Consider the following 72089-nt stretch of genomic DNA (forward strand, 5'->3'; position numbering starts at 1 on the left):
TAGAGGACACAACAGAGGAAATAGATTCAACAATCAAAGAAAATACAAAAGCCAAAAAAGTCATAACACAAAATGTCCAAGAAATCTGGGACACCATGAAAAGACCAAACCTAAGAATAATGGGGATAGAAGATGGAGAATAATACCAACTCAGAGGCATGGAAAATATATTCAACAAGATCATAGAAGAAAACTTTCCCAACTTAAAGAAGGAAATACCTGTGAAGATACAAGAAGCGTATAGAACACCAAACAGACTAGACCCCCCCAAAAGTCCCCTTGCCACATAATAATTAAACAGTTAAACCTACAAAAGAAAGAGAGACTATTAAGAGCAGCAAAGGAAAAAGGCCAAATGGTTTATAAAGGTAAACCCATCAGAATAACACCCAACTTCTCAATGGAGACTTTGAAAGCCAGAAGGACCTGGACAGATGCAATGCAGACACTAAGAGACCATGGATGCCTGCTTAGATGACTATATCCAGCAAAACTTCCAATCATCATAGATGGAGTGAACAAGACATTCCAAGACAAAACCAGATTTAAACAATACCTATCCACAAATCCAGCCCTACAGAAAGCACTAGAAGGAAAATTCCAACCTAAGGAAGTCAGATACTCCCATGAAAACACAGACAATAGATAACCCCACAGCAGTAAATCCCAAAGAAGAGAAGTACACACACTCTACCACCAAAAGATAAACAGGAACTAACAATCACTGCTCATTAATATCCCTTAATATCAATGGACTCAATTCACCTATAAAAAGACACAGTCCAACAGAATGGATATGAAAGCATGACCCATCTTTCTGCCGCATACAAGAAACACACCTCAATTTCAAAGATAGACACTACCTCAGAATAAAAGGCTGGGAAAAGTCTTTCCAATCAAATGGTCTTAAGAAGCAAGCTGGTGTAGCTGTCCTAATATCCAACAAAATAGAGTTCAAACTAAAATCAACTAAAAGAGATCAAGAAGGACATTGCATACTCATCACAGGAAAGATTCACCAAGATGAAGTTTCAATACAGAACTTTATGTCCCAAATACAAGGGCACCCACATATGTAAAAGAAACATTACTAAAGCTTAAAACACACATAAAACCCCACACATTAATAGTGGGAGACTTTAGCACCCAACTCTTACCACTGGACAGATCTGCCAAATTGAAACATATCTGATGCTATGACTCAGATAAACTTAATGGACATCTACAGAACATTCCACCCTAACAAAAAGGAACATACCTTCTTTTCAGCACCCCAATGGAACCTTCTCTAAAATTGACCAAATACTCAGTGACAAAGCAAATCTCAACAGATACAAAAAAATGGAATAACCTCCTGCATTCTATCAGACCACCATGGTTTAAAGTCAGATTTCATCAACAAAAATCACAGAAAGCCTACAATCTCATGGAAACTGAATAATAGTCAACTGATTCACCAATGTGTCAAGGAAGAAATAAAGAAAGAAATTGAAGACTTCCTAGAGATCAATGAAAATGAATATACTATATACCCAAATGTATGGGACACTATGAAAGCAGTGCTAAGAGGAAAATTCATAGTAATTAATGCCCACATAAAGAAGTTGGAGAAATCTCACACTACTGACTTAACAGCACACCTGAAAGCTCTAGAACAAGAAGAATCAAAGTCATGCAGGAGGAATAAACACCAGGAAATAATAAAATTGAGAGCTGAAATCAATAAAATAGAAACAAAGAGAAGACTACAAAGAATCAATGAAACAAAGAGCTGGTTCTTTGAGAAAATCAACAAAATAGACAAGCCCTTATCCAAACTAACCAAAAGGCAAAGAGAAAGAGCACCCAAATTAGCAAAATCATAAATGAAAAGGGAGACATAGCAACTGACAATGAGGAATCATCAGGTCATACTTCAAAAACCTGTACTCCACAAAACTGGAAAATCTAAAAGGGATAATTTTCTGAATAGGTATAACATCCCAAAGTTAAATCAAGACCAGATAAATTATTTATTAAATAGACCAATATCCCCTAAGGAAATAGAAACAGTCCTTAAAAGTCTGCCAACCAAAAAAGCCAAGGACCAGATGGTTTCAGTGCAGAATTCCACCAGATCTTCAAAGAAGAGTTAATGCCAATACTCTTTAAATTGTTCCACACAATAGAAATGGAAGGAACTTTACCAAACTCCTTCTATGAAGCTATAGTTACTCTGATTCCCAAGCCAAACAAAGATGCAACAAAGAAAGATAATTACAGACCAATCTTCCTCATGAAAATTGATGCAAAAATATGCAATAAAATATTGGCAAACAGACTCCAAGAACACATCAAAACAATTATATCCCAAGATCAAGTAGGCTTCATCCAAGAGATACAAGTTTGGCTCAACATATGAAAGTCTGTCAATGTAATATAGCATATAAACAAACTGAAAGAAAATAACCCACATGATCATTTCATTAGATGCTGAAAAGGCCTTTGACAAAATCCAACACCCTTCATGTTAAAGTTCTTGGTGAGATCATGAATATAGGAAACATACCTAAATGTAATAAAGGCAGTTTACAGCAAACCAACAACCAATACCAAAGTAAATGGAGAGAAACTCAAAGCAATTCCATTAAAATCAGGAACAAGTCAAGACTGTCTGCTCTCCCCATATTTATTCAATATGGTACTTGAAGTTTTCGCTAGAGCTATAAGACAACAAAAGGAGATCAAGGGGATACAAATTGGAAAGGAAGAAGTCAAACTTTCACTATTTTCAGATGACATGATAGTATATACAAATGACTGCAAAAATTTGACCAAGGAACTCTTACAGCTGATAAACACCTTCAGTAAGGTGGCAGGATACAAGATTAACTCAAAGAAATCAGTAGCTCTCCTATATACAAATGACAAATGGGCTCAGAAAGAAATCAGAGAAACATCACCCTTTACAATAGCCACAAATAATATAAAATGCCTTGGGTTAACTCTAACTAAGCAAGTGAAGGACCTGTATGACAAGAACTTTAAGTCCTCAGGGACTTAAAAGAGAAATTGAAGAAGACATCAGAAAATGGAAAGATCTCCCATGCTCATGGATAGGTAGAATTAAAATAGTTAAAATGGCAATCTTTCCAAAAACAATCTACAGATTTAATGTAATCCCCATCAAAATCCCAACACATTTCTTCACAGACCTGGAAAGAACAATAGTCAACTTCATATGGAAAAACAAAAAACCCAGGATAGCCAAAAGAATCCTGTACAATAAAGCAACCTCTGGAGGCATCATGATGCCTGACTTCAAGCTCTACTATGGAGCTACAGTAATAAAAACAGCTTGATACGGGCATAGAAACTGACATGTGAACCAATGGAACGAAACTGACGACTCTGACATTAATCTGCACACGAAATAACACCTAATTTTTGACAAAGAATCCAAAACTATACAATTGAAAAAAGAAAGCATCTTCAACAAATGGTGCTGGCACAAGTGGATGTGCATAGAAGATTGCAAATAGACCCATATCTGACACCATGCACAACACTTAAGTCCAAGTGGATCAAAACTTCAACATAAATCCAGTTACACTGAACTTGATAGAAGAGAAAGTAGGAAGTAGCACTGGAGATCAATTCCTAAATATAAGACCAATAACACAGAAACTGAGAGCAACAATTAATAAATGGGACCTCTTGAAACTGAGAAGCTTTTGTAGGGCAAAAGACATGGTCAATAAGACAAAAGGACAGCCTACAGAATTGGAAAAGATCTTCACCAACACCACATCTGACAAAGGGCTGATATCCAGAATATATAAAGAACTCAAGAAACTAGACATCAAAATACCTAACAGTCCAATTAAAAAATAGGCTATAGAGCTAAACAGAGAATTCTCAACAGAAGAAGCTCAAATGGTTGAAAGACATTTAAGGAATTGCTCAACATCCTTAATCATCAGGAAAATGCAAATCAAAACAACTCTGAGATAACATCTTACACCTGTCAAAATGGCTATGATCAAAACCACTGAAGACAGCTTATGTTGGAGAGGATGTGGAGCAAGGGGAACACTCCTCCACTGTCGGTGGGAATGCAAACTTGTACAGCCACTTTGGAAATCAGTATGGCACTTTCTCAGAAAATTGGGAATCAATCTCCCTCAAGCTATACCACTCTTGGGCATATACCCAAGGAATGCTCAATCATACCACAAGGACACATGCTCAACTATGTTCACAGCACATCACAACTATGTAATATCCAGTTTCTGGATATTATAAATAATATCAACCTAGATGCCCTTCAACTGAAGAATGGATTAAAAAATGTGGTACATATACATAATGGGGGTACTACTCAGCAGAGAAAAACCATGACATCATAAAATTTGCAGGCAAATGGATGGAATTAGGACATATCCTCCTATGTGAGTTAACCCAGACTCAGAAGACAAACATGGTATGTACTCACTCATAAGTGGATACTAGATGTAAAGCAAAAGATAAACAGACTGCAACCCACAGCTCCAGGGAGGCTAGCTAGTAAAGAGGACCCTAGGAAAGACACAGAGATCACCCAGTGACAGAGAAAAGGATGAGAGGTACATGAGCAAACTTGGAGTGAGGGAGATTAATGGAGGACAAGGGTCATGGGAAAGAGAGCTTAGGGGAACGGGATGTCCTCCTTGCTAGATCAGGAACAGAGTGGGAGAACAAGGAAAAGAGATACTATGATAAATGAAGACACCATGGGAATAGGAAGAAGCAGAGTGCTAGAGAAGTTCCCATGAACTACTGCATTGGTCAAGTGGGTACCCGAGCTGTTTTAGTCAGTTTCCTATGCTGAGTTGAATTGGATATGGCCTGTGTGTTTAGGAAGCACATTTCTTTTGTTCTGGGCAATTCAATATCTGGCCCTATAGGAAACATAGTAGAGTACCAGAGTGCCCCTTTTTCAAAAGCAGAGAGTTTTCCTTGTAAGGCAAGCTAGAGTTCCATTCCCCCACCTAAACAAAGGTAAATCCCATTAAGTTTGAAGTTCTAGCAGCAAGAGTTAGTTTGGGGTAAGGACAACTACTCTTGTGCTCCCCTTGCCATACACAATGCAAATAGACTGATGTGTGTTCCCCGCAAGTACAGTTTATTGGACTGAAGAAGAGCTCCTGTTTTATCCAGTTTTGTATGCTGAGATGAAATGGATATGGCCTGTGTGTTTAGGAAGACATTTCTTTTGTTCTGAGACAGCTAATGCTCTGGCCCTTTAGGAAACACAGTAGAGTACCAGAGTGCCCATTTCTCAAAAGCAGAGTGTTTTCCTTGTAAGGCAAGCTAGGGTTCCATTCCCCTTCTTAATGGAGTTGAATCCCATTAAGTTTGAAGTTCTAGCAGCAAGAGTTAGTTTGGGTTAAGTAAAACCACTCTTGTGCTCCCCTTGCCATTCACAGTGCAAATAGCACTTGTATCTTTTCCCAGCAAGTACAGTGTATGGACTGAAGAGGAGCTCCTGTTTTAGTCAATTTCCTATGCTGAGTTGAACTGGATACGGCCAGTGTGTATAGGAAGTACATTTCTTTTGTTCTGAGCCAGCTCACTGTTGTGGGCCTATAGGAAACACAATAGAGTACCAGAGTACCCCTTTCTCAAAAGCAGAGTGTTTTCCTAGTAAGGCAAGCTAGGGTTCCATTCCCCCTCCTAAAGAAAGTTGAATCCCTTTAAGTTTGAAGTTCTAGCAGCAAGAGTTAGTTTGGAGAAAGGACAACCACTCTTGTGTTCCCCTTGCCATGCAAATTGCAAATAGCACTAGGGTCTGTTACCAGCACTTGCAGTATTTTGGACTGAAGAGGAGCTCCTATTTTAGTCAGTTTCCTATGCTGAGTTGAACTAGATATGGCCATTGTGTGCAGGAAGCACATTTTTTTTTTTGTTCTGAGCCAGCTCTTGGTTCTGGCCTTAGAGGAAACACAGTACCAGAGTGCGCTTTCTCAAAAGCAGAGTGTTTTTCTTATAAGGCAAGCTAGGGATCCATTACCCTTCCGAAATGGAGTTGAATTCCATTTAGGTAGAATTTCTAGCAACATGTGTTAGTTTGGGATAAGGACAACCACTCTTGTGCTTCCCTTGCATACACGGTGCAAAGAGCACTCAAATCTGTACCCAGAAATTACAGTGTATTGGACTGAAGAGGAGATCCTGTTTTAGTCAGTTTCCTATGCTGAGTTGAACTGGATATGGTTAGTGTGTGTAGGAAGCACAATTTTTTTGTTCTGAGGTAGCTTACTGTTCGAGCCCTATAAGAAACACAGTAGAGTACCAGAGTGCCCCATTCTCAAAAGCAGAGTGTTCTTCTTGTAAGGCAAGCTGGGGCTCCTTTCCCCTTCCTAAATGGAGTTTAATCCCATTCAGTTTGATGTTCTTGCAGCAAGTGTTAGTTTGGGGTAGGAACAACCATTCTTGTATTCCCCTTGCCATACACAGTGCAAGTATCATTTGGGTCTGATACCATCAAGTGCGGTTTATTGTACTGAAGAGGAGCTCCTCTTTTAGTCACTTTCCTATGCTGAGATGAGCTGCATATGGCCCATTTGTGTAGAAAACACATTTCTTTTGTTCTGAACCAGCTCAATGTTCTGGCCCTATAGGAAAAACAGTAGAGTACCACAGTGTCGCTTTCTCAAAAGCAGAGTGTTTTTCTTGTAAGGCAAACTGGGTTTCAATTCACCTTCCTAAATGGAGTTGACTCCCATTCAGTTAGAAGTTTTATCAACAAGAGTTATTTGGGTTAAGGACAACCACACTTGTGCTCCCCTTGCCATACACAGTGCAAATAGCACTCGCGTCTGTTCCCAGCAAGTACAGTGCATCTGACTGAAGAGGAGATCTGTTTAAGTCAGTTTTGTATGCTGAGTTGAACTGGATGTGTCCCGTGTGTGTAGGAAGCATATTTCTTTTGTTCAGGGCAGCTCACTGTTCTGACCCTAAAGGAAACACAGTAGAGTACCAGAGTGCCCCTTTGTCAAAAGCATAGGGTTTTTCGTGTAAGGCAAGCTAGGCTACAATTTCTCCTCCTAAACGGACATGAATCTCATTTAGTTTGAGGTCTAGCAGCAAGAGTTAGTTTGGGATAAGGCAAACAACCCTTGTGCTCCCCTTGAAATACACTGTGCAAATAGCACTACCGTCTGTTCCCAGCAAGTACAGTGTATTGGACTGAAGAGTAGCTCCTGTTTTAGTCAGTTTCCTATGCTCAGTTGAACTGGATGTGACTCGTGTTTTTAGGAAGCACATTTCTTTTGTTCTGGGCAGGCTCACTGTTCTGGCCCTATTGAAACACAGTAGAGTACCTGAGTGGCCCTTTCTGATGAGCAGAGTGTTTTTGTTGTAAAGCAAGCTAGTTAGTTAGGGGTAAGGACAACCACTCTTTTGCTCCCCTTGCCATACAAAGTTCAAATTGCACTGATGTCCCTTCCCAACAAGTACAGTGTATTGGACTGAAGAGGAGCTCCTGTTTTAATCAGTTTCCTATGATGAGTTGAACTGGATATGGCCCGTGTGTATGAATCACAGTTCTTTTGTTCTGAGAAGGCTCACTGTTCTGGCCCTATATGAAATCAGTAGAGTACCAGAGTGCACCTTTCTCAAAAGCAGAGTTGTTTTCTGTAAACCAAGCTAGGGTTCCATTCCCCTTCCTAAATGGATTTGAATCTCATAGTGCAAATAGCACTGGGTCATTTACCAGCAAGTACAGTGTATTGGACTGAAGAGTTGCTCCAGTTTTAGTCAGTTTCATTTGCTGAGTTGAACAGGATATGGCCCGAGTTTAGGAAGCACAGTTCTTTTGTTCTGAGCCATGTCACTGTTCAGTCTCTATAGGAAACAGAGTAGAGTACCAGAGTGCCCTTTTCTCAAAAGCAGAGTGTTTTTCTTGTAAGGCAAGGTTGGGTTCGATTCCCCCACCTAAACAGAGTTGAAAACCATTCAGTTTGAAGTTCTAGCAGCAAAAGTTAGTTTGGGGTAAGGACAACCACTCTAGTGCTCCGCAAATAGCCATCTTGTCTGTTCCCGGGGATTACAGTGTTTTGGACTGAAGAGGAGCTCCTATTTTAGTCGGTTTCCTATGCTGAGTTGAACTGAATATGGCTCGTGTTTTAGAAGCACAGTTCTCTTGTTCTGAGCCAGCAGTTAATTCTAGCCCTATAGGAAACACTGTAGAGTACCAGAGTGCCCCTTTCTCAAAAGCAGAGTGTTTTTCTTGTAAGCCATGCAAGGGTTCAATTCCCCTTCTGAAACAGAATTGAATCTCATTCAGGTTGAACTTCTAGCAGCAAGAGTTAGTTTAGGGTAAGGACAACCACACATGTGCTCCCCATTCCATACATAGTTCAAATAGCACTCACATCTTTTCCCAGCAAGTACAGTGTATTGAACTGAAGAGGAGCTCCTGTTTTAGTCAGTTTCCTAAGCTGAGTTGAGCTGGATATGGTCCATGTGTGTAGTAAGCACAGTTTTTTTTTTCTGAGCCAGCTCAGTGTTCTAGCCCCATAGGAAACATAGTAGAATACCAGAGTGCCCTTTTCTCAAAAGCAGAGGCTTTTTCTTGTAAGGCAACCTAGGGTTCTATTCCCCTTCCTAAACGGAGTTGAATCCCATTCAGTTTGAAGTTCTAGCAGTACGAGTTTGTTTGGGGTAAGGGCAACCACTCTTGTGCTCCCCTTGCCATACAGTGCAAATAGCACCCGCGTCTGTTCCCAGCAAGTACAATGTATTGGACTGAAGAGGAGCTCCTGTTTGACTTAGTTTCCAATACTGAGTTGAACTGGAATTTTGCCAGAATGTGTACAAATTACAGTTCTTTTGTTCTTAGCAGGCTCACTGTTCTGGTCCTACAGGAAACACAGTAGTGTACCAGAGTGCCCCTTTGTCAAAGCAGAGTGTTTTTCTTAAGGCTAAACTAGGGTTCACTTCCCCTTCCTAAATATATTTGAATCCCATTCAGAGTGAATATCTAGCAGCAAGAGTTAGTTTAGGGTAAGGACAACCACTCTTGTGTTCCCCTTGCTATACACAATGCAAATAGCACTTGCATCTGTTCCCAAGAAGTACAATGTATAGGACTGAAGAAGATGTCCTGTTTTAGTCAGTTTTCTATGCTCAGTTGAACTGGATGTAGCCCGTATGTGTAGGAATCCCAGTTATTTTGTTTTGAGCCAGCTCACTGCTGGGGCCCTATATGAAACACAGTATAGTACCAGAGTGCCCCATTCTCAAAAGCAGAGTGTTTTTTTTTTGAATGGCAAGCTAGGGTATCATTCACCTTCCTAAACAGAGTTGAATCTTATTCAGTTTGAAGTTCTAGCAGAAAGTGTTAGTTTAGGGAAAGGACATCCACTCTTGTGCTCCACTTGCCATGAACAGTGCAAATAGCACTCGCGTCTGTTTCCTTCAAGTACTGTGTATTGGACTGAAGAGGAGCTCCTGTTTTAGTCAGTTTGCTATGCTGAGTTTAACTGGATATGGCCCATGTGTGTAGTTAGAAAATTTCTTTGTTCTGAGCCAGCTCACTGTTCTGGCCCTATAGGAATCATAGCAGAGTACCAGAGTGCCCCTTTATCCAAAACAGAGTGCTTTTTTTGAAAGGCGGGCTAGGGTTCCATTCCCCTTCCAAAATGGAGTTGAATCCCATGCAGTTTGAAGTACTAGCAGTAAGAGTTATTTTGGGGTAAGGACAACCACTCGTGTGCTCCCCCTGGAATATACAGTGCAAATAGCACTCGTGTCTGTTCCCAGCAAGTACAGTGTATTGGACAGAAGAGGAGCTCCTGTTTTAGTCACTTTCCTATGTTGAGTTGAACTGGATATGATCCGTGTGTGTAGTAAGCACAGTTTTTTAGTTTAGGGTGAGGACAACCATGCTTGTGCTCCACTTGCCATAAACAGTGCAAATAGCACTCGTGTCTGTTACAAGCAAGTACAGTGTGTTGGACTGAAGAGGACCTCCTGTTTTAGTCAGTTTCCTATGTTGAGTTGAACTAAATATGGTCTGAGTGTGTAGGAATAACCTTTCTTTTGTTCTGAGCTAGCTCAATGTTCTGGCCCTTTAGAAAACACAGTAGAGTACCTTAGTGCCCCTTTCCCAAAAACAGAGTGTTTTTCTTGTAAGCCTAGTTAGGGTTCAATTCCCCTTCTGAAACCGAGTTGAATCCCTTTCAGGTTAAACTTCTACCAGCAAGAATTAGTTTAGGGTAAGCACAAAACTCTTGTGCCCCCCTTGACATACACAATTCAAATAGCCCTACGTCTATTCCCAGCAAGTACAGTGTATTGTACTGAAGAGGAGGTCCTGTTTTAGTCAGTTTCCTATGCAGAAATGAACTGGATGTGGCTCTTGTGGGTAGGAATAACAGTTCTTTTGTTCTGAGCCAGCTCACTGTTCTGGTCTTATAGGAAACACAGTAGAGTACCAGAGTGCCCCTTTCTGAAAAGCAGAGTGTTTTTCTTGTAAGGCAAGCTAAGGTTCCATTCACCTTCCTAAATGGAGTTGAATCCCATTCAGCTGCAAGAGTTAGTTTGGTGCAAGGACAACCACTCTTGTGCTCTACTTGCCATACAAAGTGCATTTAGCACTGAAGTCTGTTCCCAGCAAGTACTGTGTATTGGAATGAAGAGGAGCTCCTGTTTTAGTCAGTTTCCTATTTTGAGTTGAACTGGATATGGACTGTGTTTAGGAATCACAGTTCATTTGTTCTGAGCCAGCTCTTAGTTCTGGCCCTATATAACACAGTAGAATACCAGAGTGCCCCTTTCTCAAAAGCAGAGTGTTTTTCTTATAAACCAAGCTAGGGTTGAATTCCCCTTCCAAAACTAAGTTGAATCCCATTCAGGTTGAACTTCTAGCAGCATTAGTTGTTTAGGGTAAGGGTAACCACTCTTATGCTACCCTTGCCATGAACAGTGCAAATAGCACTCGCGTCTGTTCCCAGCGAGTACAGTGTATTGGACTGAAGAGGAGCTCCTGTTTTTTTCATTTTCCAATGTTCAGTTGAACTGGATGTGGCTCTTGTGTGTAGGAATAACAGTTCTTTTGTTATGAGCCAGCTCACTGTTCTGGCCCTATAGGAAACACAGTAGAGTACCAGAATACCCCTTACTCAAAAGCAGAGTGTTTTTCTTGTAAGCCAAGCTAGGGTATAATTCCCATTCCTAAACAGAGTCAAATCCAATTCAGTTTGAACTTCTAGCACCAAGAGTTAGTTAGGGTAAATTCAACCACCATTATGCTCCACTTGCCGTATACAGTGCAAATAGCACTCGCGTCTGTTATGGGCAAGTACAGTGTATTGGACTGAAGAGGAGCTCCCGTTTTAGACAATTTCCTATGCTGAGTTGAACTGGATGTGGCCCATGTGTGTAGTATTCACAGTTCTTTTGTTCTGAGCCAGCTCACTGTTCATGCCCTATAGGAAACACCTTAGAATACCAGAGTGCCCCTTTCTTAAAAGCAGAGTGTTTTTCTTGTAAGCCAAGCTAGTGTTTAATTTCTCTTCGTAAACAGAGTTGAATCCCATTCAGTTTGAATTTCTAGCTGCAAGAATTATTTAGGGTAATTTCAACCACTCCTATGATCCACTTGTCATATACAGTGCAAATCGCACTCGCGTCTGTTCCTAGCATGTACAGTGTATTGGACTGAAGAGGAGCTCCTGTTTTAGTCAGTTTCCTATGCTGAGTTGAACTAGATGTGGCCCGTGTGTGTAGGAATAACAGTTCTTTTGTTCTGAATTGCTCACTGTTATGTCCCTATAGGAAACACAGTAGAGTACAAGAGTGCCCCTCCTCCAAAGTAGAGTGTTTTTATTGTAAGCCAAGCTAGGGTTCAATTCCCCTTCTGAAACTAAGTGAATCCCATTCAGTTTGAACTTCTAGCACCAAGAGTTATTTAGGGTAATTTCAACAACTCTTATGCTCCACTTGGTGTGCACAGTGCAAATAGCACTCCCATCTGTTCCCAGCAAGTACAGTGTATTGGAAAGAAGAAGAGCTCCAGTTTTAGACAGTTTCCTTGCTCTTTTGAACTGGACGTGGCCCATATGTGTAGGAATAACAGTTCTTTTGTATTGAGCCAGCTCACTGTTCTGGCCCTATAGGAAACACAGTAGAGTATCAGAGTGCCCCTTTCTCAAAGGTAGGCTGTTTTTCCTGTAAGCGAAGCTAGGGTATAATTCCCCTTCCTAAACGGAGTTGATTCCATTCAGTTTGAACTTCTAGCAAAAAGAGTTGGTTTAGTGTAAATTCAACCATTCTTATGCTCCACTTGCTGTATACCGTGCTCATAGAACTCGAGTCTGTTCCCAGCATGTACATTATTGGACTGAACAGGAGCTCCTGTTTTAGACAGTTTCCTATGCTGAGTTGAACTAGATATGCCCTGTTTTTGTAGGAAGCACAGTTCTTTTGTTCTGAGCCAGCTCATTCTCTGGTCTTTTAGGGAACACAGTAGAGTACGAGTGCCCCTTCTCAAAAGCAGAGTGTTTTTCTTGTAAGCCAAGCTAGGGTTCAATTCCCCTTCCTAAACTAAGTTGAATCCCATTCAGTTTGAAATTCTAGCAGGAAGAGTTAATTAGGGTAAGTTCAAGCAATCTTATGTTCTACTTGCATATACAGTTAAAGTAGCAATCGCATCTGTTCCCAGAACATACAGTGTATTGGACTGAAGTGGATCTCTTGTTTTAGACAGTTTCCAATGCTGAGTTGAACTTGATGTGGCCCTTGTGTGTAGGAATAACAGATATTTTGTTCTGAACCAGCTCACTGTTCTGGCCCTATAGGAAACACAGTAGAATAGCAGAGTGCCCCTTTCTTAAAGGCAGAGTGTTTTTCTTGTAAGCCAAGCTAGGGTTCAATTCCCCTTCCTAAACTAAGTTGAATCCCATTCAGTTTGAAATTCTAGCAGGAAGAGTTAATTAGGGTAAGTTAAAGCAATCTTATGTTCTACTTGCATATACAGTTCAAGTAGCAATCGCATCTGTTCCCAGAACATACAGTGTATTGGACTGAAGTGGATCTCTTGTTTTAGACAGTTTCCAATACTGAGTTGAACTTGATGTGGCCCTTGTGTGTAGGAATAACAGTTCTTTTGTTCTGAGCCAGCTCACTGTTCTGGCCCTATAGGAAACACAGTAGAATATCAGAGTGCCCCTTTCTTAAAGGCAGAGTGTTTTTCTTGTAAGCCAAGCTAGGATTCAATTCCATTTCCTAAACGGAGTTGAATCCCATTCAGTTTGAACTTCTAGCAAAAAGATTTAGTTTAGGGTAAGTTCAACCACTCTGATGCACTACTTGCCATATACAGTGAAAATAGTACTCCTGTCTGTTCCTAGCAAGTACAGTGTATTGGACTGAAGAGGAGCTACTGTTTTAGACAGTTTCCTATGCTGAGTTGAACTGGATTTGGCTCGTGAGTGTAGTAATAACAGTTCTTTTGTTCTGAGCCTGCTCACAGTTCTGGCCCTACAGGAAACACAGTAGAGTGAGTGCCCCTTTCTCAAAAGCACAGTGTTTTTCTTGTAATCCAAGCTAGGGTATAATTACCCTTCCTAAACTAAGTTGAATCCCATTCAGTTTAAACTTCCTGCAGCAAGAGTTAGTTAGGGTAAGTTCAACAACTCTTACACTCCCCTTGCCGTATACAGTGCAAATAGCACTCGTGTCTGTTCCTAGCAAGTGCAGTGTATTGGACTGAAGAGGAGTTCCTGTTTTAGTCAGTCCTATGCTGAGTTGAACTGGTTGTGGCCCGTGTGTGTAGCAATAACAGTTCTTTTGTTCTGAGACAGGTCACTGTTCTGGCCTTATAGGAAACACAGTAGAGTATCAGAGTGCCCCTTTTTCAAAAGCAGGCTGTTTTTCTTGTAAGCCAAGCTAGGCTTCAATTCCCCTTCCTAAACTAAGTTGAATGCTTTTCAGTTTGAATTTCTAGCTGCAAGAGTTGGTTAGGGTAAGTGCAACCACTCTTATGCTCCACTTGCCATATACAGTGCAAATAGCACTCGTGTCTGTTTCCAGCAACTACAGTGTATTGGACTGAAGAGGACCTCTTGTTTTATTCAGTTTCCTATGCTGAGTTGAACTGGATGTGGCCTGTGTGGGTGGTATTCACAGTACTTTTGTTCTGAGCCAGCTCACTCTACTGCCCTATAGGAAACACAGTAGAGTACCAGAGTGCCCCTTTCTCAAAAGCAGAGTGTTTTTCTTGTCAGCCAAGCTAGGGTTCAATTCCCCTTCCAAAACGAAGTTGAATCCCATTCAGTTTGAACTTCTAGCAAAAAGATTTAGTTTAGGGTAATTTCAACCACTCTGATGCACCACTTGCTGTATACAGTAAAAATAGTACTCCTGTCTGTTCCTAGCAAGTACAGTGTATTGGACTGAAGAGGAGCTACTGTTTTAGACAGTTTCCTATGCTGAGTTGAACTGGATGTGGCTCGTGAGTGTAGTAATAACAGTTCTTTTGTTCTGAGCCTGCTCACAGTTCTGGCCCTACAGGAAACACAGTAGAGTGAGTGCCCCTTTTTCAAAAGCAGGCTGTTTTTCTTGTAAGCCAAACTTGGGTATAATTCCCCTTCCTACACGGAGTTGTTTCCATTCAGTTTGAGCTTCTAGTAAAAAGAGTTAGTTTATTGTAAGTTCAACAACTCTTATACTCCACTTGCCGTATACTGTGCTAATATAACGCGCGTCTGTTCCCAGCAAGTACAGTATTGGACTGGAGAGGAGCTCCTGTTTTAGAGAGTTTCCAATGCTGAGTTGAACTGGATGTGGCCCGTGTGTGTAGGAACAACAGTTCTTTTGTTCTGAGCCGGCTCACTGTTCTGGCCCTATAGGAAACACCGTAGAGTGAGTGCCCCTTTCTCAGAAGCAGAGAGTTTTTCTTATTAGCCAAGTTGGGGTTTAATTCCCTACCTAAACGGATTTGAATCCCATTCAGTTTTAACTTCTAGTGGCAAGAATGAGTTAGGGTAAGTTCAACCAATCTCATGCTCCACTTGCCGTATACAGTGCAAATAGCGATCTGCAGTGACAATGATTGTCAGAGCATAGAATTCAACATTTACAAATTCTCATTCACACACACAAAACACACTATTATCACACAACTTGTGTCTTGAGAGAATCTTCTGCTTTTTAAATCTTTGGCCTCCCAGTCAATCCCAAGTTCAACCAACTTTAACAAATCTTCACTCAGAATTTCACCAAGCTTTTCACCCACACATTAATTCTTGTCGTATCTTTCATCAACTGTCAAAATCAGAAGCCTCTTCAGAGATCACCAGGTAAAAGAAAATAAATGAAATACACAGAGGTTATTTCAAAACAGAACATGACCATCAAAAAAAAAATGTCACGATTCCCAATTGGGATCATCCTTTGTTTACTACCAGTAAGAAAAATCCCATGTTGGATTATTTCACACTCCGGCATTGGCCAAAGGACACGAGAGCTAGTTCTGGAGCATGCAGTTCCTCACACAGGTGTCCCCAGAGGAACACCAGGGACAAAGTCACGTGAGGCCTCTCCCATACAGAAGCTGTCTCACAGGGGCAACGAGGACACCCACTAGTTTGTGGAGATCCCTGAGAAAGTATGATTCTTAAAATCTGGACTGTACATAATTCACATCAGCCCTGTTCAGGTACTCACTGGAAGAAAGATGCAGCTGTTTGCCAGACTCAGCACTCCACTCTAGATCAGCCATGTGGCCATGATGGTTTTCTCACAAGTGATATTCTCTAGTTTAAAGGATAATTATTGTTGGGCTACAGATTTGCTATTTCCAAGGATGACTTGGAGTTCATCACTCATCACTTGATTTGAGTAACCATCCCAACATCAACCATCTATTGAAAAAAGAAACTCTTCAAAGAATGACTTCTCACTCTGTAAGAAATAAGCTAGAAACAGCAAAGTAAAAAAACTCTAATGGCTGATACTGAGATTAAATTGTGTTCAATATTGGATCTAGTGGCTTACTGCAAAAACCAGACCCGAAGAGCTGTAGAAGTCCACATATGCTCACCATCAAAATAACTTACATGAAACTGCTTCTGGCATAGATCAAGAGGTTAAGATTAAAAAAATAAAAACAATGGATTGAACCTGAATGTTCCATTGCTCATAAACTTGCACACACTATTGTTCTGCAAAAAGACAACTACAGCAAAAAAAAAAATGGCCCTTTTGCAAACAAGCCTAAAAGTAACCCGCAAAAAGAAAAAAATAACATGCATATATGTATAAAGTGTTACTATTAAACACAATGCTGTCTCTAGGGAGGGAATTAACTTCATAGGTTAAAAAATAAAAATAAAAAACCATGTGCAACATCTTAAGCCAGTAAAGCACCAAAATAAAAAAAAATATTAAAAAAACCCACCAAAAATCACTTTTTATAATGATTGAAATATAAGCACAAAATATCGACCATAAGTCAGGAAGCAATTACCTGGACAGATACAATGTCCACTGTTTAAAGATTTTTTCTTCAATTTAAATGTCTTTCCTCATCTCGAAAGAAACCTTAAAGTGCTAACTTTACTTATATAGAGCAGGCAAATTCTTCAAGAAATTTGCTATGCCAATTTTTATCAGCCTAAACAAGGAACTAAAAATAGCAAGTGAAGTGAAAAGGGCAGAACACCTGACCTGTTCCACACAGTAAGACACCCAGGAGAAAGTCACCTACCATCCCACCTTTCTTCACGGCACTGCACAAGCTAACAGATTAAGTATCTGTGTTCTTACATTAACTCCCTAGGATTTGCTAAGGTTTTTGCAAGTCACAAGGTAACACATACAGTCCTAAGGAAATAATGTCACTTAAAAATCAGCACTGGACAATAATTAAAGCAAGCTTATGTGTGTCTACTGAAAGAATTCAATTGCCATTCTTAAATAGAGTTGAATCACATTTAGTTTCAAGTTCTAGCAGCAAGTGTTAATTCAGGGTAAGAAAAGCCACTCTTGTGCTCTTCTGGCCATACACAGTGCAAATAGCACACGCGGCTGTTCCCAGAAAGTACAGTGTATTGGACTGAAGAGAAGCTCCTGTTTTACTTAATTTCCAATACTGAGTTGAACTAGATATGCCCCGTTTGTGTAGGAAGCACAGTTCTTTTGTTCTGAGGTAGCTCACTGTACTGGCCCTACAGGAAACACAGTAGAGTGCAAGAATGCCCGTTTCTCAAAAGCAGAGTGTTTTTCTTGCATGGCACACTAAGGTTCAATTAAACTTCCTAAACAGAGTTGAATCACATTCAGTTTCAAATTCTAGCAGCAAGTGTGAATACAGGGTAAGAACAGCCAATCTTGTGTTCTTCTGGGCAGACAGTGCAAATAACACTCACATCTCTTCCCAGGAAGTACAGTGTATTGGATTGAAGAGGAGCTCCTATTCTAGTCAGTTTCCAATGCATAGTTGACTAGGTATGCCTCGTTTGTGTAGGAAGCACAGTTCTTTTATTCTGAGCCAGCTCACTCTTCTGGCCTTATTAGAAACACAGTAGAGTGCAAGAGTGCCCGTTTCTCAAAAGCAGAGTGTTTTTCTTGTAAGGCAAGCTAGGGTTCAATTGCCATTCTTAAACAGAGTTGAATGACATTGAGTTTCACGTTCTATAAGCAAGTGTTATTTCAGGGTAAGAACAGCCACTCTTGTGCTCCCCTGGCCATACACAGTGCAATAATACTCGTGTCTGTTAACAGCAAGTACAGTGTATTGGACTGAAGAGGAGCTCCTGTTTTACTTAGTTTCCAATACTGATTTGAAATACATATGCCCTGATTGTGTAGGAGGGACAGTTCTTTTGTTCTGAGCCAGCTCACTGTTCTGGCCCTATAGGAAACACAGTAGAGTGCAAGAGTGCCCGTTCCTCAAAAGCACAGTATTTTCTTGTAAGGAAACCTAGGGTTCAATTGCCATACTTAAACGGAGTTGAATCACATTCAGTTTCACGTTCTATAAGCAAGTGTTATTTCAGGGTAAGAACAGCCACTCTTGTGCTCTCCTGGCCATACACAGTGCAAACAGCACTTGGGTCTGTTCAGAGCAAGAACAGTGTATTGGACTCAAGAGGAGCTCCTGTTTTATTTAGTTACCAATACTGATTTGAACTAGATATGCCCCGTTTATTTAGGAAGCACAGTTCTTTTGTTCTGATCCAGCTCACTGTTCTGGCCCTATAGGAAAAACAGAAGAGTCCAAGAGTGCCCGTTTGTCAAAAGCAGAGTGTTTTTCTTGTAAGGCAAGCTAGGGTTCAATTAACCTTCCTAAACGGAGTTGAATCACTATGTTTCAAGTTCTAGCAGCAAGTGTTAATATAGGGTAAGAACAGCCACCCTTGTACTCTTCTGAACATACACAGTAAAAATAGCACTCGCATCTGTTCCCAGCTAGTACAGTGTATTGGACTGAAGAGAAGCTCCTATTCTCGACAGTTTCCAATGCTGAGTTGAAGTAGATATACATCATTTTTTTTAGGAAGCACAGTTCTTTTGTTGTGATACAGCTCACTGTTCTGGCCCTTAGGAAGAACAATAGAGTACAAGAGTGCCCGTTTCTCAAAAGCAGAGTGTTTCTCTTGTAAGGCAAACTAGTTATCAAGTGCCATTCTTAAACGGAGTTGGATCACATTCAGTTTCAAGTTCTAGCAGCAAGTGTTAATTCAAGGTAAGAACAGCCACTCTTGTGCTCTCCTGGATATACACAGTGCAAATTGTACTCGCCTCGGTTACCTGCAAGTTTAGTGTATTGGACTGAAGAGAAGCTCCTGTTTTACTTTGTTACCAATACTGAGTTGAACTAGATATGTCCTGTTTTTGTGGGAAGCACAGTTCTTTTGTTGTGATCCAGCTCGCTGTACTGGCCCTAGAGGTAACACAGGAGAGTGCAAGAGTGCCCGTTTCTCAAAAGCAGAGTGTTTTTCTTGTAAGACAAACTAGGGTTCAATTAACTTTCCTAAACTGAGTTCAATCACATTTAGTTTCAAATTCTAGCAGCAAGTGTGAATTCAGTGTGAGAACAGCCACTCTTGTGCTCTTCTGGCCATACACAGTTCAAATAGCACTCGCTGCTCTTCCCAGAAAGTATAGTGTATTGGACTGAAGAAGAGCTCCTGTTTTACTTAGTTTCCAATACTGATTTGAAATAGATATGCCCCGTTTTTGTAGGAAGCACAGTTCTTTTGATGTGATCCAGCTTCCTCTTCTGGCCCTATAGGAAAAACAGTAGAATAAATGAGTGCCCGTTTCTCAAAAGCAGAGTGTATTTCTTGTAAGGCAGGCTATGGTTTAATTGCCATTCTTAAAGGGAATTGAATCACATTCAGTTTCATGTTCTAACAGCAAGTGTTCATTCAGGGTAAGAATAGCCACTCTTGCGCTGTCCTGGCCATACACAGTGCAAATAGTACTCGTTTTGGTTCGCAGTAAGTTCAGTGTATTGGACTGAGGAGGAACACCTGCTTTACTTAGTTTCCAATACTAAGTTGAACTAGATATGCCCCGTTTGTGTAGGAAGCACAGTTCTTCTGTTGTGATCCGGCTCATTGTTCTGGCCCCGTAGGAAACATAGTAGAGTATGAGTGCCCTTTTCTCAAAAGCAGAGTGTTTTTCTTGTAAGGTAAGGTAGGGTTAAATTAACCTTCCTAAACGTGTTGAATCATATTCAGTATCAAGTTCTAGCAGCAAGTGTTAATTCAGGGTAAGAACAGCAATGTTGTGTTCTTCTGGCCATACACAGTGCAAATAGCACTTGTGTCTTTTCCCAGCAAGAACAGTGTATCAGAAGGAAGAGAAGTTCCTATTCTAGTCAGTTTCCAATGCTGACTTTAACTAGGTATGGCTCGTTAATGTAGGAAGCACAGTTATTTTGTTCTGAACCAGCGCAAGGTTCTGGCCCTATAGGAAACACAGTACAGTACAAGAGTGCCCGTTTCTCAAAAGCAGAGTGTTTTTCTTGTAAGGCAAGCTAGGGTTCAATTTCCATCCTTAAATGGAGTGGAATCACATTCAGTTTCAAGTTCTAGAGGCAAGTGTTAATTCAGGGTAAGAACAGCCACTCTTGTACTCTTCTGGCCATAACAGTGCAAATAGCACTTGGGGATGTTCCCAGAAAGTACAAGGTATTGGACTGAAGAGGAGATCCTGTTTTACTTAGTTTCCAATACTGAGTTAAACTAGATATGCCCCATTTTTGTAGGAATCACAGTTCTTTTGTTGCGATCCAGATCATTGTTCTGGCCCTATAGGAAAAACAATAGAATATAAGAGTGCCAGTTTCTCAAAAGCAGAGTGTTTTTCTTGTAAGGCAAGTTGGGTTTAATTAACCTTCCTAAACGAAGTGGAATCACATTCAGTTTCAAGTTCTAGCACCAAGTGTTAAATAAGGGTAAGAACAGGCACTCTTGTACTGTTCTGGGCATACACAGTGCAAATAGCACTTGCAGATGTTCCGAGCAAGTACAGTGTATTGGAATGAAGAAAAGCTCCTATTCTAATCAGTTTCCAATGATGAGTTAAACTAGGTATGCTCCGATTTTGTAGGAAGCACAGTTCTTTTTTTCTGAACCAGCTCACTGTTCTGGCCCTATAGGAAACACAGTAGAGGACAAGAGTGCTGATTTCTCAAAAGCCGAGTGTTTTTCTTGTAGGCAAGCTAGGGATCAATTGCCATTCTTATACGGATTTGAGTCCCATTAAGTTTCATGTTCTAGCAGCCTGTGTTAATTCAGTGTAAGAACATCCACTCTTGTGCTTTTCTGGCCATACACAGTCTAAATAGCAGTGGTGTCTGTTAACAGCAAGTACAGTGTATTAGACTGAATAGGAGTTCTGTTTTAATTAGATTCCAATACTGAGATGAACTAGGTATGCCTCCTTTGTGTAGGAAGCAAAGTTCTTTTGTTCTGAGCAAGCTCACTGTTCTGGCCTTATAGGATAAATAATATAGTAAAAAAGTACCCGTTTCTCAAAAGCAGAGTGTTTTTCTTGTAAGGCAAGCTTGGGTTCAATTAACCTTCCTAAACTTAGTTGAGTCACATTCAGTTTCAAGTTCTAGCAGCAATGTTAATTCAGGGTAAGAATAGCCACTCTTGTGCTATTCTGGCCATACACAGTGCAAATAGCACTCATGTCTCTCCCCAGCATGTACAGTGTATTGGACTGAAGAGAAGCTCCTATTCTAGTCAGTTTCCAATACTGAGTAGAACTAGGTATGCCCCATTTGTGTAGGAAGCACAGTTCTTTTGTTCTGAGCCAGCTCACTGTTCTGGCTATATAGGAAACACAGAAGTGTACAAGAGTGCCCGTTTCTCAATAGCAGAGTGTTTTTCTTGTAAGGCAATTAGGTTTCATTGCCATTCTTAAATCGAGTTGAATCACTTTTAGTTTCAAGTTCTAGCAGCAAGTGTTAATTCAGGGTAAGAACAGCCATTCTTGTGCTCTTCTGGCCATACACAGTGCAAAAAGCACTGGCGTGTGTTAACAGCAAGTACTGTGTATTGGACTGAAGAGGAGCTCCTGTTTTACTTAGATTCCAATAATGAGTTGAACTAGGTATGCCTCTTTTGTGTTGGAAGCACAATTCTTTTGTTCTGAGCAGCTCACTGTTCTGGCCTATAGGAAAAACAGTAGACTACAACAGTGCACATTTCTCAAAAGCAAAGTTTTTTTTTCTTGTAAGGCAAGCTAGGGATCAATTGCCATTCTTAAATGGAGTTGAATGACATTCAGTTTCCTGTTCTTGCAGCAAGTGTTAATTCAGGGTAAGAACAGCCACTCTTATGCTATTCTGGCCATACACAGTGCAAAAGCACTGTTGTCTGTTAAGAGCAAGGTCAGTGTATTGGACTGAAGAGGAGCTCCTGTTTTACTTAGTTACCAATACTGAGTTGAACTAGATATGCCCGGTTTTTGTAGGAAGCACAGTTCTTTTGTTGTGATCCAGCTCACTGTTCTAGCCCTACAGGAAACACAATAGAGTACAAAAGTGCCAGTTTCTCAAAAGCAGAGTGTTTTTCTTGTAAGGCAAGCTAGGGATGAATTGCCATTCTTTTTTTTTTTTTCAAAGAAGAAAGCCAAGAGGTCAGAGCTAAGAGCTAAAACCTTACCCTTCCTCCTGCGGTGGTCCTACCTCTCTGAACCAGAGCTAATTCCTGTGTGTCTGTCTTTTTATAGTGTTTCTGTTCTGCCTTCTCATTGGTTGTAAACCCAACCACATGACCGCCTCGTCATGGCCTGTCTGTATAGACTTCCAGGTTTTCTATTGATTGGTATTGACATTAAAGGCATGTGTATCCAATACTGGCTGTATCCCTGAACACACAGAGAGTTACCTAGCTCTGCCTACCAAGTGCTGGGATTACAAGTGTACGCCACCACTGCCCTGCTTTCCTATGGCTTGCTAATAGCTCTGACTCCAGGGTAACTTTATTTATTAACATACAAATAACATTTGAATACAAATAAAATATCACCATAAAGTAATGTTCAAAAATGGCCAGTTTGTCTTAATCATAATATTTTTCTGTAAAGAAAGGTACTAACAAACAGTACTTTGAAGGAAATATATAAGGGAGATAAAAGTTAAGGGGCCTGGATGCTAACAGCAAGCTCTGCAGATACACGATGGGGTCTTCATAACACTAGGAGAAGCTAGCTGTGAAACGTACATGAACAGTCTTTCACCCAAGCACACCAGTTTGACTGCTGAACGCATTGATCAACATTTAGTCACTTATTTTTTCCAGCATCTCTTCTGCTTTTCTTTTTTTGGGCTGGTTGTCATTTTCTAAGCTTAGTAACTTTTCAATTTCAGTTAGTCGGTCTATCATAAGGCTCTGCCAGTCAGTGTTTCCAGGAGAAAAGGCAAGTAGATCAAGAGTGTCTGTAACCTCCTTTGCCTGGGAATGGCTTTGTTGCACAGTTGAAATCCGAGGCTCTGCTTTCACATGTTCTGTGGGAACAGAAGAATCATAAAAGGTCTTTGCAGTTGCATTCCTCTCTTTACGGGGCTGGCCCTTGGGGCTTGGGTGGATACTCCGGTTACTCACAGTGTCAGCAGCTCTGCTAATGCTGGTAGTATCTGGCTCAATATTTTTTCTGGTGTCATCCAGACCAACATTTTCACAAAAAGTCACTTGAGTAATCACTTTGCTTTCTGGACCTACTGGTCTCTCCTTCAGCAACAAAGGAAAGCTGGAAGGTGAAGTACCCACTGTTTTAATTTGATTTATTTTTGACCAAGGACTGGGGGCTACAAACTTCATATATCCTGGACTTTTCTTGAGTTTTTTATCTGGAGTGGGAAGATCAAAACCCGACCTGGCACTTGTGTTTACTGAATCTGCAGATGGTGTTAGATGAGACAAATGCGATTCTTCCAACTGACCTTCACTGACTGTTCCTTCTGACAGGATGTCATGTAATGCCTCTGCTTTCTCTCTATTATTTAGCAACATGCACTGTCTTTCCTTAACATCCTCCAAGGAAAAGAGACCACTTTTTGTAGTTTCAGTTATCTGATTCTCACTGGAAAGCTGTTTTTCTGTGGAAGTTGTCATGGCAACTACAGATTTGAAATCTTTGGCTTGTGAAGCATGATTGTCCCCTTGGTTGACCTGCAAGTTTGAGATGGTCACACTGCTTTCTGAAGATCCCAAATGGTTCTTAAATGGACTGTTTTGTATGTTATTCATAGTTTTCCTTATAGTTCTTTCTGCAGGACTTGAGGCAGACTTCACCAGTGTTGACATAGTATTAGTACTGTTTTCTGAATTCTTAAGTCCTTTTAAAGTGTCGGCAGAGACAGCAGATGGACAGGGCGGGCCGATCCCCATAGCATAGGCGATAGTTGCTTCAGGCTTCTGGGCAGCCTTACGAGCTTGCTGATAACATGAAAAGGGTACTATGCTGCACTCACTCTCTTCACATAAGCTTTGCTTTATTTTTCGGTACTTATCATCTAACATAACATTATTTGAATCCTGTGAGCCATGTTTCTTACGCTCATCAAGATTTAGTTTTATATCTAGAAATGAATCTAATCCTGCTTTGGTTTGGTCATGATTTGTAATTTCCTTCTCTGTAGCATTTTCCAGATCTGGAAGCAATTTGAATTGCTGTTTGAATGGCTTGCTTTCAGAAACATCTGTGTTCCAGTTTCTTTTGTGGGCCATCTCATTTGAAATGCCATTAAGGGGTGCTTTGTTACTTTGAGTCTCCAGAGGTACATCTACACCACTATGGAGAAGGCCTAGTCCATCAATTCCTTCTAGGCATATCTTCTCTGTTTCTAGTGATTCATCTACCACTAAAAAGAAATTGTTCAGGGATTTAACTTCGGAACATCCATTGTGTTTCTCCAAGTACACCTTGTCTTTTACTTCTACAGTAACTGATTTTCTATAGTCAGTAACAGCCAAGGTTTGTTCCTGATCGGTTACATCTTTATCTAGGCAAAGGGCTTTGCTTGGGGACATTCCACTTTGGTGTCCATCTTGAGATACCACAGTAGCAGTTTTGCTTTTGGCACTAATTTCAAAAGGCTGTAAATCTTCTGCAATTTCTTCTACAGGTAGGTCTTCCATTTTTTTCTTTTCTCTGTAGTAATCAGGATCTGAACAAAAACTCTTTGTATTTTTCCCCATATTTCTTGACCAGTATTGTATTTTTGTGTGCTGGTGTCTTCTGATTTTTTATTGGGTAGTTTGTCACTATTTTCATTATTTAGTTCTGAAATATTCTGAAACTTCTTGCATTCTTCATTTTTTTTCTGATCATATAATTTCTTGTAATGTTCTTGCAATTTAACATGAGTTTCCTTAAGTAATGACAACTCACTTTTAGCATCATTCATTTCTCCACTAAGTTCTTCAACCTGATTATTTTCTTTTAGCACCTTCAATTCTGCATTGATTTCAGTATTAGCTTGAGTTTGTTGCTGAAGTAATTGCTGCATATGTTGAAAAGAAATGATGATATCCTGTTTTTCTTCTTGAATATGGGTAATCTCTTCATTAATTTTCTTATTTAATTCCAATTCCATGTCGAGTCTTTCTTGAAGCTCTTCATATTTTTGTTCTTTAATTATCAGATCGATACTTTCTTCTTCCATCTTATGCTGGCATGTGACCTTGGACTTAGTCAACTCCGAAGCTACTTTTTTTAGTTCCTTCTTTAAACTGTCTATTTCAGATTCTTGTTTTTCATTTAAGGTGGAAAGTCTTTTGTTTAACTGTATTGCTTCTTGTACATTTTGTTCTAACTTGACATGATTCTCTTTCACCACTCCAAACTGATTTGTTATTGTAACATAGTATTTTTCTATTTCATTCAGTTGCTTGTGGTAATCTTCTTTAGCTAGATGGTGTAAATGGGCCTTTTGTTCCATTTCACTTACTTTCTTCTGTAAAGAATACTGAGAAACCTGCAATGTTTTTAATGTTTCCTTCAATCCTTCAGTTTCTTTTTCTTTGATTTCTGAAGCAAGTTTGTATTTTCCCTTTTCTTCTTCCAAGGCATACATCTTCATTTGTAGCTGATTCTTAAAAATTCCCATTGCTTCTTTATGTTCCTTTATTAATGCCTCCTTTTGATTCCGAAGAGTCTCCTTTTGCCATTTCAGTTCTTGTGTCTCCGTAATAATTTTAGCAATCTGCTCTTCATATTGAGTCTCTGCTTCCCTTCTCATACGCAGCTCTTCTAGTGCTTCAAGTAAACTTGTTCTGAAATACAGGAGCTGGATAGAAGCCATTGTCTCTGAAGAACTCTGAAGAACGAAGGTAGATGATGATGATCTGGTGTTGAAACTATCCTCCATGTTAATATTTATTTTATTTTCGGCACCTTTACATGCTGCTTGTCCTGGCAGGCGGCTGGCAGTGACTCCTTCTGCTTCCTGAATTGCCATTCTTAAATGGAGTTGAGTCACATTCAGTTTCACGTTCTAGCAGCAAGTGTTAATTCAGGGCAAGAGCAGCCACTCTTGTGCTGTTCTGGTCATAGACAGTGCAAATAGCACTCGCATCTGTTCCCAGCAAGTACAGTGTATTGGACTGAACAGGTGTTCCTTTTTTACTTAGATTCCAATAATGCGTTGAACTAGGTGTGCCTCGTTTGTGTTGGAAGCACAGTTCTTTTGTTCTGATCCAGCTCACTGGTCTGGCACTATAGGAAACACAATAGAGTCAAGAGTGCCCTTTTCTCAGAAGCAGAGTGTTTTTCTTGAAAGGAAAGCTAGGGATCAATTGCCAATCTTAAACGAAGTTGAATCACATTTAGTTTCATGTTCTAGCAGCAAGTGTTAATTCAGGATAAGAAAAGCCACTCTTGTGCTCTACTGGCCATACACAGTGCAAATAGTACTGGCGTCTGTTAACAACAAGTACAGTGTATTGGACTGAAGTGGAGTACCTGTTTTACTTAGATTCCAATACTGAGTTGAACTAGTTATGTCTCCTTTGTGTTGGAAGCACAGTTCTTTTATTCTGAGTCAGCTCACTGTTCTGGCCCTATAGGAAACACAGTAGAGTACAACAGTGCCTGTTTCACAAAAGCAGAATGTTTTTCTTCTAAGCCAAGCTAGGGTTCAATTAACCTTCCTAAACGGAGTTGAATTATACTCAGTTTCAAGATCTATCAGCAAGTGTTAATTCAGGGTAAGAACAGCCACTCTTGTGCTCTTCTGGCCATACACAGTGCAAAAAGCACTGGCATCTGTTAACAGCAAGTACAATGTATTCGACTGAAGAGGAGTTCCTGTTTTACTTAGATTCCAATAATGAGTTGAACTAGGTATATCTCGTTTGTGATGGAAGCACAGTTCATTTGTTCTGAGCCACCTCACTGTCCTGGCTCTGTAGGAAACACAGTAGAGTACAACAGTGCCCATTTCTCAAAAGCAGAGTGTTTTTCTTCTAAGCCAAGCTATGGATGAATTGCCATTCTTAAATGGAGTTGAATCACATTCAGTTTCAAGTTCTAGCAGCAAGTGTTAATTCAGGGTAAGAACAGCCACTCTTGTGCTCTTCTGGGCATACTCAGTGCAAATAGCACTCGCAGCTGTTCCCAGCAAGTACAGTGTATTGGACTGAACAGGTGTTCTTTTTTTACTTAGATTCCAATACTGAGTTGAACTAGATATGCCTCATTTTTGTTGGATGCACAGTTCTTTTGTTCTGAGCCAGCTCACTGGTTTGGCACTATACGAAACACAATAGAGTCAAGAGTGCCCGTTTCTCAAAAGCAGAGTGTTTTTCTTGGAAGGCAAGCTAGGGATCAATTGCCATTCTTAAACGGAGTTGAATCACATTCATTTTCACGTTCTAGCAGCAAATGTTAATTCAGGGAAAGAAAAGCCACTCTTGTGTTCTACTGGCCACACACAGTGCAAATAGTACTGGCATCTGTTACCAGCAAGTTCAGTGTATTGGACTGAAGAGGATCTCCTGTTTTACTTAGTTACCAATACTGAGTTGAACAAGGTATGCCCCGTTTTTGTAGGAAGTACAGTTCTTTTGTTGTGATCCAGCTTAGTGTTCTAGCCCTATAGGAAACACAATAGAGTAAAAGAGTGCCCGTTTCTCAAAAGCAGAGTGTTTTTCTTGTAAGGCAAAATAGGGTTCAATTAACCTTCCTAAACGGATTTGAATCACATTCAGTTTCAAGTTCTAGCAGCAAGTGTTAATTCAGTGTAAGAATAGACACTCTTGTGGTCTTCTGGGCATACACATTTCAAATAGCACTCACGGTTGTTCCCTGCAAGTACTTTGTATTGGAATGAAGAAAAGCTCCTATTCTAGTCAGTTTCCAATGCTGAGTTGAACTAGGTATGCCCCGTTTGTGTAAGAAGCACACTTCTTTTGTTCTGAACCAGCTCACTGGTCTGGCATTATGGGAAACACAGTAGAGTACAACAGTGCCCATTTCTCAAAAGCAGAGTGTTTTTCTTCTAAGCCAAGCTAGGGTTCAATTAACCTACGTAAACGGAGTTGAATTACACTCAGTTTCAAGTTCCAGCACCAAGTGTTATTATAGGGTAAGAACAGCCACTCTTGTGCTCTTCTGGCCATATACAGTGCAATTAGCAATCTCTTCTCTTCCCAGTAAGTACAGTGTATTGGACTAAAGATAAGCTCCTATTCTAGTCAGTTTCCAATGCTGAGTTGAACTAGGTATGCCTCATGTGTGTTGGAAGCACAGTTCTTTTGTTCTGAGCCAGCTCACTGTTCTGGCCCTATTGGAAACACTGTAGAGTTCAAGAGTGCCCGTTTCTCAAAAGCAGAGTGTTTTTCTTTTAGGCAAGGTAGGGATGAATTGCTATTCTTAAAAGGAGTTGAATCACATTCAGTTTCACGTTCTAGCTGCAAGTGTTAATTCATGGTAAGAAAAGCCACTGTTGTGCTCTGCTGGCCATACACAGTACAAATTGTACTCTCTTCGGTTACCAGCAAGTTTAGTGTATTGGAGTGAAGAGGACCTCCTGTTTTACTTAGTTACCAATACTGAGTTGAAGTAGATATGCCCCGTTTTTGTAGGAAGCACAGTTTTTTTGTTGTGATCTAGCTCTCTCTTCTGGCCCTTTGGGAAACACAGTAGAGTACAAGAATGCCCGTTTCTCAAAAGCAGAGTGTATTTCTTGTAAGGGAAAATAGGGTTCAATTGACCTTCCTAAACTGAGTTGAATCACATTCAGTTTCAAGATCTAGTAGCAATGTTAATTCAGGGTAAGAACATTCACTCTTGTGCACTTCTGGCCATACACAGTTCAAATAGCACTTGCGGCTGTTCCTATCAAGTACAGTGTATTGGAATGAAGAAAAGTTTCTATTCTTGTCAGTTTCCAATGCTGAGAGGAACTAAGTATGCCCCGTTTGTGTAGGAAGCACAGTTCTTTTTTTCTGAACCAGCTCACTGTTCTTGCCTTATAGGAAACACAGAAGAGTACAAGAGTGCCCATTTCTCAATACCAGAGTGTTTTTCTTCTAAGCCAAGCTAGGTTTCAATTGCCATTCTTTTTTTTTTATTATTATTTTACAACACCATTCAGTTCAACATAATAGCCACAGATTCCCCTGTTCCCTCCCTTTCGCCCCCACCTCTCCCCAGCCCACCCCCCATTCCCACCTCCTCCAGATCAAGGTCTCCCCCGAGGACCGGGGTCGACCTCATAGACTCAGTCCAGGCAGTTCCATTCCCCCGCTCCCAGACCGAGCCAAGTGTCCCTGCATAAGTCCCAGGATTCAAACAGCCAACTCATGCACCGAGCCCAGGACCTGGCACCAATGCACAGCTGCCTCCCAAACAGATCAAGCCAAACGACTGTCTCACGCATTCAGGGGGCCTGATCAGGAGCGAGGCAAGGCTGTCTGCTCTCCCCATACTTATTCAATATAGTACTTGAAGTTCTAGCCAGAGCAATAAGACAACATAAGGAGATTAAGGGGATTCAAATTGGAAAGGAAGAAGTCAAGCTTTCCCTATTTGCAGATGACATGATAGTATACTTGAGTGACCCCAAAGATTCCACCCAGGAATTGATAAAGCTTATAAACACCTTCAGCAACATAGCAGGATACAAGATCAACTCAAAAAAATCAGTAGCCCTCCTATATACAATGGACAAAGAAGCTGAGAAGGCAATTGGAGATACATCACCCTTTACAATAGCCAAAAATGACATAAAATACCTTGGGGTAACACTAACCAAGCAAGTGAAAGACCTATATGACAAGAACTTTTAGTCCCTGAAAAAAGAAATTGAAGAAGATGTCAGAAAATGGAAAGATCTCCCATGCTCATGGATAGGCAGGGTTAACATAGTAAAAATGGCAATCTTACCAAAAGCAATTTACAGATTCAATGCAATCCCCATCAAAATACCAACAGAATTCTTCACAGACCTGGAAAGAATGATACTCAACTTCATATGGAAAAACAAAAAACCTAGGATAGCTAAAAGAAATCTGTACAATAAAACAACTTCTAGAGGCATCACAATTCCTGACTTCAAGCTCTACTATAGAGTTACAGTAATAAAAACAGCTTGGTATTGGCATAAAAACCGACATGTGGACCAATGGAATAGAATTGAAGACCCTGACATTAACCCACACACCTATGGACATATAATTTTTGACAAAGAAGCCAAAAGTGTACAATGGAAAAAAGAAAGCATCTTCAACAAATGGTGCTGGCATAACTGGATATCAACGTGTAGAAGGCTGCAAATAGATCCATATCTGTCACCGTGCACAAAATGTAAGTCCAAGTGGATCAAAGACCTCAACATAAATCCAGCTACTCTGAACCTGCTAGAAGAGAAAGTAGGAAATAGTCTTGAACGTATTGGCATAGGAGATCACTTCCTAAATACAACACCAGTAGCGCAGACACTGAGAGAAACAATCAATCAATGGGACCTCTTGAAACTGAGAAGCTTTTGTAGCGCAAAGGATACGGTCAACAAGGCAAAGCGACAGCCTACAGAGTGGGAAAAGATCTTCACCAACCCCACATGTGACAGAGGACTGATATCCAGAATATATAAGGAACTCAAGAAATAGGACATTAAAACGACCAACAGTCCAATTGAGAAATGGGCTTTAGAATTAAACAGAGAATTCTCAACAGAGGAAACCCAAATGGCTGAAAGACATTTAAGGAATTGCTCAACATCCCTAATCATCAGGGAAATGCAAATCAAAACAACTCAATTGCCATTCTTAAATGGAGTTGAATCACATTCAGTTTCAAGTTCTAGCAGCAAGTGTTAATTCATGGTAAGAACAGCCACTCTTGTGCTCTTCTGGCCATACACAGTGAAAAAAGCACTGGCGTCTGTTTACATGCCACACCAACTCCAGTGTCATCCGTGTGACATGAACAATTATGTCAATAATAGTGGACGGGAGATACATGTCCCATGGGACTAAACTCCCTGGAGGTCCCTGGCAGAGTGCCCGTGTTATGCCTCCTTCTTGAAGGAGATGTGCTTCACGGATCATGAGCTCTCTGGGCTATGGGTTCTGTATAACTGTTTTTCTGATAATGTTCTAATTAATCTATAAAACACAGCCAAAATTAATGAATGCTTGGGTTGTGAACTGTGGAGGAAAGGGGAAGCTGGACATGGACCTTATTTAGATATAGCAGAATGAACTATTCCTTAAAGACCTTAAGCCTCAAGCCGCTAGATAATAGAAAATATAATAGTTCAGGCACTTCTAGGAAATGAACACTCACCCACTAGGAATCCCAACTAAAGTGATTTATGGCAGAAAACATTATCTCATAGGAGGCAGATGGTGGGCCCCTCTGTTAAGGAAGTTCAACATGGAAAACTTAAGGACTACAGCAAAACCCCTTCCCATTACAGGTGTAAAAGTACAAGTGACCATATTCTAACAGGTAAAAAGATTTTATATTAGAAGAGATATATGGTAAAGAACTAAAGAAAGACTTAGGGAGGATCTGCAGCATCCAAATTGGCTAAATGGGTCATGAGAACCAAAAAAGTAAAAATGAATAATAAACTAGCGATCGGCTGAGATAAAGATGAAGGACACAACTACAATGACCCGTCCAGCAGGCCAGGTTATTCGAGGGTCTCGAGGAGGGACCACCTGTGAATCAATGGGGGGCGAGAGGGAAAGGAGACCAAGCGCTTGAAGAAAGACAAAGTCAGCCTGAGTTGCGTCAAGGTCTCACTTGATTGACTGGTGTTAGAGCTTATAAACAGGGCTTCAGGTAGGGAGGGGGAGCAGGAGTGAGGAGAGGACAAAGAAAATTCCTAAGGAGGGTCAGCAGGAGGTCGCTTTGGTCCCAGGCCCCTGCAGCTAGCTGATTTAAAGAGGTTTATTTAATCCTACATTCCTAGGTTAGACTAAAAGCCTCTTATTTACACGAGGCTTGATAAATCGTGGCAGGTAACACAAGGTTCAAGACACAGCTGTCCAGAGTCGGTCTCCAACACTACAAGAAGCCTACACAAGTCTAGGAACTGTACTAAGTTTAAAAAACACAGACTGCTCTTTGGGTCATAAAGTTCTTGTGAGTGAAGGGATATGTCTAGCGCCAATTAGTAACTGTGTGCTTGATTTTTTTTAAAGATGATGTAATTGAATTATTGCCAAGCTCTTGTTGTTCCCTTTATGACTTGGTTGTTTTCTTTTCTGTATATATACTACTGATTTGCAGAAGTAAAGTTGCAGCAGATTCAAACCACTTTTGAGTGTGTTGTCTGTCTGTCAGTCGCCGAATCCTTTCCTTCCTGACTACCCAAGCCCTGATTCTCCTATGGTGATTGTAATCCTGGTGGGCCAGTCCGTGGCAGATGGCGCCCAAACAGGGACTTGGGACAGGTAATTCTTTCTCTCTTCTTTTTCTTTCTTTTAAGGTTTAGGGTCGGCTCTTGCCAGGAAGCTGCAGTTTCGCCGATAAAGGATGATCGGTTAAGGGCAAGTAATCTTAAGGTAACATGGGGCAACATGAGTCAAAACAGGAAAGGCTGTTTATTATATTAAGGCTTGCATGGATGCCTCACCAGCATTTGTCCAAGGTATGGCATATGCTGTAGTTATGAAAGGACAGAGATTTAGCACCTCTGTAAAGAAACCATATGGGGGCAGCAATAATCTATCCCCAGAACCCACATGTTTTAAGTGTGGGCAAGCAGGTCACATACAAAAGGCATGTAGAGAATAAGACAAGAAGGACCGTAAGAATACGGCTCTTGGATTATGTTCACGGTGTCAGAAAGGAAGACACTGGTGGAATGTATGCAAATCCAAATTCCACAAAGATGGAACTTCTTTAACAGGAGAAAAAGGGTTTTAAGAGCTCCCTTGATAAAAAGTAAATGAGGAACTAGAATGTGATAAAAAGATAATAATTATAAATAAGTCATGTGCCATAAAGAGTTTAAGAAAAAAGACTCTTTATAGATATAAAACAAAACTTTATAAAAGGTATGGGCCATAATGAGTCTAAATAAAAAAGATTCATTATAGATATAATACAACATATTAAAAAAACTACAAAATATCATAATAAAGATTGACTTCTACCTTATGCCATCTGCTGTTTCTTAGGAATGATAATAATAATAATAATAATAATAATAATAATAATAATAATAATAAAACAATACTAGGGAGAGACTTAAACATTACAATTTATGACTCTTAGGCATATCTGGTACTGCCTGTGAAACAGTTTTATCTGGAGACCCTCTTTTAAGATGGTTCCCTGTTAAATTCTAAAAGGTGATTCCCTCACCCATCCTTACCTTAATCCTAATACTGGGGATAATTCTACCTTCTCATTTCTCCAGCTGTTTTCTCCCTTTTCTGCTCTGAGCCTATGTCTCTCCTCTTCCTCTGGGTAAGTGTCACTATGGAGCTCCCTGTTTTATTTACTTCTCCTAGAAAAATCACACCGGTGTGTCAGGAAGCTTCCTTTAGCCCTACCTGGGCCCCCATCACATGGAGAGGGACGCCTCTCCTCTGTGATTTGGGATATTTCTATCTGACAAGTCTTTCAGTCTGTTTGGAGACATCCTGGATTGAAACTCTTGTTACCAGGACATTTACCCTCTCAGCTCCCTCCTTTAACTTCCTTACCTCTCCCTAAAAACTGCCTGTGTTCTCAAATTCTCATTTTACTCTGAGAATCATTCCCCTTGACTGTTTGGAATAAACTTTTTCTCCTATTACCCATGAAACAGCTATTTTGATTCCCTTATTGTATCTGTTTTCATTCATAGTATGCTAGAAAAGACTTAATAAAATTTTCAATATCCCTATATATTATACTCATGATTAAAAGGCTTTATTTCAATGCTAAAATAACTTCAATTCAAAATAATTACTTTAAAGCTAAATCTAATAGAGTTAAAACAAAGTTCCAAAAGATAACTAACTTATACTATAAACTGTTAAGAAAAAATTCACTGAAATTGTGAATTATTGAGGATAATTAAAAATACAAATGACTAATCAACCAGCTACTACAAGTTACTAGTTTAAACCACAAACTGTTACAAATAACTTTTATTCAAATTATGAGCTATTAAAGATAATTATAAGGATATAAATTAATGCTTGATTATGATATAAATGATCAACTTCTCTAATGTACACAAAACTAAATTTATAAACATACTAAATATGATAAATAACCTAAAAAAATTCCTGACTCAGCCCCCTGGCATTTAAAATGTTTAAGTTTCCCACTATACATAAAACTATACTATGCCTCTTACTTACCACCAGGGCTTTGTTCAAATTACACTTTTGGGTCATTTAGATTACATTTTTAATTTCCAGGTCTAAAAATAATTTGTCTTGTTATCAAATTCCAAATAGAGAATAGCTCACCAAACAAGTTTCAAAGTAATTATTTATTATTCCTTTGTTTAAAGGAACCCACTGTACAATAACTACTTTAATAATCAACCATCTATGTTTCTTGCTAAATAATTGAACAAAAAGATATAAAAATTAAGCTTAAACTATAAGGATAAAAATACCTTAAGACATAAAAAAAGTGTTTTTATAATATAAATACACAAGTTCAAATAAAGTCTGAGATATAAAAGCTTAAATTATAACATAGGTCAAGAAAAATAAATGATACAAGGTATACAGGCCATTGAGCAGTTAGTACAAAAACAATTAGAAAAAAAAAGACATATTAAAGAGAACAATAGTCCTTGGAATACTCCCATCTTCATAATAAAAAAAAAGTCAGAAAAATGGAGATTATTACAAGATCTTAGAGCTGTCAATGCTACAATGGTAGACACGGGGGCCCTGCAGCCAGGGTTACCTTCTCCTGTGACAGTGTCCAAAGGATGGCATATTATAATTATTGATCTTCAAGATTTTTTTTTAACAATTAAACTACATCCAGATGATTGTAAAAGATTTGCCTTTAACATTCAATTAGTAAATTTAAAGAGACCCTATCGAAGATTTCAATAGTGGGTCTTGCCACAAGAAATAAAGAACAGTCCTTCTTTGTGCCAGAAATTTATAGATCAGGCTCTTTTGAAGGCTAGGGATCAATTTTCAGATGCTTACATCATTCATTATATAGATAATATCCTATTGGCTCATCATACTATGTCAGTATTGGAGAAATTGTTACAGTGTGCTATAGAACAACTGACCTATTTTGGATTAGTTATTGCCCCTGATAAAATTCAGAGAGATGAGCCATTAAGTTATTTAGGACAATGGATACATAATGATTATATATGTTCTCAAAAAATAAATCTCAGGTTGGATAAGTTACACACATTGAATGATATTCAAAAATTGTAGGAAATATCAACTGGATAAGACCCTGTTTGAAAATTACTACAGGAGAATTAAGTCCATTGTATTCTTTATTACAAGGAGATGTAACCAACCATCTTATTAAATAAGAAACACAGAAACAATGTAAAAGAGAAAGCCGAGAGGTCAGAGCTCAGAGCTAAAATCTCACCCTTCTGCCTGCAGTGTCCCAGCTTCCCGAAAGAGACCTATTTCCTGTCTGTTCATCTATTTATAGTATTTTGTTCTGCCTTCTCATTGGTTGTAAACCCAAACACGTGACTGCCTCGTCACTGTCTGAATGTACAGCCCCCTAGGTCTTAAAGGTATATGTCTCCAATGCTGGCTGTATCCCTGAACACACAGAGATCTATGGGATTAAAGGCATGTGCCACCACCGCCACACTCTTGCTATGGCTCTAATAGCTCTGACCCCCGGGCAACTTTATTTATTAACATACAATCAAAATAATATTTCAGTACAATTAGATTACCACCACATTTACCCTTTTCTATTTTAATAAAAAGAAAAAAGACAAAAGGTTATAACTAACAAAAGAAAAACTATGTACAAAAGTACAATAACTATATACAATATATACAAGTAATAAATACCTAAATGTCAGGTATTTGACAAATCAGAGAAAATAATTCCATTATCTATCCTATTTTGGTAATTCCAAGATGTATGTAATGTACTTTCTATCCTAATTAATTTTCAACTATAACTAACTAATCTTCAACCATAACTAACTAATCTTCAACTCCCTCAGAGACCCAAGAAGGGAATAATATTAGCTAACAAAAATAAAAACAGGAAGTGCATGCAAGCAACTTCCAAAAAATTTGTGAGTTGACAGAAACAGCCAGCTGCCTGGGGAGTCACCTGAAGTTACTCCGCAGTGTTGGGGCATCATCTTCAGCCTATAGGCTTAGTGTATCTGACAGACTCATTTGTGAAGTAGGATGTACACAAGGTCAACAGTTCAACCTCACATTGGGTGAGAGCAGTCCACGTACCAGAAACACATGAATTCCACTAGTGTCCTGTCATGATTCAGGATTTTAAATTCTGGAAATTGTTGACAGTTTTTAAATTCAGCTGTCCATTCCTCTTGGCTGTGTATATATGGCTTCATCTCAGCATCCCCTTCTTCTCCACATCCCTCTATTAAATGCCAGTCTACTTTCGAGAGGCATGAGCTTTCAGCTGCTGTTCCATTGTACAACAGAAGCCATCGGCCCTCTGCCTGTTAAGCTGCCTTCGAAGAAAAGGGCACCGTACCTTTTCCGGATGCGAAGGCCACTTCAGGGATGGGGCCATATTGTCCTGGCCTCAGAAGATGCCTTTTGATAAAGCCATAACCACACTTGTTTTGGCAAGAATCAGTAGTCCCTTGTTTTGTGTTCTGTCTGTCCATTTTGTCCTGTTGATTCGAGGATACTTTGTTGTCCAGTGGCTAACTTTTGCCACAATGAAAGTTGACTCCATATGCAGTTTCTTCAATGCCCATATTTTCTCTGAAGTAGATTGGTACTGCCAGGAGCCGACATGTCTCAAAAAAGAAAAATTTTCTAAGTTATTAAAACATTTTAAATGCCATATTCTGTAGATCTCTGAAGGGTTTGAAGATGACCTGTCTAAAACATCTCTGCTCAATTTTTAAAACATATCTAATATGACTACAAGTTCTATTGTAATGTCTAACTACTAACTTTCATTTCTTTATATCCTAATAGTTGATAATAATAACATTCAAGGATCAGAAATTTGCATTACATTGTTAAATGAATGGTATAAATACAATTAGAAATATACATATAGCATTCGCTAACAATATCAGTTTCAAATTTGTATACAATATAAAACAATTCAATCCAATGTAAAGTATTTAAAACTAGTAATTGTCTTTTTCTTTTCTTTCTTTCTTTTCCTTCCTTTTTTGTAAATAAGAACCTTAAATCTAATCTCCTTTGCTTAGCCTTTTTCCTAGCCCTTGACAACAACTTGTAACCAACCCCCCCTAAATACTGAAAATTATCCCAGACCCCAAACCCATTAAAAAGACCGAAAAACCACCTGCCCCACACCACCTCTTTGGGAATGTGGGCGTCATATTCTTAAAATTTCTTCCTGCTGGGTATGGGCGAAGTTTTCCTTATCCTGAAAGAAAAATTTTAGGTTAATTGTTAAATTCTAGGAAAGGTAACTATATCCTTCATTATCTAGCCTGTGTATAATGCTCAAGTTCAGGGTTTCTCTCAAGTCCTTATTCAAGTAGTCTTTGAGACTGGATCATCTCAGCTAGTCATCTCAAAATTGCTCTGAGCACCTTGTAGTTCAAAGCTGATCTGTGAATGATGTTTGTCAGCTTAATGATATTATTATTGCCATGTGGCTGGTGGCTTACCGGCGTCTTCACATGCTCCTGGTCATGGCGGCGGCTGCAGTGTCTCTCTGCCTCCCCCTTCTGCTTCCCCGAATTCTCCTCTCTCATTGTCCCACCTACTTCCTGCCTGGCCACTGGCCATTCAGTGTTTTATTTATTGACCAATCAGAGCAACAGATTTGATATACAGACCATCCCACAGCAGACTATCTTTTTAAATATTAAAATGTGGATTAGCATAGTGATAGGGTGCATAATTCCACCAATAGTAATATTATATAGTTGTTCCATTGTCAGACTGCCTAAAATTTTGAACAAAAACCAATTTTCTTCCAATGTACACATAAAACCCATTTTTTTAATGTGGAAAAAATTTTCTTTTAGATAGTTTCCTTTAGAATATCTGATATATTATGACTTACCAAATCTGCGTAGAACAGTAGAAATCCGAGGGGATTTTCAAAACAGCCACCTAGTGTCCCAGGTGTAAATCCAAAGAGAAAGAGAGAGAGAGAGAGAGAGAGAGAGAGAGAGAGAGAGAGAGAGAGAGAGAGAGAGAGAGAGAGAGAACAAGAAAGCGTAGCTGGCTGAAGTTTAAATGCAGCCACGTGTTCCCTCTTGTGCCGAGTCAAGGCTTGGGTCTGGCTTCCTTAAGCTCTGACCACATGCGTTGGCTTTACAGGCATGGCCCCCTTTGGCAGGGCAAGTCTGAGTTGTTTGTAGCGCCGGCTTTAAGCAAGGAGGCTTTAAGCAAGCAGCTCAGCGATAGTCCAGCCTGAGGTCAAGCAGACCTAGACCCAGGCTAAAAAGCCGACCGCTGCCTGCTGCCCCCTGCCCGTTGGCCGCCGGCGGCTGCCGCAGGCCGCCTGCCGCCCTTGTGGGGAAAGCGGACCTGCCGCCAAGCCAAGCGGTTTTTAATGGATTCTTGTCACGTTGGGGCGCCCAACGTGTTGGCAAGAGTTTCCACCTAAAACCTGAGAAAAGATTCTAAGACGGAACTAAAAACAGCTTCCTAATTGTCTCTCTCAAATGAGCGGCAGCCTGCTGGTTTGAGCTACTGGCGGGTTCCTAGCATGCAAGCTCGACCTGCAGTATGGTGGGAATGAGGCCTCTGCAAGTGGCACATTAAGCTGCATGGTGGATTTAGCCTTTGCTAGTACAAAAAAAGAGGTTTCTGGGCTACACGCTGCTTGGATAAAAGCATAGACTCACAATGGCTCCCAGAGCTGGCAGAAAACGTACCACTGCCATGTTGGGAAGCTGAAGTGGGCGGAGCCAGCAGCCACAGCACCGTTTCAGGCTTAGAAGGCTGCAGTTTAAAGCAATAGGCTCAAGGTAATATAAAACATAAGCCACATAAAGATGGCTACCACACAGAGAACCTGGATTATGTTCTCTTTGATATTCATAACTGAAGAGAAATATTTGATTGCAAAAGCTGTTGAGTTATGCCAAAATGTGTGTTTTAAAGGTACCTTGACTTCAAAATTTGGATGTAAGGATATGTTGCTTTGGAAAGGAGGCTCTGCTTTTGTTTCCACAGAAAGCCAGAGGCTATGGATTTGTTCCAGATTAAGATACATCAGGTTTGACCAGCCAAGACCACCTGAAAGGTCTCCGATGACACCATGGCCCAGATGATCCAACATCCAGAATTGTTTCAAGGCAACTGGCTCAGACGATACGGTCTCACGGACTACTCCATGATCCTAAAATTTTCTTTGTGTCCCCATAAGATACAGCGCCCCCCTCCAGCAGGAAGTAGTAAGAGAAGCTACACCCAAATTCCCAAAAATACCAAGCTGACTTTGGAGATGTGTAAAAGTTAAAACCTTCCTTTTAAAAAAAAGAAAGGGGAAGTGCTGTGGGACGGTCTGTATGTCAAATTGCTCTGATTGGTCAATAAATAAAACACTGGTTGGCCAGTGGCCAGGCAGGAAGTAGGTGGGACAAGGAGAGAGGAGAATTCTGGGAAGCGCAAGGCTGAGGCAGAGAGACACTGCAGCCACCGCCATGACCAGCAGCATGTGAAGACGCCGGTAAGCCACCAGCCACGTGGCAAGGTATAGATTTATGGAAATGGTTAATTTAAGATAAAAGAACAGTTAGCAAGAAGCCTGCCACAGCCATACAGTTTGTAAGCAATATAAGTCTCTGTGTTTACTTGGTTGGGTCTGAGCGGCTGTGGGACTGGCGGGTGACAAAGCTTTGTCCTGACTGTGGGCAAAGCAGGAAAACTCTAGCTACAAGGAGATGCTGACCAAAGATCTCCTCGTGCTATTACTTTTGAGGCTTTATGAGCCTTAGAATTGGTAAAAAGACATTAGAAACAAAGATTAATGTATTAAAAGAAGTGGTACTGGCTCTTGGGCAGGATTTGACTAATATTCAGAATAGACTAGAGACTAGGTGTCACGCTGCATATCAATATATCTGTGTCACTCCTCTGCCTTATATCGCTAGTCAAAGTTGGGAAAAGGTAAAGAATCATCTACAAGGAGTCTGAAAAGATTCAGATACCACTCATGACATGGAAGCTTTACAGAAAGATATCATGGCTATGAGTAAAGCTCATTTGGAGAATGGCTCTTTGGATGCCTTAGCTCGTGATCTTGAGTCAGATGTCTGCTCTCTTAATCCTCTAGATTGGATACAATACTTTACATTCAATGGGATATTGATTCTTATTTTTCTTTTGGTTGTGCTATTATTTCCTTGTCTTTTTAAAATTATCCTACGATCCCTACACACAGTGAGGCGTGATCTGCAGGAGCTGCATCTTAAAAACAAAAAACCGGGAAATGCCACACCAACTCCAGTGTCGTCCGTGTGACATGAACAATTATGTCAATAATAGCTGACGGGAGATACGTGTCCCATGGGACTAAGCTCCCTGGAGGTCCCTGGCAGAGTGCCCGTGTTATGCCTCCTTCTCGAAGGAGACGTGCTTCACGGATCATGAGCTCTCTGGGCTATGGGTTCTGTATAACTGTTTTTCTGATAATGTTCTAATTAATCTATAAAACACAGCCAAAATTAATGAATGCTTGGGTTGTGAACTGTGGAGGAAAGGGGAAGCTGGACATGGACCTTATTTAGATATAGCAGAATGAACTATTCCTTAAAGACCTTAAGCCTCAAGCCGCTAGATAATAGAAAATATAATAGTTCAGGCACTTCTAGGAAATGAACACTCACCCACTAGGAATCCCAGCTAAAGTGATTTATGGCAGAAAACATTATCTCATAGGAGGCAGATGGTGGGCCCCTCTGTTAAGGAAGTTCAACATGGAAAACTTAAGGACTACAGCAAAACCCCTTCCCATTACAGGTGTAAAAGTACAAGTGACCATATTCTAACAGGTAAAAAGATTTTATATTAGAAGAGATATATGGTAAAGAACTAAAGAAAGACTTAGGGAGGATCTGCAGCATCCAAATTGGCTAAATGGGTCATGAGAACCAAAAAAGTAAAAATGAATAATAAACTAGCGAGTGGCTGAGATAAAGATGAAGGACACAACTACAAGAAGCCTACACAAGTCTAGGAACTGTACTAAGTTTAAAAAACACAGACTGCTCTTTGGGTCATAAAGTTCTTGTGAGTGAAGGGATATGTCTAGCGCCAATTAGTAACTGTGTGCTTGATTTTTTTTAAAGATGATGTAATTGAATTATTGCCAAGCTCTTGTTGTTCCCTGTATGACTTGGTAGTTTTCTTTTCTGTATATAAACTACTGATTTGCAGAAGTAAAGTTGCAGCAGATTCAAACCACTTTTGAGTGTGTTGTCTGTCTGTCAGTCGCCGAATCCTTGCCTTCCTGACTACCTAAGCCCTGATTCACCTATGGTCGTGGTACACCCGGTGGGCCAGTCCGTGGCATTAACAGCAAGTACAGTGTATTCAAATGAAGAGGAGTTCCTGTTTTACTTAGATTCCAATACTGAGTTGAACTAGGTATACCTCGTTTGTGATGGAAGCACAGTTCATTTGTTCTGAGGCAGCTCTCTGTTCTAGTACTGTAGGAAATACAGTAGAGTAGAACAGTGCCCATTTCTCAAAAGCAGAGTGTTTTTCTCCTAAGCCAAGCTAGGGTTCAATTGCCATTCTTAAATGGAGTTGAATCACATTCAGTTTCAAGTTCTAGCAGCAAGTGTAAATTCAGGGTAAGAACAGCCACTCTTATGCTCTTCTGGCCATACACATGCAAAGACCACTGGCGTCTGTTAAAAGCAAGTACAGTGTATTGGACTGAAGAGGACTTCTTATTTTACTTAGATTCCAATACTGAGTTGAACTAGGTATGCCTCGTTTGTGTTGGAAGCACAGTTCTTTTGTTCTGAGCAGCTCACTGTTCTGGCCTATAGGAAACACAGTAGACTACAACAGTGCCCGTTTCTCAAAAGAAGTGTTTTTCTTGTAAGGCAAGCTGGGGATCAATTGCCATTCTTAAATGGAGATGAATCACATTCAGTTTCACGTTCTATCAGCAAGTCTTAATTCAGGGTAAGAACAGCCACTCTTGTACTCTTCTATCCATACACAGTGCAAAAAGTACTGGCGTTTGTTAATAGCAAGAACAGTGTATTAGACTGAAGAGGAGTTTCTGTTTTACTTAGATGCCAATACTGAGCTGAACTAGATATGCCTCGTTTGTGTAGGAAGCACAGTTCTTTTCTTCTGAGCTAGCTCACTGTACTGGCCCTATAGGAAACACAGTAGAGTTGAAGAGTGCCCGTTTCTCAAAAGCAGAGTGTTTTTCTGGTAACGCAAGCTAGGGATCAATTGCCATTCTTAAACGGGGTTGAACCACATTCTGTTTCACGTTCTAGCAGCAAGTGTTAATTCAGGGTAAGAAAAGCCACTCTTGTGCTCTACTGGCCATACACAGTGCAAATAGTACTGGCATCTATTACCAGCAAGTTTAGTGTATTGGACTGAAGAGGAATTCCTGTTTTACTTAGTTACCAATACTGAGTTGAACTATACATGCCCCTTTTTTGTAGGAAGCACAGTTTTTTTTTTTTGTTGTTGTGATCTAGCTCACTGTTCTGGCCCTATAGGAAACACAGTAGAATACAAGAGTGACTGGTTCTAAAAAGCAGAGTGTTTTTTTTGTAAGTAGGCTAGGGTTCAATTACCTTCCTAAAGGGCGTTGAATTACATTCACTTTCAAGTTCTAGCACCAAGTGTTAATATAGGGTAAGAACAGCCACTCTTGTGCTGTTCTGGGCATACACAGTGCAAATAGCACTAGCGTCTCTCCACAGTAAGTACAGTGGATTGGACTAAAGAGAAGCTCCTATTCTAGTCAGTTTCCAATGCTGAGTAGAACTAGGTATACCCCGTTTGTGTAGGAAGCACAGTTCTTTTGTTCTGAGCTAGCTCACTGTTCTGGCTCTATAGGAATCACAGAAGAGTACAAGAGTGCCCGTTTCTCAATAGCAGAGTGTTTTTCTTGTAAGGCAAGCTAGTGTTCATTGCCATTCTTCAATCGAGTTGAATCACATTCAATTTCAAGTTCTAGGAGCAAGTGTTAATTCAGGGTAAGAACAGCCATTCTTGTCCTCTTCTGACCATACACAGTGCAAAAAGCACTGGCGTTTGTTAACAGCAAGTACAGTGTATTGGACTGAAGAGGAGTTCTTGTTTTACTTAGATTCCAATACTGAGTTGAACTAGGTATGCTTCGTTTGTGTTGGAAGGACAGTTCGTTTGTTCCGAGACAGCTCACTGTTCTGGCCATATAGGAAACACAGTAGAGTAAAACAGTACCCGTTTCTCAAAAGCAGAGTATTTTTACTGTAAGGTAAGATAGGGTTCAATTAACCTTCGTAAATGGAGTTGAATTACATTCAGTTTTAAGTTCTTGCACCAAGTGTTAATATAGGGTAAGAACAGCCACTCTTCTGCTCTTCTGGCCATACACAGAGGAAAGAGCACTCGAGTCTCTTCCCAGCAAGTACAGTGTATTGAACTAAAGAGAAGCTCCTATTCTACTCAGTTTCCAATGCTGAGTTGAACAAGATATGGCCCGTTTGTTTAGGAAGCACAGTTCTTTTGTTCTGAACCAGCTCACCGTTCTGCCTTATAGGAAACACAATAGAGTAAAGGTGTGCCCGTTTCACAAAAGCAAAATATTTTCCTTCTGAGCCAAACTAGGGTTCAAATGCCATTCTTAAAAAGAGTTGAATCACATGAAGTTTCAAGTTCTAGCAGCAAGTGTTAATTGAGGGCAAGAACTGCCACTCTTGTGCTCTTCTGTCCATGTACAGTGCAAAAAGCACTGGCATCTGTTAACAGCAAGTACAGTGTATTGGACTGAAGAGGAGTTCCTGTTTTACTTAGATTCCAAAAGTGAGTTGAACTAGGTATGCCTCATTTGTGTTGGAAGCACAGTTCTTTTGTTCTGAGCCAGCTCACTGTTCTGGCCCTATAGGAAACACAGTAGACTTCAAGATTGTCCATTTCTCAAAAGCAGAGTGTTTTTCTTAAAGGCAATCTAGGGATCAATTGCCATTCTTATACGGAGTTGAACCACATTCAGTTTCACGTTCTAGCAGCAAGTGTTAATTCAGGGTAGGAAAAGCTACTCTTGTGCTCTACAGGACGTACACAGTGCAAATAGTACTGGCATCTGCTACCAGCAAGTTCAGTGTATTGGACTGAAGAGGACCTCCTGTTTTACTTAGTAACCAATCCTGAGTTGAACTAGACATGCCCCATTTTTGAAGGAAGCACAGTTTTTTGTTTTTGTTTTTTTTTTTTTTGTGATCTAGCTCAATTTTCTGGCCTGATAGGAAACTCAGTAGAGAACAAGAGTGCCCATTTCTCAAAAGCATAGTGGTTTTCTTGTAAGGCAAGATAGGGTTCAATTAAGCTTCCTAAACAGAGTTGAATTACACTCAGTTTTAATTCTAACACCAAGTGTTAATATAGGGTAAGAACAGCCACTCTTGTGCTCTTCTGGCTGTACACAGTGCAAATAGCACTCGCATCTTTTCCCAGCAAGTACAGTGTATTAGACTAAAGAGAAGCTCCTATTCTAGTTAGTTTCCAATGCTGAGTTGAACTAGGGATGCCTCATGTGTGTTGGAAGCACAGTTCTTTTGTTTTGAGACAGCTCACTGTTCTGGCCCTATGGGAAACACAGAAGAGTACAAGAGTGCCTCTTTCTCATTAACAGTGTTTTTCTTCTAAGCCAAACTAGGGTCCAAATGCCATTCTTAAAAAGAGTTGAACCACATTCACTTTCAAGTTCTAGCAGCAAGTGTTAATTCAGGGTAAGAACAGCCACTCTTGTGCTCTTCTGGCCATATACAGTGCAAAAAAAATGGCGTCTGTTAACAGTAAGCACAGTGTATTGGACTGAAGAGGAATTCCTGTTTTACTTAGATTCCAATACTGAGTTGAAGTAGGTATGACTCGTTTGTTTTGGAAGCACAGTTCTTTTGTTCTGAGCCAGCTCACTGTTCTGTCCCTATAGGAAACACAGGAGAGTTCAAGAGTGTCTGTTTCTCAAAAGCAGAGTGTTTTTGTTGTAGGCAAGCTAGGGATCAATTGCCATTCTTAAACGGAGTTGAACCACATTCTGTTTCACGTTCTAGCAGCAAGTTTTAATTCAGGGTAAGAAAAGCCACTCTTGTGCTCTACTGGCCATACACACTGCAAATAGTACTGGCCTCTGTTTCCAGCAAGTTCAGTGTATTGGACTGAAAAGACCTCCTGTTTTACTTAGTTACCAATACTGAGTTGAACTAGATATGCCCTGTTTTTGTAGGAAGCACATTTCTTTTCTTGTGATACAGCTCACTGTTTTGGCCCTATAGGAAACACAGTAGAGTGCAAGAATGCCCGTTTCTCAAAAGCAGAGTGTTTTTCTTGTATTGCAAACTAGCGTTCAATTAAACTTCCTAAACGGAGTTGAATCACATTCAGTTTCAATTTCTAGCAGCAAGTGTTAATTCAGGGTAAGACCAGCCACTCTAGTGCTCTTTTGGCCACACACAGTGCAAAAAGCACTGGCGTCTGTTAACAGCAAGTACAGTGTATTGGACTGAAGAGGAGTTCCTGTTTTACTTCATTTCCAATACTGAGTAGAACTTGGTATAACTCCTTTGTGTTGGAAGCACAGTTCTGTTGTTCTGAGCCAGCTCACTGTTCTGGCCCTATAGGAAACACAGTAGACTTCAAGAGTGTCCGTTTCTCCAAAGCAGATTGTTTTCCGTGTAAGGCAAGCTAGGGATCAATTGCCATTCTTCAACGGAGTTGAACCACATTCAGTTTCACGTTCTAGCAGCAAGTGTTAATTCTGGGTAAGAAAAGCCACTCTTGTGGTGTTCTGGACATTCACAGTACAAATGGCATGCGCAGCAGTTCCCAGGAAGTACAGTGTATTGGAATGAAGAAAAGCTCCTATTCTAGTCTGTTTCCAATGCTGAGTGGAACTAGGTATGCTTCATGTGTGTTGGAAGCACAGTTCTTTTCTTCTGAGCCAGCTCGTTTTTCAGCTTTATAGTAAACACAGAAAAGTAAAGAGTGTCTGTTTCTCAGTGGCACAGTGTTTTATACTAAGCCAAGCTAGGGTTCAATTCCCATTCTTAAATGGAGTTGAATCACATTCAGTTTAAAGTTCTAGCAGCAAGGTTTAATTCAGGATATGAACAGCCACGCTTGTGCTCTTCTGGCCATACACATTGCAAAAAGCACTTTGTCTGTTAACAGCAAGTACAGTGAATTGGACTGAAGAGGAGTTCCTGTTTTACTTAGATTCTAATACTGAGTTGAACTAGGTATGCCTTGTTTGTGTTGGAAGCACAGTTCTTTTGTTCTGAGCCAGCTCACTGTTCTGGCCCTATAGGAAACACAGTAGCATACAACAGTGCCTGTCTCTCAGAAGCAGAGTGTGTTTCTTGTAAGGTAAGCTAGGGATCAATTGCCATTCTTAAATGGAGTTGAATCACATTCAGTTTCACGTTCTAGCAGCAAGTGTTAATTCTGGGCAAGAACACCACTCTTGTGCTATTCTGGCCATGCACAGAGCAAATAGCATTCGCCCATATTCCCAGCAAGTACAGTGTATTGGACTGAAGAGAAGCTCCTGCTTTACTTAGTTTCCAATACTGAGTTGAACAAGTTATGCCCTGTATGTGTTTAGAAGCACAGTTCTTTGTCCTGAGCTATCTCACTGTACTGGCGCTTTAGGAACACAGTAGAGTGCAATAATGCCCGTTTCTCAAAAGCAGAGTGCTTTGCTTGTATGGCAAATTGGGTTCAATTAAACTTCCAAAACCGAGTTGAATCACATTCAGTTTCTAGTTCTAGCAGCATATGTTAATTCAAGGTAAGAACACCACTCTTGTGCTATTCTGGACATACACAGTGCAAATAGCATTCCAATCTGTTCCCAGCAAGTTAAGTGTATTAGACTGAAGAGAAGCTCCTGTTTTACTTAGTTTCCAAAACTTTGTTGATCTAGATATGCCCCGTTTGTGTAGGAAGCACAGTTCTTTATCCTGAGCTAGCTCACTCTACTGGCCCTCTAGGAAACACAGGAGAGTGCAAGAATGCCCGTTTCTCAAAAGCAGAGTGTTTTTCTTGTATGGCAAAATAGGGTTCAATTAAACTTCCTAAACGGTGATGAATCAAATTCAGTTTCAAGTTCAAGCAGCAAGTGTTAATTCAGGGTAATAATACTAGTCTTGTGCTTTTCTGGCCATATACAGTGCAAATAGTATTCGGGTCTGTTCCCAGCAAATATAGTGCATTGTACTGTAGAGAAGCTCCGGCTTTACTTAGTTTCCAATACTGAGTTGAACTAGATATGGACCGTTTGTGTAGGAAGCACAGTTCTTTTGGTCTGAACTAGCTCACTCTACTGGCCCTATAGGAAAAACAGGAGCCGGTAAGAATGCCTGTTTCTCAAAAGCAGAGTGTTTTTCTTGTATGGCAAACTAGGGTTCAATTAAACTTACTATACGGAGTTGAATCACATTCAGTTTCAAGTTCTAGCAGCAAGAGTTAATTCAGGGTAATAATCCCACTCTTGGAATATTCTGACCATACACAGTGCAAATAGCATTCTTGTCTGTGTAGATTCCAATAGCATTCGCGTCTGTTCCCATCAAATACAGTGTATTGGACTGAAGAGAAGCTCCTGTTTTACTTAGTTTCCAAAACTCTGTTGAACTAGGTATGCATCATTTGTGTAGGAAGCACAGTTTTTTTGTTCTGAGCTAGCTCACTGTACTGGCCCTATAGGAAACACAGGAGAGTGCATGAATGCCCATTTCTCAAAAGCAGAGTGTTTTTCTTTTATGGCAAACTAGGGTTCAATTAAAATTCTTAAACGGAGCTGATTCACATTCAGTTTCAAATTCAAGCAGCAAGTGTTAATTCAGAGTAAGAACACCATTCTTTTGCTATATGGCCATACACAGTGCAAATACCTTTAGCGTGTGTATAGTTTCCCATATCATTCGCGTCTCTTCCCAGCAAGTACAGTGTATTGGACTGAAGAGAAGCTCCTGTTTTACTGAGTTTCCAATACTGAGTTGAACTAGATATGCCCCATTGTGTAGGAAGCACAGTTCTTTTGTTCTGAAGTAGCTCACTCTATTTGTACTATAGGAAACATAGTAGAGTGCAAGAATGCCCCTTTATCAAAAGCAGAGTGTTCTACTTGTATAGCAAAGTAGAGTTCAATAAAACTTCCTAAACAGAGTTGAATCCCATTCAGTTCCATGTTCTAGCAACAAGTGTTAATTCAGGGTAAGAATAGTACTCTTGTGCTATTCTGGCCATAAACAGTGCAAATAGCATTCGCGGCTTTTCCCAGCAATTACAGTATATTTGACTGAAGAGAATATACTGCTTTACTTAATTTCCAATATTGAGTTGAACTAGATATGCCCCGTTTGGTTAGGAAGCACAGTTCTTTGTTCTGAGCTAGCCCACTCTACAGGCAGTATAGGAAACACAGCAGATTGCAAGAATTCCCGGTTCTCAAAACCAGAGTGTTTTTCTTGGATGGCAAACTAGGGTTGAATTATCCTTTTAAATGGAATTGAATCACATTCAGTTTCAAGTTCTAGCAGCAAGTGTTAATTCAGGGTAAAAATACCACTCTTGTGCTATTCTGGCAATACACAATGCAAATACCATTAGCGTCTGTATAGTTTCCCATAGCATTCGTGTGTGCTCGCTACAAGTACAGTGTATTGGACTGAAGAGAGGCTCCTGTTTGACTCAGTTTCCAATACTGAGTTGATCGAGACATGCCCTGTTTGTGTTTAAAAGCACAGTTCTTTGTCCTGACCTAGCTCACTGTATTGGCACTTTAGGAAACACAGTAGAGTGCAATAATGCCCGTTTCTCAAAAGCAGAGTGTTTTTCTTGTATGGCAAACTGGGTTCAATTAAACTTCCTAAAGGGAGTTGAATCACATTCAGTTTCAAGTTCTAGCAGCAAGTTTTAATTCAGGGTAAGAACACCACCCTTGTACTAATTTGGCCATACACAGTGCAAATAGCATTTGTGTCTGTTCCCAACATGTACAGTGTATTGGACTGCAGAGAAGTTTCTGTTAGACTTAGTTTCCAAAACTGAGTTGAAGTAGATATGCCCCGTTTGTGTATGAAGCACAGTTCTTTTGTTTTGAGCTAGCTCACTGTACTGGCCCTGTAGGAAACACAGTAGAGTGCAAGAATGCCCATTTCTCAGAAGCTGAGTGTTTTTCTTGTATGACAAACTAGGGTTCAATTTACTTCCTAAACGGAGTTGAATCATATTCAGTTTCAAGTTCTAGCAGCAAGTGTTAATTCAGGGTAAGAACACCATTCTTGTGCTATTGTGGCCTTACCCAGTGAAAGTAGCATTCACTTCTGGTCCCAGCAAGTACAGTGTATTGGACTGAAGAGAATCTCCTGTTTTACTTAGTTTCAAATAATGAGTTGAACTAGATATGCCCCGTTTGTGTAGGAAGGACAGTTCTTCTGTTTTGAGCTAACTCACTGTACTGGCCCTTTAGGAAACACAGGGGAGTAAAAGAATGCCCCATTCTCAAAAGCAGAGTGTTTCTCTTGTATGGCAAACTAGGGTTCAATTAAACTTCCTAAACGGAGTTGAATCACATTCAGGTTCAAGTTCTAGCAACAAGTGTTAATTCAGGGTAAGAACACCACTGTTGTGCTATTCTGGCCAAACACAGTACAAATAGCATTCGCGTCTGTTCCCAGAAAGAACAGTGTATTGTACTGAAGAGAAGCTTCTGTTTTACTTAGTTTCCAATACTGAGTTGAACTAGATATGCCCCGTTTTTGTAGGAAGCATAGTTCATTTGTTCGGAGCTAGCTCACTGTACTGGCCCTATAGGAAACACAGTAGGGTGTAAGAATGCCCGGCTCTCAAAATCAGAGTGTTTTTCTTGTATGCCAAATTAAGGTTCAATTAAACTTCCTAAACTTTGTTGAATCACATTCAGTTTCAAGTACTAGCAGCAAGTGTTAATTCTGGGTAAGAACACCCGTCTTGTGCTATTCTGGCCATGTACAGTGCAAATAGCATTGGTGTCTGTTCCCAACAAGTACAAGTATTGGACTGAAGAGAAGCTCCTGTTTTACTTAGTTTCCAATACTGAGTTGAAGGAGGTATTCCCCGTTTGTGTAGGAAGCACAGTTCTTTTGAACTGAGCTAGTTCACTATACTGGCCTATAGGAAACACAGGAGATTACAAGAATGCCTGTTTCTAGAAAGCAGAGTGTTTTTCTTGCATGGCAAATTATGGTTCAATTAAACTACATAAACGGAGTTGAATCACATTCAGTTTCAAGTTCTAGCAGTAAGAGTTCATTAAGGGTAAGAATCCCACTCTTGGAATATTCTGGCCATACACAGTGCAAATAGCATTTGAGTCTGTATACTTTCCAATAGCATTCGCGTCGGTTCTCAGCAAGTGCAGTGTATTGGACTAAAGAGAAGTTCCTGTTTTACTTAGTTTCCAGTACTGAGTTGAAGTAGATTTGCCCCGTTTGTGTAGGATGCACAGTTCTTTTGTTCTGAGCTAGTTCACTGTATTGGCCCTATAGGAAACACAAGAGAGTGCAAGATTGCCCGTTTTTCAAAGCAGAGTGTTTTTCTTGTAATGCAAACTAGGGTTCATTTAAACTTCCTAAACGGAGTTGAATCACATTGAGTTTCAAGTTCTAGCAGTAAGTGTTAATTCAGCATAAGAACACTACTCTTGTGCTATTCTGGCCATACACAGTGTAAATAGCATTTGTTTCTGTTCCCAGCAAGTACAGTGTATTGGACTGAAGAGAATCTACTGCTTTACTTAATTTCCAATATTGAGTTGAACTAGATATGCCCCGTTTGGTTAGGAAGCACAGTTCTTTGTTCTGAGCTAGCCCACTCTACAGGCAGTATAGGAAACACAGCAGATTGCAAGAATTCCCGGTTCTCAAAACCAGAGTGTTTTTCTTGGATGGCAAACTAGGATTGAATTATCCTTTTAAATGGAGTTGAATCACATTCAGTTTCAAGTTCTAGCAGCAAGTGTTAATTCAGGGTAAAAATACCACTCTTGTGCTATTCTGGCAATACACAATGCAAATACCATTAGCGTCTGTATAGTTTCCCATAGCATTCGTGTGTGCTCACTACAAGTACAGTGTATTGGACTGAAGAGAGGCTCCTGTTTGACTCAGTTTCCAATACTGAGTTGATCGAGACATGCCCTGTTTGTGTTTAAAAGCACAGTTCTTTGTCCTGACCTAGCTCACTGTATTGGCACTTTAGGAAACACAGTAGAGTGCAATAATGCCCGTTTCTCAAAAGCAGAGTGTTTTTCTTGTATGGCAAACTGGGTTCAATTAAACTTCCTAAAGGTAGTTGAATCACATTCAGTTTCAAGTTCTAGCAGCAAGTTTTAATTCAGGGTAAGAACACCACCCTTGTACTAATTTGGCCATACACAGTGCAAATAGCATTTGTGTCTGTTCCCAACATGTACAGTGTATTGGACTGCAGAGAAGCTTCTGTTAGACTTAGTTTCCAAAACTGAGTTGAAGTAGATATGCCCCGTTTGTGTATGAAGCACAGTTCTTTTGTTTTGAGCCAGCTCACTGTACTGGCCCTGTAGGAAACACAGTAGAGTGCAAGAATGCCCATTTCTCAGAATCTGAGTGTTTTTCTTGTATGACAAACTAGGGTTCAATTTACTTCCTAAACGGAGTTGAATCATATTCAGTTTCAAGTTCTAGCAGCAAGTGTTAATTCAGGGTAAGAACACCATTCTTGTGCTATTGTGGCCTTACCCAGTGAAAATAGCATTCACTCCTGGTCCCAGCAAGTACAGTGTATTGGACTGAAGAGAATCTCCTGTTTTACTTAGTTTCAAATAATGAGTTGTACTAGATATGCCCCGTTTGTGTAGGAAGGACAGTTCTTCTGTTTTGAGCTAACTCACTGTACTGGCCCTTTAGGAAACACAGTAGAGTACAAGAAAGCACGTTTCTCTAAAGCAGAGTGTTTTTCTTGTATGGCAAACTAGGGTTCAATTAAAAGTCCTAAATGGAGTTGAATCACATTCAGTTCCAAGTTCTAGCAGCAAGTGTTAATTCAGGGTAAGAACACCACTCTTGTTCTATTCTGGCCATACACAGTGCAATTAGCATTCTTGTCTGTTCCCAGGAAGTACAGCGTATCGCACTGAAGAGAAGCTTGTGTTTTACTTAGTTTCCAATGCTGAGTTGAACTAGATATGCCTTGTTACTGTAGGAAGCACAGTTCTTTTGTTTTGAGCTAGCTCACTGTACTGGCCTTATAGGAAACACAGTAGAATGCAAGAATGCCCTTTTCTCAAAAGCAGAGTGCATAACTTGTATGGCAAACTAGGGTTCAATTTAACTTCCTAAACTGAGTTAAATCACATTCAGTTTCAAATTTTAGCAGCAAGTTTTAATTCATGGTAAGAAAACCACTCTTGTGCTATTCTAGCCAAACACAGTGCAAATAGCATTCGCGTCTGTTCCCAGCAAGTACAGTGTATTGGACTAAAGAGAAGCTTTTGTTTTACTTAGTTTCCAATACTGAGTTGAACTAGATATGTCCCGTTTTGTAGGAAGCACAGTTCTTTTGTTTTGAGCTACCTGACTGTACTGGCACTATAGGAAACACAGTAGAGTGCAAGAATGCCCATTTCTCAAAAGCAGACTGTTTCTCTCGTTTGGAAAACTAGGGTACATTAAACTTCATAAAAGGAGTTGAATCACATTCAGTTTCAAGTTCATATGCAAGTGAAATTCAGGGTAAGAACACCATTCTTGTGCTATTCTGGCCATACACAGTAAAAATAGGATTCGTGTCTGTTCCCAGCAAGTACAGTGTATTAGACTGAAGAAAAGCTCCATTTTTACTTAGTTTCCAATACTGAGTTCCACTAGATATGCCCCCTTTGTGTAGGAAGCACAGTTCTTTTGTTTTGAGGTAGCTCACTGTAGTGGCCCTATAGGAAACACCTTAGAGTACAAGAATGCCGGTTTCCTAATAGCAGACTATTTTTCATGTATGGCAAACTAGGGTTCAATTAAACTTTCTAAACTGAGTTGAAACACATTCAGTTTCAAGTTCTAGCAGCAAGTGTTAATTCCGGGTAAGAACACCACTCTTGCTCTATTCTGGCCATACACAGTGAAAATATCATTCGCGTCTGTTCTTAGCAAGTCCAGTGTATTGGACTGAAGAGAAGCTCCTGTTTGACTTAGTTTCCAATACTGATTCGAATTAGATATGTCCCGTTTGTGTATTAAGCACAGCTTTTTTGTTTGAGCCTGTTCACTGTACTGGCCCTATAGGAAACACACTAGAATGTAAGAAAGCCTTTTCCTGAAAAGCAGAGTTATATCTTGTATGGCAAACTAGGGTACAAAAAAACTTCCTAAACAGAGTTGAATCACATTCATTTTCAAGTTAGCAGCAAGTGTTAATTCCGGTAAGAACACAACTCTTGTGCTATTCAGACCATACACAGTACAAATAGCATTGGCGTCTGTTCCCAGCAAGTACCGTGTATTGGACTGAAGAGAAGCTCCTGATTGACTTAGTTCCCAATACTGAGTTTAACTAGATAAGCTCTGTTTGTTTAGGAAGCACAGTTCTTTTGTTTTGAGCTAGGTCACTGTACCGGCCCTATGGGAAACACAGTAGAGTGCAAGAATGCCCTTTTCTCAAAAGTAGATTGTTTTACTTTATGGCAAATTAGGATTCAATTAAACATACTAAACTTTGTTGAATCACATTCAGTTTCTATTTGTATCAACAAGTGTTAATTGAGGGAAAAAACACCACTCTTGTGCTATTCTGCTCAATCACAGTGCAAATATCATTCATGTCTGTTCAAAGCAAGTACAGTGTATTCGACTGAAGCAAAGCTCCTGTTTTCCTCTTTTCCAATACTGAGTTGTATTAGCATGCCCCGTTTGTGTATGAAGCACAGCTCTTTTGTTTTGAGCTAGCTCAATGTACTGGCCCTATAGGAAACACAGTAGAATGCAAGAATGCCCTTTTCTCAAAAGCAGAGAGTTTATCTTGTATGGCAAACTATGGTTCAATGAAACTTCCTAAACAGAGTTGAATAACATTCAGTTTAAAGTGCTAGCAGGAAGTGTTAATTAAGTGTAAGAACACCATCTTTTGATATTCTGGCCACACAGTGCAAATAGCATTTGCATCTGGTCTCAGCAAGTACAGTGTATTGGACTGAAGAGAAGCTCCTGTTTTACTTAGTTTCCAATACTGATTTGAACTAGATATACCTCATTTGTGTAGGAAGCACAGCTCTTTTGTTTTGAGGTAGCTCACTGTACTGGCCCTATAGGAAAAACAGTAGAGTGGAAGAATGCCCCTTTCTCAAAAGCAGAGTGCTTTTCTTGTATGGAAAACTAGGGTTCAATTAAACTTTCTAAACCGAGTTGAATCACATTCAGTTTCAAGTTCTAGCAGCAAGTGTTAATTCAGGGTAAGAACACCACTCTTGTGCTATTCTGGCCATACACAGTGCAATTAGCATTCTTGTCTGTTCCCAGGAAATACAGCGTATCGGACTGAAGAGAAGCTCGTGTTTTACTTAGTTTCCAATGCTGAGTTGAACTAGATATGCCCCGTTTGTGTAGGAAGAACAGTTCTTTTGTTTTGAGCTAGTTCACTGTACTGGCCCTAGAAGGAAACACAGTAGAGTGTAAGAATGCCCTTTTCTCAAAAGCAGACGGGTTTTCTCGTATGGAAAACTAGGGTACAATTAAACTTCATAAAAGGAGTTGAAACATATTCATTTTCAAGTTCTTGCAGCAAGTGTTAATTCACGTTAAGAACACCACTCTTGTGCTATTCTGGCCATGCAGAGTAAAAATAGGATTAGTGTCTGTTCCCAGCAAGTACAGTGTATTAGACTGAAGAGAAGCTCCAGTTTTACTTAGTTTCCAATACTGAGTTCCACCTGATATGCCCCCTTTGGGTAGTAAGCACAGTTCTTTTGTTTTGAGTTAGCTCACTGTAGTGGTCCTATAGGAAACACCGTAGAGTACAAGAATGCCGGTTTCCTAAAAGCAGAGTATTTTTCATTTATGGCAAACTAGGGTTCAATTTAACTTCCTAAACTTTGTTGAATCACATTCAGTTTCAAGTTCTAGCACCAAGTGTTAATTCCGGGTAAGAACAACAATCTTGCTCTTTTCTGGCCATACACAGTGTAAATAGCATTCGAGTCTGTTCTTAGCAAGGCCATAGTATTGGACTGAAGAGAAGCTCCAGTTTTACTTAGTTTCCAATACTGAGTTGAATTAGATATGCCCCGTTTGTGTAGTAAGCACAGCTCTTTTGTTTAAACTAGTTCACTGTACTGGCCCTATAGAAAACACAGTAGATTGCAAGAAAGTCCTTTTCTGAAAAGCAGAGTTTTATTCTTGTATGGCAAACTAGGGTACAATTAAACTTCCTCAAGAGAGTTGAATCACATTCAGTTTCAAGTTCTAGCAGCAAGTGTTAATTCAGGGTAAGAACACAACTCTTGTGCTATTCAGGCCATACACAGTGTAAATAGCATTGGCGTCTGCTCCCAGCAAGTACCGTGTATTTGAATGAAGAGAATCTCCTGTTTTACTTAGTTTCCAATACTGAGTTGAACTAATTATGCTCTGTTTGTGTAGGAAGCACAGTTCTTTTGTTAGAGCTAGCTCACTCTACCGGCCCTAGGGGAAACACAGGAGAGTGCAAGAATGCCCTTTTCTCAAAATCAGAGTTTTTTTCTTGTTTGGCAAACTAGGATTCAATTAAACATCCTAAACTTTGTTGAATCACATTCAGTTTCAATTTGTATCAACAAGTTTTAATTGCGGGAAAGAACACTACTCTTGTGCTATTCTGGCCATTCACAGTGCAAATAGCATTCGCTTCTTTTCCAAGCAAGTACAGTGTATTCGCCTGAAGCAAAACTCCTGTTTTACTAGTTTCCAATACTGAGTTGACTGAAGCGAAGCTCCTATTTTACTAGTTTCCAATATTGAGTTGAATTAGCATGCCCGTTTGTGTAGGAAGCACAGCTCTTTTGCTTTTACCTAGCTCAATGTACTCCCCATATAGGAAACACAGTAGAATGCAAGAATGCCCTTTTCTCAAAAGCAGAGTGTTTTTCTAGTATGGCATACTATGGTTCAATTAAACTTCCTAAACAGAGTTGAATAACATTCACTTTAAAGTGCTAGCAGAAAGTGTTAATTCAGGGTAAGTACACCACTCTTTTGCTATTCTGGCCATAGACATTGCAAATAGCATTTGCTTCTGGTCCCAGGAAGTACAGTGTATTGGAATGAAGAGAAGCTCTTGTTTGACTAGTTTCCAATACTGAGTTGAACTAGATATACCTCGTTTGTGTAGGAAGCACAGCTCTTTTGTTTTGAGCTATCTCACTGGACTGCCCCTATAGAAAAAACAGTAGAGTGCCAGAATGCCCCTTTCTCAAAAGCAGAGTGCTTTTCTTGTATGGAAAACTAGGGTTCAATTAAAATTTCTAAACGGAGTTGAATCACATTCAGTTTCAAGTTCTAGCAGCAAGTGTTAATTCAGGGTAAGAACACCACTCTTATGCTCTTCTGGCCATACACAGTGCAATAGCATTTGCATCTGGTCTCAGTAAGTACAGTGTATTGGCCTGAAGAGAAGCTCCTGTTTGACTTAGTTTCCAAAACTGAGTTGAACTAGATATGCCCCGTTTGTGTAGGAAGCACAGTTCATATGTTTTGAGCTAGCTCACTGTACTGGCCCTATAGGAAACACAGTAGAGTGCCAGAATGCGTATTTCTCAAAAGCAGAATATATTTTTTGTATGGCAAACTAGGGTTTAATTAAACTTCCGAAAGGAATTGAAAACATTCAGTTCCAAGTTCTATCAGCTAGTGTTATTTCACGGTGAGAACACAATTCTTGTGCTATTTTGGACATACACAGTGCATATATCATTCATGTCTGTTCCCAGCAAGTGCAGTGTATTGTTCTGATGAGAAGCTCCTGTTTGACTTAGTTTTCAATACTGAGTTGAACTAGATATGCCCCGTTTGTGTAGGAAGTACAGTTCTTTCCTTTTGATCTAGCTCACTGTACCGGCCCTAGGGGAAACACAGTAGAGTGCAAGAATGTTCTTTTCTCAAAAGCAGAGAGTTTTTCTTGTATGGCAAACTATGGTTCAATTAAACTTCCTAAACTTTGTTGAATCACATTCAGTTTCAAGTTCTAGCAGCAAGTGTTAATTCCGGGTAAGAACACCACTCTTGTGCTATTCTGGCCATACACAGTGCAAATAGCATTTGAGTCTGTTCCCAGCAAGTACGGTGTATTGGACCCAAGAGAAGCTCCTGTTTTACTTAGTTTCCAATACTGAGTTGAATTAGATATGCCCCGTTAGAGTAGGAAGCACAGCTCTTTTGTTTTGAGCTAGCTCAATGTACTGGCCCTATAGGAAACACAGTAGAGTCCAATAATGCCCTTTTCTCAAAAGCAGAGAGTTTTTCTTGTATTGAAATCTAGGGTTCAATTAAACTTCCTAAACGGATTGGAATCATATTCAGTTTCAATTTCTAGCAGCAAGTGTTAGTTCAGGGTAAGAACACTACTCTTGTGCTATTCTGGCCATGCAGAGCAAAAATCGGATTCGCGTCTGTTCCCAGCAAGTACAGTGTATTGGACTGAAGAGAAGCTCCTGTTTTCCTTAGTTTCCAATACTGACTTGAACTAGATATGCCCAGTTTGTGAAGGAAGCACAGTTCTTTTGTTTTGAGCTAGCTCACTGTATTGGCCCTATAGGAAACACAGTAGAGTGTAAGAATACCCGATTCTCAAAGGCAGACTGTTTATCTTGTATGGAAAACTAGGGTACAATTAAAATTCATAAAAGGATTTGAATCATATTCAGTTTCAAGTTCTAGCAGTAAGTGTTAATTCAGGGTAAGGACACCACTCTTGTGCTATTCTGGCCAAATTGAGTAAAAATAGGATTCGCGTCTGTTCCCAGCAAGTACAGTGTATTAGACTAAAGAAATGCAGTGCAAATAGCATTCGCATCTGTTCCCAGTACGTACAGTGTATTGGAGTGAAGAGAAGCTCCTCTTTGTCTTTGTTTCCAATACTGAGTTGAACCAGATATGCCTCGTTTGTGTAGCAAGCACAGTTCTTTTGTTTTGAGCTAGCTCAATGTACTGGCCCTATAGGAAACAAGTACAGTGCAAGAATGCCCCTTTCTGAAAAGCAGAGTGTCCTAAACAGGGTTGAATCACATTCAGTTTCAAGTTCTAGTAGCAAGTTTAAATACAGGATAAGAACACCAGTCTTGTGCTATTCTGGCCATAAAGTGTGCATATAGCATTCGTGTATGTTCCTAGCAAGTACAGGGTATTTGACTGAAGAGAAGCTCCTTTTTTACATAGATTCCAATACTGAGTTGAACTAGATATGCCACGTTTGCGTAGGAAGCAGTGTTATTTTGTTTTGAGCTAGTTCAGTGTACTGGCCCTATAGGAAACACAGTAGAGTGCAAGAATGAGGGTTTCTCAAAAGCAGAGGATTTTTTTCCTGTATGGCAAAATAATGTTCAATTTAACTTTCTAAACGGAATTGAATAACATTCAGTTCCAAGTTCTATCAGCAAGTGTTATTTCACTGTGAGAACACCACTCTTGTGCTTTTTGGACATACACATTGTAAATAGCATTCAGGTCTGTTCCCAGCAAGTACAGTGTATTGGACTGAAGAGAAGTTCCTGATGCCCCGTTTGTGTAGGAAGCACAGTACTTTTGTTTTGAGCTAGCTCACTGTACTGCCCCTACAGGAAACAGAGTAGAGTGCAAGAATGCCCTTTTCTCAAAAGCAGAGTGTTTTTCTCCTATGACAAACTGGGGTTCATTTAAACTTCCTAAACTTTTTGAATCAAATTCAGTTTCGAGTGCTAGCAACAAGTGTTAATTTAGGGTAAGAACACCACTCTTTTGCTCTTCTGGCCATACACAGTACAAATAGCAATCGCCTCTGTTCCCTGCAAGTACAGTGTATTGGACTGAAGAGAAGCTTCTGTTTTACTTAGTTTCCAATCCTGAGTTGAACTATCTGACGATCCGTTTGTGTAGGAAGCACAGTTCTTTTGTATTGAGTTCGCTCACTGTACTGGCCCTATAGGAAACACAGTAGAGTGCACGATTGCCCTTTTCTCAAAAGAAGAGTGTTTTTCGTGTATGGCAAACTAGGGTTCAATTAAACATCCTAAACTTCGTTGAATCACATTCAGTTTCAAGTTCTAGCAGGAAGTGTTAATTCAGGCTAAGAACACCACTCGTGCTATACTGGCCATACAAAGTAAAAATAGCATTCGCATCTGTTCCCAGTAAGTACAGTGTATTGGATTGAAGATAAGCTCCTGTTTTATTAGATACCAATCGCGAGTTGAACTAGATATGCCCTGTTTGTGTCAGAAGTACACTTCTTTTGTTTTGAGCTAGCTCAATCTACTGGCCCTATAGGAAAAACAGTGGAGTGCAAGATATGCCCTTTCGTTTCGGAGGCACAGTTCTTTGTTTTGAGCCAGCTCACTGTACTGGCCCTATAGGAAGCACATAGAGTGCAAGAATGCTCTTTTCTCAAAGGCAGAGTTTTTTTCTTGTATGGCAAAGTAGGGTTCAATTAAACTTCCTAAATGGAGTTGAATCATATTAAGTTTCAAGTTCTAGCAGCAAGTGTTAATTCAGGGTAAGAACACCATTCTTGTGGTATTCTGGCCATACACAGTACAAATAGCATTCGTGTCCCTTCCCAGTAAGTGCAGTGTATTGGACTGAAGATAAGCTCCTGTTTTACTTAGTTTCCATCCTGAGTTGAACTAGATATGCCCCGTTTGTGTCGGAAGTACAGTTCTTTTGTTTTGAGCTAGCTCAGTGTACTGGCCCTATAGGAAAAACAGTGGAGTGCAAGAATGCCCTTTTCTCAAAAGCAGAGTGTTTTTCAGTATGGCAAACTAGGGTTCATTTAAACTTCCTAAACTTTTTGAATCAAATTCAGTTTCAAGTGCTAGCAGCAAGTGTTAATTCAGTATGGCAAACTAGGGTTCAATTAAACTTCCTAAACGGATTAGAATCACATTCAGTTTCAATTTCTAGCAGCAAGTGTTAATTCAGGTTAAGAACACCACTCCTGTGCTATTCTTACCATACACAGTGCAAATAGCATTCCTGTCTGTTCCCAGCAAGTACAGTGTATTGGACTGAAGAGAAGCTCCAGTTTTACTGAGTTTCCAATTCTGAGTTGAACTATATATGCCTGGTTTGTGTAGGAAGCACAGTTCCTTTGTTTTGACCTAGTTTACTGTAGTGGCCCTATAGGAAACACCGTAGAGTACAAGAATGACGGTTTCCTAAAAGCAGAGTGTTTTTCTTTTTATGGCAAACTAGGGTTCAATTAAACTTCCTAAACGGATTTGAATCACATTGAGTTTCAAGTTCTAGCAGCATGTGTTAATTCAGGGTAAGAACACCACTCTTGTGCTTTTATGGCCATACACAATGCAAATAGCATTCACGTCGGGTCCCAGCCAGTACAGTGAGTTGAAGTAGATATGCCCCATTTGTCTAGGAAGCAAAGTTCTTTTGTTTTGAGGTAGCTCACTGTACTGGCCCTATAGGAAACACAGGAGAGAACAAGAATGCTCTTTTCTTAAAAGTAAAGTGGTTTTATTGTGTGGCAAAATCGGGTTCAATTATACTTCCTAAATGGAGTTGAATCCTCTTCAGTTTGAAGTTCTAGCAGCAAGTGTTAATTTAGGGTAAGAACACCACTCTTGTGCTATCCTGGCCATACACAGTGCAAATAACATTCGTGTCTGCTCCCAGCAATAAAAGCATATTGGACTGCAGAGAAGCTCCAGTTTGACTTAGTTTCCAATACTGAGTAGAACTAGATATGTCCCGTTTGTGTAGGAAGCACAGTTCTTTTGTTTTGAGCTAGCTCACTGTACTGGCCCTAAGGAAACACAGTATAGTTCATGAATGCCCTTTTCTCAAAAGCAGAGTGTTGTTCTTGTATGACAAACTAGGGTTCAATTAAACTTCCTAAATGGAGTCGAATCACATTCAGTTTCAACATCTAGCAGCAAGTGTTAATTCAGCATAAGAACACCACTCTTGTGCGGTTCTGGCAATACAGAGTATAAATAACATTCGTGTCTGCTCCCATCAAGTACAGTGTATTGGACTGCAGAGAAGCTCCAGTTTGACTTAGTTTCCAATACTGAGTTGAACTAGATATGCCACGTTTGTGAAGGAAGCACAGTTCCTTTGTTTTGAGCAAGCTCACTGTACTGGCCTTATAGGAAACACAGTAGAGTTCATGAATGCTCTTTTCTCAAAAGCAGAGTGGTTTTCTTGTATTGCAAACTAGGGTGCAATTAAACTTCCTAAAAGGAGTTGAATCACATTCAGTTTAAAGTTCTAGCAGAAAGTGTTAATTCATGGTAAGAAAACCACTCTTGTGCTATTCTGACCCTAGGCAGTGCAAATAACATTTGCATCTGTTCCCAGCATTTATAGTGTATTGGACAGAAGAGAAGATCCTGTTGTATTTAGTTTCCAAAGCTGAGTTGAACTAGATATACCCCGTTTGTGTAGCACACACAGTTCATTTCTTTTGAGCTAGCTCATTGTTCTGGTCCTATAAGAGATAGAATAGAGAGCAAAAATGCCCTTTTCTAAAAGACAGAGTGTTTTTCTTGTATGGCAAACTAGGGTTTAAATAAACTTCTTAAAGGGCGTTGAATCACATTCAGTTTCAAGTTCTAGCAGCAAGCATTAATTCAGGTTAAGAACACCACTCTTGTCCTATTCTGGCCATACACAGTGCAAATAGCATTCGTGTCTGTTCCCAGCATGTACAGTGTATTGGACTGAAGAGAAGCTCGTGTTTTACTTAGTTTTCAATATTGAGGTGACCTAGATAGGCCTCGTTTGTGTAGGACGCACATTTCTTTTGTTTTGAGCTAGCTCACTATACCGGCCCTATTAGAAACACAGTAGAGTGCAAGAATGCCCTTTTCTCAAAAGCAGAGTGTTTTTCTTGTATGGCAAACTAGGGTTCAATTAAACTTCCTAAAGGGAGTTGAATCACATTCGGTTTCAAGTTCTAACAGCAAGTGTTAATTCAGGGTAAGAACACCACTCTTGTGCTATTCTGGACATACACAGCGCAAATAGCCTTCGAGTCTGTTCCCAGCAAGTACAGTGTATTGGACTGAAGAAAAGCTCCTCTTTGACTTAGTTTGAATACTGAGTTGATCTAGACATGCCACGTTTGTGTAGGAAGCACAGTTCTTTTGTTTTGATCTAGCTCACTGTCCTGGCCTTATAGGAAACACAGTAGAGTTCATGAATGCCCTTTTCTCAAAAGCAGAGTGCTTTTCTTGTATGGCAAACTAGGGTTCAATTAAACTTTCTAAAGGGAGTTGAATCACATTCGGTTTCAATTTCTAGCAGCAAGTGTTAATTCAGCGTAAGAATACCACTCTTGTGCTATTCTGGCCCTACACAGTGCAAATAGCATTCCCATCTGTTCCCAGCAAGTACAGTGTATTGGACTGAAGAGAAGCTCCTCTTTGACTTAGTTTCCAATACTGAGTTGAACTAGATATGCCCAGTTTGTGTAGGAAGCACAGTTCTTTTGTTTTGATCTAGGTCACTGTACTGGTCCTATAAGAAATAGAGGAGAAGGCAAAAATGCCCCTTTCTCAAAATAAGAGTGTTTTTCTTGTATAGCAATCTAGGGTTCAATTAAAACTCCTAAACGGAGTTGAATCACATTCAGTTTCAAGTTCAAGCAGCAAGTGTAAATTCAGGATAAGAACACCACTCTTGTGCTATTCTGGCCATACAAAGTGCAAATAGCGTTCGCGTCTGTTTCCAGCAAGTTCTGTGTATTGGACTGAGCAGAACCTCATGTTTGACTTAGTTTCATATACTGAGTTGAACTAGATATGCCCTGTTCGTGTAGGAAGCACAGTTATTTTGTTTTGAGCTAACTCACGGTACTTGCCCTATAGGAAACACAGTAGAGTGCAAGAATGCCCTTTTCTCAAAAGCAGAGTGTTTTTCTTGTGTGGCAAAGGAGGGTTCATTTAGAATTCCTAAACTGAGTTGAATCACAATCAGTTTCAAGTTCTAGCAGCATTTATTAATTCAGGGTAAGTACACCGCTCTTGTTCTATTCTGGCCATACACAGTCCAAATAGCATTCCCGTCTGTTCCCAGCAAGTACAGTGTATTGGACTGAAGAGAAGCTCCTCTTTGACCTAGTTTCCAATACTGAGTTGAACTAGATATGCCCAGTTTGTGTAGGAAGCACAGTTCTTTTGTTTTGAGCTAGGTCACTGTACTGGCCCTAAAAGAAACACAATAGAGTGCAAGAATGCCCTTTTTCAAAAAGCAGAGTGTTTTCCTTGTATGGCAAACTAGGGTTCAATTAAACTTTCTAAAGGGAGTTGATTCACATTCAGTTTCAAGTTCGAGGAGCAAGTGTTAATTCAGGGTAAGCACCACTCTTGTGCTATTCTGGCCATACACAGTGCAAATACAAATCGCCTCTGTTCCCAGCAAGTACAATGTATTGGACTGAAGAGAAGTTCCCGTTTTATTTAGTTTCAAAAACTGAGTTGAACTAGATATGCCCCGATTGTGTTGGAAGCACAGTTTTTTCTTCTGAGCTTGCTCACTGTACTGGCCATATAGTAAACACAGTAGAGTACAAGAATGCCCTTTTCTCAAAAGCAGAGTGTTTTTCTTGTATGGCAAGCTAGGGTTCAGTTACAATTCCTAAACGGAGTTGAATCACATTCAGTATCAAATTCTAGCAGCAAATGTTAATTCAGTGTAAAAACAACACTCTTGTGCTATTCTGGCCATACACAGTTCAAATAGCATTCGCATCTGTTCCCAGGAAATACAGTGTTTTGGACTGAAGAGAAGCTTCTGTTTGACTTAGTATCCAATACTGAGTTGAACTAGATTTGCGCCGTTTGTGTAGGAAGCACAGTACTTTTGTTTTGAGGTAGCTCACTCTACTGGCCCTATTGGAAAGACAGTAGATTGCAAGAATGCCCGTTTCTCAAAAGCAGAGTGTTTTTCTTGTATGGCAAACTTGGGTCCATTAAAATTCCTAAAGGGAGTTGAATAACATTCGGTTTCAAGTTCTAGCAGCAAGTGTTAATTCAGGGTAAGAACACCACTTTTGTGCTCTTCAGGCCATACACAGTGCAAATAGCGTTTCAGTCTTTTCCCAGCAAGTACAGTTTATTGGACTGAAGAGAAGCTCCTCTTTGACCTAGTTTCCAATACTGAGTTGATCTAGATATGCCACGTTTGTGTAGGAAAAACAGTTTTTTTTTTATTTTGAGATAGCTCACTGTACTGGCCATATAGGAAACACAGTATAGTGCAAGAATGCCCTTTTCTCCAAAGCAGAGAGTTTTTCTTCTATGGCAAACTAGGGTTCAATTAAACTTCCTAAAAGGAGTTGAATCACATTCAGTTTCAAGTTCTAGCAGCAAGTGTTGTTTCAGGGTGAGAACACCACCACTCTTGGTCTATTCTGGCCATACACAGTGCAAATAGCATTCGCGTCTGTTTCCACAAATTACATTGTATTGGACTAAGGAGAAGCTCCTGCTTGACTTAGTTTTCAATATTGAGGTGACCTAGATAGGCCTCGTTTGTGTAGGACGCACATTTCTTTTGTTTTGAGCTAGCTCACTATACCGGCCCTATTAGAAACACAGTAGAGTGCAAGAATGCCCTTTTCTCAAAAGCAGAGTGTTTTTCTTGTATGGCAAACTAGGGTTCAATTAAACTTCCTAAAGGGAGTTGAATCACATTCGGTTTCAAGTTCTAACAGCAAGTGTTAATTCAGGGTAAGAACACCACTCTTGTGCTATTCTGGACATACACAGCGCAAATAGCCTTCGAGTCTGTTCCCAGCAAGTACAGTGTATTGGACTGAAGAAAAGCTCCTCTTTGACTTAGTTTGAATACTGAGTTGATCTAGACATGCCACGTTTGTGTAGGAAGCACAGTTCTTTTGTTTTGATCTAGCTCACTGTCCTGGCCTTATAGGAAACACAGTAGAGTTCATGAATGCCCTTTTCTCAAAAGCAGAGTGCTTTTCTTGTATGGCAAACTAGGGTTCAATTAAACTTTCTAAAGGGAGTTGAATCACATTCGGTTTCAATTTCTAGCAGCAAGTGTTAATTCAGCGTAAGAATACCACTCTTGTGCTATTCTGGCCCTACACAGTGCAAATAGCATTCCCGTCTGTTCCCAGCAAGTACAGTGTATTGGACTGAAGAGAAGCTCCTCTTTGACTTAGTTTCCAATACTGAGTTGAACTAGATATGCCCAGTTTGTGTAGGAAGCACAGTTCTTTTGTTTTGATCTAGGTCACTGTACTGGTCCTATAAGAAATAGAGGAGAAGGCAAAAATGCCCCTTTCTCAAAATAAGAGTGTTTTTCTTGTATAGCAATCTAGGGTTCAATTAAAACTCCTAAACGGAGTTGAATCACATTCAGTTTCAAGTTCAAGCAGCAAGTGTAAATTCAGGATAAGAACACCACTCTTGTGCTATTCTGGCCATACAAAGTGCAAATAGCGTTCGCGTCTGTTTCCAGCAAGTTCTGTGTATTGGACTGAGCAGAACCTCATGTTTGACTTAGTTTCATATACTGAGTTGAACTAGATATGCCCTGTTCGTGTAGGAAGCACAGTTATTTTGTTTTGAGCTAACTCACGGTACTTGCCCTATAGGAAACACAGTAGAGTGCAAGAATGCCCTTTTCTCAAAAGCAGAGTGTTTTTCTTGTGTGGCAAAGGAGGGTTCATTTAGAATTCCTAAACTGAGTTGAATCACAATCAGTTTCAAGTTCTAGCAGCATTTATTAATTCAGGGTAAGTACACCGCTCTTGTTCTATTCTGGCCATACACAGTCCAAATAGCATTCCCGTCTGTTCCCAGCAAGTACAGTGTATTGGACTGAAGAGAAGCTCCTCTTTGACCTAGTTTCCAATACTGAGTTGAACTAGATATGCCCAGTTTGTGTAGGAAGCACAGTTCTTTTGTTTTGAGCTAGGTCACTGTACTGGCCCTAAAAGAAACACAATAGAGTGCAAGAATGCCCTTTTTCAAAAAGCAGAGTGTTTTCCTTGTATGGCAAACTAGGGTTCAATTAAACTTTCTAAAGGGAGTTGATTCACATTCAGTTTCAAGTTCGAGGAGCAAGTGTTAATTCAGGGTAAGCACCACTCTTGTGCTATTCTGGCCATACACAGTGCAAATACAAATCGCCTCTGTTCCCAGCAAGTACAATGTATTGGACTGAAGAGAAGTTCCCGTTTTATTTAGTTTCAAAAACTGAGTTGAACTAGATATGCCCCGATTGTGTTGGAAGCACAGTTTTTTCTTCTGAGCTTGCTCACTGTACTGGCCATATAGTAAACACAGTAGAGTACAAGAATGCCCTTTTCTCAAAAGCAGAGTGTTTTTCTTGTATGGCAAGCTAGGGTTCAGTTACAATTCCTAAACGGAGTTGAATCACATTCAGTATCAAATTCTAGCAGCAAATGTTAATTCAGTGTAAAAACAACACTCTTGTGCTATTCTGGCCATACACAGTTCAAATAGCATTCGCATCTGTTCCCAGGAAATACAGTGTTTTGGACTGAAGAGAAGCTTCTGTTTGACTTAGTATCCAATACTGAGTTGAACTAGATTTGCGCCGTTTGTGTAGGAAGCACAGTACTTTTGTTTTGAGGTAGCTCACTCTACTGGCCCTATTGGAAAGACAGTAGATTGCAAGAATGCCCGTTTCTCAAAAGCAGAGTGTTTTTCTTGTATGGCAAACTTGGGTCCATTAAAATTCCTAAAGGGAGTTGAATAACATTCGGTTTCAAGTTCTAGCAGCAAGTGTTAATTCAGGGTAAGAACACCACTTTTGTGCTCTTCAGGCCATACACAGTGCAAATAGCGTTTCAGTCTTTTCCCAGCAAGTACAGTTTATTGGACTGAAGAGAAGCTCCTCTTTGACCTAGTTTCCAATACTGAGTTGATCTAGATATGCCACGTTTGTGTAGGAAAAACAGTTTTTTTTTTTATTTTGAGATAGCTCACTGTACTGGCCATATAGGAAACACAGTATAGTGCAAGAATGCCCTTTTCTCCAAAGCAGAGAGTTTTTCTTCTATGGCAAACTAGGGTTCAATTAAACTTCCTAAAAGGAGTTGAATCACATTCAGTTTCAAGTTCTAGCAGCAAGTGTTGTTTCAGGGTGAGAACACCACCACTCTTGGTCTATTCTGGCCATACACAGTGCAAATAGCATTCGCGTCTGTTTCCACAAATTACATTGTATTGGACTAAGGAGAAGCTCCTGCTTGACTTAGTTTTCAATATTGAGGTGACCTAGATAGGCCTCGTTTGTGTAGGACGCACATTTCTTTTGTTTTGAGCTAGCTCACTATACCGGCCCTATTAGAAACACAGTAGAGTGCAAGAATGCCCTTTTCTCAAAAGCAGAGTGTTTTTCTTGTATGGCAAACTAGGGTTCAATTAAACTTCCTAAAGGGAGTTGAATCACATTCGGTTTCAAGTTCTAACAGCAAGTGTTAATTCAGGGTAAGAACACCACTCTTGTGCTATTCTGGACATACACAGCGCAAATAGCCTTCGAGTCTGTTCCCAGCAAGTACAGTGTATTGGACTGAAGAAAAGCTCCTCTTTGACTTAGTTTGAATACTGAGTTGATCTAGACATGCCACGTTTGTGTAGGAAGCACAGTTCTTTTGTTTTGATCTAGCTCACTGTCCTGGCCTTATAGGAAACACAGTAGAGTTCATGAATGCCCTTTTCTCAAAAGCAGAGTGCTTTTCTTGTATGGCAAACTAGGGTTCAATTAAACTTTCTAAAGGGAGTTGAATCACATTCGGTTTCAATTTCTAGCAGCAAGTGTTAATTCAGCGTAAGAATACCACTCTTGTGCTATTCTGGCCCTACACAGTGCAAATAGCATTCCCGTCTGTTCCCAGCAAGTACAGTGTATTGGACTGAAGAGAAGCTCCTCTTTGACTTAGTTTCCAATACTGAGTTGAACTAGATATGCCCAGTTTGTGTAGGAAGCACAGTTCTTTTGTTTTGATCTAGGTCACTGTACTGGTCCTATAAGAAATAGAGGAGAAGGCAAAAATGCCCCTTTCTCAAAATAAGAGTGTTTTTCTTGTATAGCAATCTAGGGTTCAATTAAAACTCCTAAACGGAGTTGAATCACATTCAGTTTCAAGTTCAAGCAGCAAGTGTAAATTCAGGATAAGAACACCACTCTTGTGCTATTCTGGCCATACAAAGTGCAAATAGCGTTCGCGTCTGTTTCCAGCAAGTTCTGTGTATTGGACTGAGCAGAACCTCATGTTTGACTTAGTTTCATATACTGAGTTGAACTAGATATGCCCTGTTCGTGTAGGAAGCACAGTTATTTTGTTTTGAGCTAACTCACGGTACTTGCCCTATAGGAAACACAGTAGAGTGCAAGAATGCCCTTTTCTCAAAAGCAGAGTGTTTTTCTTGTGTGGCAAAGGAGGGTTCATTTAGAATTCCTAAACTGAGTTGAATCACAATCAGTTTCAAGTTCTAGCAGCATTTATTAATTCAGGGTAAGTACACCGCTCTTGTACTATTCTGGCCATACACAGTCCAAATAGCATTCACGGCTGTTTCCAACAAGTACAGAATATTGGACTGAAGAGAAGCTCCTGTTTTAAATAGTTTCCAATACTGACTGGATCTAGATATGCCACGTTTGCGTAGGAATCACAGTTCTTTTATTTTGAGCTAGCTCACTGTAATGGCCCTAAAGGAATCACAATAGAGTGAAAGAATGCCCTTTTCAAAAAGCAGATTGTTTTTGTTGTATTGCAAACTAGGGTTCAATTAAACTTCCTAAATGGAGTTGAATCACATTCAGTTTCAAGTTCTAGCAGCAAGTGTTAATTCAGGTTGAGCACAACACTGTTGGTCTATACCAGCCTTACACAGTGCAAATAGCATTCGCGTCTCTTTCCACCATGTACAGTGTATTGAACTGATGAGAAGCTCCTGTGTTATTTAGTTTCTAATACTGAGTTCAACTAGATATGCCCGTTAGTGTAGGAACCACAGTTCTTTTCTTCTGAGCTCACTCACTGTACTGTCCCTATAGGAAACACTGTAGAGTACAAGAATGCCATTTTCTCAAAAGCAGAGTGTTTTTCTTGTATGGCACTCTAGGGTTCAATTAAACTTCCAAAACGGAGTTGAATCACATTCATTTTCAAATTCTAGCAGCAAGTGTTAATTCAGGGTAAGAACACCACTCTTGTGCCCTTCTGGCCATACACAGTGCAAATAGCACTCGCGTCTGTTTCCAGCAAGTACAGTGTATTGGACTGAAGAGAAGATCCTGTTTGACTTTGTTTCGAATACTGAGTTGACGTAGATATGCCCTGTTTGTGTAGGAAGCACAGTTCTTTTGTTCTGAGCTATCTCACTGTACTGGCCCTATAGGAAACACAGTAGAGTGCAAGAATGCCCTTTTCTCAAAAGCATTGTGTTTTTCTTGAATGGAAAACTAGGTTTCAATTAAACTTCCTAAAAGGAGGTGAATCTCCTTCAGTTTAAAGTTCTAGTAGCAAGTGTTAATTCAGGGTAAGAACACCACTTTTGTGCTATTCTGGCCATACACAGTGCAAATAGCATTCGTGTCTGTTCCCAGCAAGTACAGTGTATTGGACTGAAGAAAAGCTCCTGTTTGATTTACTTTCCAATACTGAGTTGATCTAGATATGCCCCGTTTATGTAGGAATCCCAGTACTTTTTTTTTTTTTCTTTCTCAATGTAATGGTCCTATATGAAACACAGTAGAGTGCAAGAATGCCCTTTTGTCAAATCAGAGTGTTTTTCTTGTATGGCAAAGTAGGGTTCAATTAAATTTCCCAAATATAATAGACTTACTTTCAGTTTCAAGTTCTATCAGCAAGTGTTAATTCAGGTTAAGAACACCTCTCTGTGCTTTTCTGGCCATACACAGTGCAAATAGCATTTGTGTCTGTTCCCAGAAAGTGCAGTGTATTGGACTGAAGAGAAGCTCCTCTTTTTCTTAGTTTGCAATATTGAATCGAACTAGATGTGCCCCGTTTGTGTAGGAAGCACAGTTCTTTTTTTTTGAGCAATCTCACTGTACTGGCCATATAGGAAATACTGGAGAGAGCAAGAATGCCCTTTTCTCATAAGCAGAGTGTTTTTCTTGTGTGGTAAACGAGGGTTCATTTAAACTTCCTAAACAGAGTAGAATCACATTCAGTTTCATGTTATAGCAGCAAGTGTTAATATAGTGTAAGTACACCACTCTTGTGCTATTCTGGCCATATAGAGTTCAAATAGCATTCGCGTATGTTCCTATTAAGGACAGTGTATTGGACTGAAGAAAAGCTCCTGTTTGACTTAGATTCCAATACTAAGTTGAACTAGATATGCCCCGTTTGCAGAGGAAGCACAGTTCTTTTGTTTTCAGCTAGCTCACTGTACTTGCCCTATAGACAACACAGTAGAGTGCAAGAATGCCCTTTTCTCAAAATCTGAGTGTTTCTCTTGTGTGGCAAACGAGGGTTCATTTAAAGTTCCTAAACGGAGATGAATCACATTCAGGTTCAAGTTATACCAGTAAATGTTAATTCAGGGGAAGTGCACCACTCTTGTGCTATTCTTGCCATTTACAGTGCAAATAGCATTCACATCTCTTTCCTTCAATTACAGTGTATTCGACTGAAGAGAAGCTCCTTTTGACTTAGGTTCCAATACTGAGTTGTACTAGATTTGCCCTGTTTGTGTAGGAAGCACAGTTCTTTTTTTGAGCTAGCTCAATATAATGGTCCTGTAGGAAACACAGTAGAGTAAAAGTATGCCCTTTTCTCAAAAGCAGAGTGTTTTTCTTGTATGGCAAACTAGGGTTCAATTAAACTTCCTAAACGGAGTTGAATCACATTCAGTTTCAAGTCCTACAAGCAAGTGTTAATTCAGGGTAAGAACACCACTTTTGTGCTATTCTGGCCATAGACAGTGCAAAAGCATTCGAGTCTGTTCCCAGCAAGTACAGTGTATTGGACTGAAGAGAAGCTCCTCTTTGACTTAGTTTCCAATACTGAGTTGATCTCGATATGTCGTTTGTGAAGGAAGCACAGTTCTTTTGTTTTTAGCTAGCTCACTGTACTGGCCCTATAGGACACAGAGGAGAGAGCAAGAATCCCCTTTTTTCAAAAGCAGAGTGTATTTCTCGTGTGGCAAATGAGGGTTCATTTAAACTTCCTAAACGGTGTAGAATCACATTCAGTTTCAAGTTATAGCAGCAAGTGTAAATTCAGGTTAAGTACACCACTCTTGTGCTATTCTGGCCATAAAAAGTGCAAATAGCATTCGAGTCTGTTCCCAGCAAGTACAGTGTATTGGACTGAAGAGAAGCTCCTGCTTGGTTTAGTTTCCATACTGAGTTCAACTCGATATGCCCCGTTTGTGTAGGAAGCACAGTTCTTTTGTTTTGAGCTATCTCACTGTACTTGCCCTATAGGAAACACAGTAGAGTGCAAGAATGTCCTTTTCTCAAAAGCAGATTTTTTTTTGTGTGGCAAACAAGGGTTCATTTAATCTTCCTAAACAGAGTTGAATCACATTCAGTTTCAAGTTCTAGCAGC

General features: G+C 40.0%; 1 pseudogene; it reads right to left on the minus strand.

Annotated features, from left to right (window-relative positions):
- Positions 1-22102: 22102 nt before the first annotated feature.
- Positions 22103-25880, minus strand: LOC102907121 (coiled-coil domain-containing protein 73 pseudogene; annotated as a pseudogene).
- Positions 25881-72089: the final 46209 nt, after the last annotated feature.

This window comes from Peromyscus maniculatus, chromosome 14, assembly GCF_049852395.1.
Source record: "Peromyscus maniculatus bairdii isolate BWxNUB_F1_BW_parent chromosome 14, HU_Pman_BW_mat_3.1, whole genome shotgun sequence".
Taxonomy (NCBI): Eukaryota; Metazoa; Chordata; class Mammalia; order Rodentia; family Cricetidae; genus Peromyscus; species Peromyscus maniculatus.